The sequence below is a fragment of the Ranitomeya imitator genome, chromosome 5, assembly GCF_032444005.1.
Source record: "Ranitomeya imitator isolate aRanImi1 chromosome 5, aRanImi1.pri, whole genome shotgun sequence".
Classification (NCBI taxonomy): domain Eukaryota; kingdom Metazoa; phylum Chordata; class Amphibia; order Anura; family Dendrobatidae; genus Ranitomeya; species Ranitomeya imitator.
In genome coordinates this window covers 341841923-341914011 of record NC_091286.1, presented here as the reverse complement: position 1 = coordinate 341914011, position 72089 = coordinate 341841923, and positions in this window count along the sequence as shown.

Genomic DNA, 72089 nt, shown 5'->3' with positions numbered 1-72089 from the left:
AATAGCAAGCTGGACAGAAAAATAGCAAACAAGAGAAAAACAAGCAGCAACTTAGCTTCTGCTGGGAAGAAAGGTCACAAGAACGATCCAGGAGCGAACTAGACCAATACTGGAACATTGACAGGTGGCATGGAGCAATGATCTAAGTGGAGTTAAATAGAGCAGCCAGCTAACGAATTAACCTCATCACCTGTGGAAGGAAACTCAGAAGCCGCAGCCCCACTCACAACCACCAGAGGAAGCCCATGGACAGAACCAGCCGAAGTACCATTCATGACCACAGGAGGGAGCTTGACAACAGAATTCACAACAGTACCCCCACTTGAGGAGGGGTCACCGAACCCTCACCAGAGCCCCCAGGCCGACCAGGACGAGCCAAATGAAAGGCACGAACCAGATCGGCAGCATGAACATCAGAGGCAAAGACCCAGGAATTATCTTCCTGACCATAACCCTTCCACTTGACCAGGTACTGGAGTTTCCGTCTCGAAATACTAGAATCCAAAATCTTCTCCACCACATACTCCAACTACCCCTCAACCAACACCGGGGCAGGAGGATCAACGGATGGAACCACAGGCGCCACGTATCTCTGCAACAACGACCTATGGAATACATTATGGATGGCAAAAGAAGCTGGAAGGGTCAAACGAAATGACACAGGATTGAGAACCTCAGAAATCTTATACGGACCAATGAAACGAGGCTTAAACTTAGGAGAGGAAACCTTCATAGGAACATAACGAGACGACAACCAAACCAAATCCCCAACACGAAGTCGGTGACCCACACAGCGCCGGCGGTTAGCGAAACGTTGAGCCTTCTCCTGGGACAATGTCAAAATTGTCCACCACATGAGTCCAAATCTGCTGCAACCTATCCACCACAGTATCTACACCAGGACAGTCCGAAGACTCAACCTGCCCTGAAGAGAAACGAGGATGGAAACCAGAATTGCAGAAAAACGGCGAAACCAAAGTAGCCGAGCTGGCTCGATTATTAAGGGCGAACTCAGCCAAAGGCAAAAAGGACACCCAATCATCCTGATCAGCAGAAACAAAACATCTCAGATATGTTTCCAAAGTCTGATTAGTTCGTTCGGTTTGGCCATTTGTCTGAGGATGGAAAGCCGAGGAAAAAGACAAATCAATGCCCATCCTAGCACAAAAGGATCGCCAAAACCTCGAAACAAACTGGGAACCTCTGTGCGAAAAGATGTTCTCCAGAATGCCATGTAAACGAACCACATGCTGGAAAAACAATGGCACCAAATCAGGGGAGGAAGGCAATTTAGACAAGGGTACCAAATGGACCATCTTAGAGAAGCAATCACAAACCACCCAAATGACCGACATCCTTTGAGAGACAGGGAGATCCGAAATAAAATCCATAGAAATATGCATCCAGGGCCTCTTCGGGACCGGCAAGGGCAAAAGCAACCCACTGGCACGAGAATAGCAGGGCTTAGCCCGAGCACAAGTCCCACAGGACTGCACAAAAGAACGCACATCCCGCGACAAAGACGGCCACCTGTACTGTTATGACCTGGTGGTTAGGACAATAATGGACCTGGTGGTTAAGAGCACACGGAATGACCTGATAGTTACTAATAGTACAGAACAAGCTCTGAGACGTGGGAACTCTGCTGACCGCAATCCCTAATCCTATCACACACACTAGAAATAGCCGTGGATTGCTCCTAACGCTCCCTATGCAACTCGTCACAGCCTAAGGAACTAGCTAGCCCTAAAGATAGAAAAATATAGCCTACCTTGCCTCAGAGAAATTCCCCAAAGGAAAAGGCAGCCCCCCACATATAATGACTGTGAGTTAAGATGAAAATTACAAACACAGAGATGAAATAGATTTAGCAAAATGAGGCCCGACTTACTGAACAGACAGAGGATAGCAAAGGAAACTTTGCGGTCAGCACAAAAACTACAAAAAGACCACGCAGAGGGCGCAAAAAGAGCCTCCGCACTGACTCACGGTGCGGAGGCGCTCCCTCTGCGTCCCAGAGCTTCCAGCAAGCAAGACAAAAATCAAAATAGCAAGCTGGACAGAAAAATAGCAAACAAGAGAAAAACAAGCAGGAACTTAGCTTCTGCTGGGAAGACAGGTCACAAGAACGATCCAGGAGCGAACTAGACCAATACTGGAACATTGACAGGTGGCATGGAGCAATGATCTAAGTGGAGTTAAATAGAGCAGCCAGCTAACGAATTAACCTCGTCACCTGTGGAAGGAAACTCAGAAGCCGCAGCCCCACTCACAACCACCAGAGGAAGCCCATGGACAGAACCAGCCGAAGTACCATTCATGACCACAGGAGGGAGCTTGACAACAGAGTTCACAACATGCTCCATACTGTTGATTATTGCCCCATAAATGCTCCATATAAAGCTGTGCCATATATAATGCTCTGCACCGTTCATTATGGCCCCATAGATGCTCCACAGAAAGCTGTGCCCCATATGTAATACTCTGCACCATTCATTATGGCCCCATAGATGCTCCATAGAAAGCTGTGCCACATATAATGCTCTGCACCGTTCATTATTGCCCCATAGATGCTCCATAGAAAGCTGTGCCATATATAATGCTCTGCACCGTTGATTATTGCCCCATAGATGCTCCATATAAAGCTGTGCAATATATAATGCTGTTGCTGCAATAAAAAAAAAATCACATACTCACCTCTCTTCGCTCAGGACGCCGGCGCTTTCAATATTTACCTGCTCCTCGTGCGGCTCCGTCTCCAGCACTGACGCTCACCGCGCCCTCTGACCTGAGTGTCACAGCCAGAGGATGCTGGAGACGGAGCCGCACCGGAACGAGGAGCAGGTAAATATCACGCAGCGCTCCCCTTCCCGTATACTTACCTGCTCCTGGTGCGGTCCCTGCAGTCCCTGCTTCTTCCACCGCTGCATCTTCTTCCTGTATTGAGCGGTCACAGTTACAACTCATTGCAGTCATGAATATGCGGCTCCACCTCTATGGGAGGTGGAGCTGCATATTTATGACTGCAATGAGCGGTACCATGTGACCGCTCAATACAGGAAGAAGCTGCAGCGCTGGAAGAACAGGGACGTGCAGGGACCGCGCCGGGAGTAGGTAAGTATAACTAGACAGCCCCCGCTCTCCCTCCCCTGCCGACCCCCGGGTATGACTCGAGTATAAGCCGAGAGGGGGACTTTCAGCCCCAAAAAATGGGCTGAAAATCTCGGCTTATACTCGAGTATATACGGTATATGCAATCTAATCTGTGGATATCATGGTATAAAGAAGGTTATGCTGAGCAGAATTACATATAGGTTTGTTGGAAGAGATATGAGTCCAGTGGGCAGTCCTGCTCAAAGATTGACAGCTATCTCTTCATGCAAAGGCATACAGGTAATACTGTCAATCAATGAATCGGACTGCCTACTGGATTCATATACACAAACACCAGGGATTTCAATGAATAAAATACTAGTTCTAGTGAAAATGTTCCCATAAAAATGTATAACCATCTGATCAGCTCCTCTTGCTCTATAACATCCTGCTCTATAACATCCTGCCTGCAGATCAGATACCATTTGTAACATGGCAAGTTCCCTTTAAAGAAATGGAAACCGTTTTGCCCTGGCTAATAGTGTTACATATTTTTATGACCATAACATATTGTAGTTGAGCGTATAGAGATGGCTATCCATATTGCGATAACCCCTTTAATTCTGCTAAAACCTTCCAAACAGCAGCACCTTGAGAGCTCCACATTTTGATCCTGAACCAAATTCTATTAGTCACAGTTCCCTTTTCAGCCATGCTCACCGGAGTAACATAAGAGGATCAGTCCTTGCTTGTATGAAATTCTGATTTATTTAGCCGTATAAAGCATATTAGAGAAGGTTTATTTTACCATAAGTATTAATTCTACATTTTTTTTCCACATAGAATGCAATTGCTATCAGAAAATCTTTTCTAAGAATGTTAAAGCCATTCCTTTAAGCATTGTTTGACCCAAATATTGGCAGGATAATAAGCGCTGAGATCAGGTACTATAATTTCTCCAGGAAGAAATAAGTTCTTTATACCAGCCAAGTCTCTAAAATAGGTTTCCAATACAATTACTGGACGTAGTTTTAAGCTTTCAGTATAATAAGATGCAGATTTTCATTCAAACCACACTTGTCTATAGCAAATTTACTATTCTTTAAGAGTGTGATTTGAGTAATATCTGAGGAGTGGGTTTCCACCTCAAAAATGGTGAACCTTTCCAAAATGAGGAGAACACATTAATCTGTTACATTTACACAGTGGGTTTTGATGTAGTGCGAATACTGTTATGGAAGAGAAAGTACAGAAATACTTACATATGTCGATTTTCACTTGATACGTGCATCGGAAAAGCTTTGTTCATAGACGTGATATAACTTTCCGTTGATTCACTTTCCCACATGATGATCTAGTTTTTATTTCTTTTATCATAGCCTCATCAATGAAGTAATGTCATTTACTAATCATACTGATTAATATACTTATCTTCAAAGCCTAGTTGTCTCATTACTCTTCTTTACTCAAAGACAGTGTTATCTTCTGTTTCAATCTGTTATCTTATGTGCAACTCAGTAAACTTTACTTGCTGAGAAGCTCAAGTCCCATGCTTTATTAGGCTATTTTGGGAAATTCTAAAGGTACCTTCACACATAACGATTTTGTTAACGATATCGTTGCTTTTTGTGACGTAGCAACGATATCGTTAACGAAATCGTTATGCGTGACAGCGACCAACGATCAGGCCCCTGCTGGGAGATCGTTGGTCGCTGGGAATGATCAGGACCTTTATTTGGTCGCTGATCACCCGCTGTCATCGCTGAATCGGCGTGTGTGACGCCGATCCAGTGATGTGTTCACTGGTAACCAGGGTAAACATCGGGTTACTAAGCGCAGGGCCGCGCTTAGTAACCCGATGTTTACCCTGGTTACCATTGTAAAAGTAAAAAAAAACCAGACAGTACATACTTACATTCCGGTGTCTGTCTCGTGCCGTCAGCTTCCCTGCACTGTGTCAGCGCTGGCCGGCTCTGCTTTACGGCCGGCCGGCGCTGACACAGTGCAGGGAAGCTGACGGCGCGGGACAGACACCGGAATGTGAGTATGTACTGTTTGTTTTTTTTAACTTTTACAATGGTAACCAGGGTAAACATCGGGTTACTAAGCGTGGCCCTGCACTTAGTAACCCGATGTTTACCCTGGTTACCCGGGGACTTCGGCATCGTTGGTCGCTGGAGAGCTGTCTGTTTGACAGCTCTCCATCGACCACACAACGACTAAACAGCGACGCTGCAGCGATCGGCATTGTTGTCTGTATCGCTGCAGCGTCGCTAAATGTGACGGTACCTTAACTAAAGGTTCATTTATATTAGCCGATCGATGGCAGTTACTACCAATTGGTGACTCGTTTGCTGATCGGCTGTTGTTTAGAGGCACTTCAGATCTGAGAACTGAACAATCTTTATTAAATGGTTCAGTGCGCTTAGCGCTTAATGGTGATTTTTTGATGCAAACCAAAAGATCATTATACCCAAAGAACTAGCATTTTGGTCTTGCAGTGTAAATGGACTTTTATATTTTATGCTCATTAACAGTAGAGAAAGACCATGGTTGCTTAGTGTGTTAATCTAATAACTCTTACTGATAATTTCTGCCTTGTATGATTACAATTTAGACCATTCTGGCTATGTGGCCTATAAAAGCCAATTTGCAAGGGTGAATAATTGGCAAGCAAGCAATCATAAGAATGCGTTTTCACGTTCATTAGCCTGTGCAAACATGTTGACGATTAGCCAACAAATGAGCAAAATGCTTACTCCTCATAATTAGAATATTCATGCAAGCCACAAAACATCATTGTTGGAAGCATATCACACTGTAAGATCTACTTGTATATAGCTGATCAATGGCAGTTTATGGGCAGAAATCGGCCAGTATAACTAGGCCGTATTCATATCACATTTTTGGCTTTTTTTAGCATGTATGCATGAAAAAGTGCCTGATGTAAACATGAAAAATGTCCATAGGGTTCTATTAAAGAGGATGTCCACCACTATTTTATTTTGATATAAAGTGGCCAATCATAATTTAAAAATAAAAAATACAGCCTACCAACCTAGCAATCCCCTGTCATTCTCTTAACGGTGCCTAGGTCTCCTGTCAGTCTGCTTGTTTCTTCTTCCATCAGCAGATTACATGTGTCTGCTATGGCCATTGATTGGCTACAGCAGTCATATGTCTGTTCAAGGGGAAAATCACCAGACTTGTGACCACTACATCCAATCATTGGCCATATGTGCCTTTACCCGAAGCAAGAAGAAGGAGACTAAATGAGGGAACATCCACTTCTAGAAAAGGAATAGAAGAATAGTACTCTACTTCAAGTACTGGTACCCAGTAAAAAAAAAATCTGGAGATCATATGGATAACTAATTCTACTTCATGGCAACTGTAGGAGGTATACGTCAAGAACTTTTACAAAATAGAGACCATTTACATGATCTGATCAAGGTGTAAGACCAATCTGTCCAATAGGCAGTTTTGTATTTTTTTTTAATGAAAATATTTGCCAAGCATGGTCTGCTTTTGTCACCAGTTAAGATAAGACATGATGATGCCATTTTTGACTTTATTGCAAATGTGTTCATTTTTATTTTACAAGCTTGATGGTCTTATCTGCATCAGCTGATTTGCTTGATTTGTTTCTAAACCTTGGCTATATTTGAAACATGTCACATTTTTAGCCAAGTAACTTTTCCAGCCACGTCACGGCCTCCAAGTAAATACATACATAATAAATTTGCCTATAACTACTTTTGCCAAAATTTGGTGTAAAAGGTTGAGGAGCCCTATGACTAGTAAATCTGCCCCATTGCATCTGCTGGGAATACTTTTGTATACATGATTCTATATTAATCTGAGAAAAAAATCCTCCACTTGCCTCTGAATAAAATGAAAAGGCACAAGGAGGTATACTGTGTTACAGTTGGTGGCTTATTATTGATATATATGACAGGCATCCATTTCACTGATATGTATGTTCCCTAATACACGTCACACTTCTAACTGATTTGAACTTTGTCTTGAAGTTCTATTTGCTGACTGTTAATCTGAAAGTTATAATATTTGTATTTTTGTATTTAAAAGTAAATGGATAATAGTAATATTAATAATAAATCATAATAATTAGTCAAACACTCTGTGCCGTTTGGTACAGAAGAAGACCTTCTTTGTAATGTTCGTGTAGCTACATTCCTATTAGTTGTCCCCCGCCTTTTTTAATACAACAAATGTCCAGAGCACACAATTGATTTGGTGGAAACAAAACAGTAACAGCCACAATATGTTCTGATGACAGCTGATTTACTCGTGAGATCTGTTGTAACAAAATGTTGCTAATGATTAGAACAGATGGACAGAAATAAGGCAGAATGCTAGAATGTGAGAGAAGTTAAAGGTCAGCACAAGCACGCTAAATGATTTTTAAGTGATGTGCTGGCCATTTGCAATAAACAAAAAGGGAAATGATGTCTGAAAATTAGTTTTTGCAATGCTGGACAAAGTAACAGTATTTTTAACTATCACGCATAGCATTCTCGGACATACGTACTTAGCATAAAATCCAGTTAACAAATTTACGAAAAAAAAATTCCATATAATGTATGTTTTGATGTATGGGCCTATGTGATGAAATGATAGAATTATTCTGCCAAGTGTTTATTATAGTGATTAGTCACCTAAGAACTAATTCCCCAAAAGAAAAAAAAGGAAATCCCATGCACAGCTGCAACCTAGAAATATGGTTCAGAGTTGGAGATGGAGAAGAAAAATTTGTTGAGTAGATTTTCCAAAAATAATTTTACTTACGTGTAGTATATTGGACATGTAGTATGCAGTACGGCGTAGACCTATAGATAAAAATGATTTTATTGTTTTTTTATTCAGTATTCAAATCCTGATCTCTACTTACAGCAGTCAAGTTGATATAAAGAACATGGCATAAATTATACTCTAATTATGAGAAAGTGATAAAAAGTAATAGCATAAGTAATTTAACACATTATTGTATTTACGATCACTTTGTGCTGCAAATATTAACATTAAATTATTGATATAATATTGTTTTAAGAAATTAAGTTTCCTTTCAATGAGTCATCCAGGCTTATGATATTGATCTCTATATAAAATAGGCTTGAAAAAGGTTGGTCACAACCAAAACTTTGCCACACCATATGGGCAAATAAAGTCCACTTTTTTCACAAAAAAAACTTCTTAGGTCAAGCCATTCATGACCAATAGACAACGCCAGGAGAGTTTTACTTGGGCCAAGGAAAAAAGAACTGGACTCTTGCTTAGTGGTCCAATGTGTTGTTTTCAGTTGAAAGTAAATTTTGCATTTCATTTGGAAGTAAAGGTGCCAGAGTCTGGAGAAAGAGTGGAGAGTCCACAATCCAAGCTGCTTGAAGTCTATTGTGACGCTTCCACAATCAGTGATGGTTTGGGGAGCTATGTCATCTGCTGGTGTAGGTCCACTGTGTTTGATCAAGACCAAAGTCAGCGCAGCCATCTACCAGGAAATTTTAGAGCACTTCATGCTTCCCTCTGCCGACAAGCATTTTAGAGATGGAAATTTCATTTTCCAGCAGGACATGGCACCTGTCCACACTGCCAAAAGTACCAATACATAGTTTGAAAACAACAGTATCACTGTGCTTGATTGGCCAAAAAACTTGCCTGACCTTAACCCCATAGAGAATCTATGGGATATTGTCAAAAGGAAGATGAGACACCAGACCCAACAATGCAGAGGAGCTGAAGGTTGCTATCAATGTAACCTGGGCTTCCATAACACCTCAGCAGTGCTACAGGCTCATCGCCTCCTTGCCATGCCCCATTGATGCAGTAATTGATGCAAAAGGAGCCCTGACCAAGTATTGAATGCATTTACTGAACATATATTTCAGTAGGCGAACATTTCAGATTTTAAAATAATTTTTCAAGCTGGTGTTATAAAGTATTTTAATTTACTGAGATAATGACTTTTGGGTTTCCATTGTGCAGTGGCTTTGACCAAAAACTGTATATCAGTTAGCTGAAGAGACTAAAAGTTGAGCTTCATTTTTCATCAATTACCATTACATTGTGAAAAGTGTGCTGTTCGATCTCCATTCACTGTTTATATTTGACCTCCACCAGACCTGAAACAGCTGGTCAGTGGAAAAGTTGGTTGTCAGACTCCCTCATATCGGATATTGTTGACTAAACCTAAGTAAATGTTATCAATATCATAAGCCTGGTCAACTAATTTAATTCAGTTATTTTTAGAACTACTTCTCTCTCTTTTTATAAACATTCTCCGTGCTGTCATATGAAAAATGTTGCATTATGAAATATGTAATTCGGTGGACAGTAAAAAATAGGTCTATCGTTACTAATTTATGAAAAATCACCATATGCCCACAGTATGTGCTGTAATGCATAAGTGCCATTTTTGTCCTTACGCTATACGTTCATCAATGGAAAAGAATTGTACAGTCATATGAAAAAGTTTGTGCACCCCTATTAATCTTAAGCTTAATGTTTTATAAAAATTGTTTTTTTGCAACAGCTATTTCAGTTTCATATATCTAAAAACTGTTGGACACAGTAATGTTTCTGCCTTGAAATGAGGTTTATTGTACTAACAGAAAATGTGCAATCTGCATTCAAACAAAATTTGACAGGTGCATAAGTATGGGCACCCTTATCATTTTCTTGTTTTATATACTCCTACCTACTTTTTACTGACTTACTAAAGCACTTTTTTTGGTTTTCTAACCTCATTGAGCTTTGAACTTCATAGCCAGGTGTATCCAATCATGAGAAAAGCTACTTAAAGTGGCCACTTGCAAGTTGTTCTCCTGTTTGAATCTCCTCTGAAGAGTGGCATCATGGGCTCCTCAAAACAACTGTCTAATGATCTGAAAACAAAGATTATTCAACATAGTTGTTCAGGGGAAGGATACAAAAAGCTGTCTCAGAGATTTAACCTGTCAATTTCCACTGTGAGGAACATAGTAAGGAAATGGAAGAACACAGGTACAGTTCTTGTTAAGGCCAGAAGTGGCAGGCCAAGAAAAACATCAGAAAGGCACAGAAGAAGAATGGTGAGATCAGTCAAGGACAATCCTCAGACCACCTCCAGAGAGCTGCAGCATCAACTTGTCACTGTGCATCGGTCAACTATACAACGCACTTTGCACAAGGAGAAGCTGTATGGGAGAGTGATGCGAAAGAAGCCGTTTCTGCAAGCACGCCACAAACAGAGTCGGCTGAGGTATGCAAAAGCACATTTGGAGAAGCCAATTTCTTTTTGGAAGAAGGTCCTGTGGACTGATGAAACCAAGATTGAGTTGTTTGGTCATACAAAAAGGCGTCATGCATGGCGGCCAAAAAACACAGGATTCCAAGAAAAACACTTGCTACCCACAGTAAAATTTGGTGGAGGTTCCATCATGCTTTGGGGCTGTGTGGCCAATTCCGGCACCGGGAATCTTGTTAAAGTTGAGGGACATACATAGTAACATAGTAACATAGTTAGTAAGGCCGAAAAAAGACATTTGTCCATCCAGTTCAGCCTATATTCCATCATAATAAATCCCCAGATCTACGTCCTTCTACAGAACCTAATAATTGTATGATACAATATTGTTCTGCTCCAGGAAGACATCCAGGCCTCTCTTGAACCCCTCAACTGAGTTCGCCATCACCACCTCCTCAGGCAAGCAATTCCAGATTCTCACTGCCCTAACAGTAAAGAATCCTCTTCTATGTTGGTGGAAAAACCTTCTCTCCTCCAGACGCAAAGAATGCCCCCTTGTGCCCGTCACCTTCCTTGGTATAAACAGATCCTCAGCGAGATATTTGTATTGTCCCCTTATATACTTATACATGGTTATTAGATCGCCCCTCAGTCGTCTTTTTTCTAGACTAAATAATCCTAATTTCGCTAATCTATCTGGGTATTGTAGTTCTCCCATCCCCTTTATTAATTTTGTTGCCCTCCTTTGTACTCTCTCTAGTTCCATTATATCCTTCCTGAGCACCGGTGCCCAAAACTGGACACAGTACTCCATGTGCGGTCTAACTAGGGATTTGTACAGAGGCAGTATAATGCTCTCATCATGTGTATCCAGACCTCTTTTAATGCACCCCATGATCCTGTTTGCCTTGGCAGCTGCTGCCTGGCACTGGCTGCTCCAGCTAAGTTTATCATTAACTAGGATCCCCAAGTCCTTCTCCCTGTCAGATTTACCCAGTGGTTTCCCATTCAGTGTGTAATGGTGATATTGATTCCTTCTTCCCATGTGTATAACCTTACATTTATCATTGTTAAACCTCATCTGCCACCTTTCAGCCCAAGTTTCCAACTTATCCAGATCCATCTGTAGCAGAATACTATCTTCTCTTGTATTAACTGCTTTACATAGTTTTGTATCATCTGCAAATATCGATATTTTACTGTGTAAACCTTCTACCAGATCATTAATGAATATGTTGAAGAGAACAGGTCCCAATACTGACCCCTGCGGTACCCCACTGGTCACAGCGACCCAGTTAGAGACTATACCATTTATAACCACCCTCTGCTTTCTATCACTAAGCCAGTTACTAACCCATTTACACACATTTTCCCCCAGACCAAGCATTCTCATTTTGTGTACCAACCTCTTGTGCGGCACGGTATCAAATGCTTTGGAAAAATCGACATTTACCACGTCCAATGACTCACCGTGGTCCAGCCTATAGCTTACCTCTTCATAAAAACTGATTAGATTGGTTTGACAGGAGCGATTTCTCATAAACCCATGCTGATATGGAGTTAAACAGTTATTCTCATTGAGATAATCCAGAATAACATCCCTCAGAAACCCTTCAAATATTTTACCAACAATAGAGGTTAGACTTACTGGCCTATAATTTCCAGGTTCACTTTTAGAGCCCTTTTTGAATATTGGCACCACATTTGCTATGCGCCAGTCCTGCGGAACAGACCCTGTCGCTATAGAGTCCCTAAAAATAAGAAATTGTCGCATGGATTCCTCTCAGTATCAGCAGATTCTTGACAATAATGTTCATGAATCAGTGACAAAGTTGAAGTTACGCAAGGGATGGATCTTTCAGCAAGACAATGATCCAAAACACCCCTCCAAATCTACTCAGGCATTCATGCAGAGGAACAATGACACTGTTCGGGAATGGCCATCCCAGTCCCCAGACCTGAATATCATTGAACATCTGTGGGATCATTTGAAGAGGGCTGTCCATGCTCGGCGACCATCAAACTTAACTGAACTGGAATTGTTTTGTCAAGAGGAATGGTCAAAAATACCTTCATCCAGGATCCAGGAACTCATTAAAAGCTACAGGAAGCGACTAGAGGCTGTTATTTTTGCAAAAGGAGGATCTACTAAATATTAATGTAACTTTTCTGGTGGGGTGCCCAAACTTATGCACCTGTCAAATTTTGTTTGAATGCAGATTGCACATTTTCTGTTAGTAAAATAAACCTCATTTCAAGGCAGAAACATTACTGTGTCCAACAGTTATTAGATATATGAAACTGAAATAGCTGTTGCAAAAAAAACAATTTTTATAAAACATTAAGTTAAGATTAATAGGGGTGCCCAAACTTTTTCATATAACTGTATACATTTGTGCTCATAAGGCCTAAGCTGGGGCACATGTATATTGCCATGGAACAAACTGATATGAAGTTTGTGTTTTCCCGGCATCTACCTATTTTCATTATAAGCTATTCCTAATTATTATAAGAGGGAAAATTAAATAAAATTCAATATCAATATTGCTCATATTAATTTATCTAATTGGCTGTCATTTAAAATGAGAATGATCTCTATCAAGCTTACTTGCGTGTCCTAAGATGGCTGAAGAGTCCAATCCTAGAGCAACAGAAATTGAGACAGTGAGGGCAATAAGTTTCATTTGGAGTTGTCCCCCCTTCTCTTTCCAATGTGCTCTCTTGTCTAGCTTATTTGAAAGACAATTGGTCTTAAAATTAGCTGCAGACTGTTAAGCTAAGGAAAATATAGGGTGCAATCTGCAGCCAGGATTCTGAAGCTAGTGGTTTCTGTCCTCTTTTAATTTAGGGCTTAAAGGCCCCTTCACATTAAGCGACGCTGCAGTGATACCGACAACGATCCGGATCGCTGCAGCGTCGCTGTTTGGTCGCTGGAGAGCTGTCACACAGACAGCTCTCCAGCGACCAACTATCCCGAGGTCCCCGGTAACCAGGGTAAACATCGGGTAACTAAGCGCAGGGCCGCGCTTAGTAACCCGATGTTTACCCTGGTTACCATGCTAAAAGTAAAAAAAAACAAACACTAGATACTTACCTACCGCTGTCTGTCCTCCAGCGCTGCGCTCTGCTTCTCTGCTCTCCTCCTGTACTGGCTGTGAGCCGGAAAGCAGAGCGGTGACGTCACCGCTCTGCTTTCCGGCTGAACAACGCTCACAGCCAGTACAGGAGGAGAGCAGAGAAGCAGAGCGCAGCGCTGGAGGACAGACGGCTGTAGGTAAGTATCTAGTGTTTGTTTTTTTTTACTTTTAGCATGGTATCCAGGGTAAACATCGGGTTACTAAGCGCGGCCCTGCGCTTAGTTACCCGATGTTTACCCTGGTTACCAGTGAAGACATCGCTGGATCGGTGTCACACACGCCGATCCAGCGATGTCAGCAGGAGTCCAGCGACGAAATAAAGTTCTGGACTTTATTCAGCGACCAACGATCTCCCAGCAGGGGCCTGATCGTTGGTCGCTGTCACACATAACGATTTCCTTAACGATATCGTTGCTACGTCACAAAAAGCAACGATATCGTTAACAATATCGTTATGTGTGAAGGTACCTTAAGAATGTCCTTTAAAGGCGTTGTCCAGGACTTTAACATTTGATGGTATATCCTTAGGGTAAATCAGCGATGTCTGATCAGTGGAGGTGTGACACTTGCAAACCCGTCAATCAGCTGTTTTCGGTGTCAGAAGTGGCCGTAGCTGCTCAGTTATGTAACGGAACTTCACAACGCAGCTCAGTCGATGGAAATTCAGGCCGCGACAGGGTACTGCACATCCACACCTTATTTACTTGAATGAGGGGCGAATGTGCAGTACTCGGCAGAGGCCATTATAAAGTAGATGGAACTGTGCTGTGCAGCTCCATATCTGAGCAGTTCTGGCCACCGCAGACATTGGGAACAACTGATCAGTGGGGGTGCCGAGTGTTGCACACCCACCAATCTGACATTAATGATCTATCCTAAAGACGGGCAATGTTAACCTCCCAGACAACCCCTTTAACTACTTTCTCTTGCCACCTTATGTTCTCTTATTTTTGTTTAGCTGTAAATATAGTACTTGAGTTGATAGATATGAGAGGAGCATTCTAATGCAAGAGCATCAACAAAGTTGGTTCTGTATGATTATAGCTTCATTATATGTGCTGTGTTTTGTAGGTCATTTGTGCCTTTGTAAGGATGTTGCAAGTAGTGCATCAATTCTCCCAGTTCAAAGGAAGTGCTGATGGAAACCCCTGAGAGTTTTCTGGTAACATCAGTAGGCTACTCAGGTTGTACTGCAATACAAGAAAACAATGACACGCATAGCCTCATTTGCTTTTGAAACAATAGCTACTAAAATAAAGGAAGGGGCAAACAACCTTCAATATTAATAATCAACACCATAGATATTTTGGTAGCTATGAGCTAAATAGCATTTTTAAAATTTGCAGCATATTCCTAAACATTTTTTAAAATTCCAGTTATAATAATAATAATAATAATAATCTTTATTTTTATATAGCGCTAACATATTCCGCAGCGCTTTACAGTTTGCACACATTATCATCACTGTCCCCGATTGGGCTCACAATCTAGAATTCCTATCAGTATGTCTTTGGAATGTGGGAGGAAACCGGAGTGCCCGGAGGAAACCCACGCAAACACGGAGAGAACATACAAACTCTTTGCAGATGTTGTCCTGGGTGGGATTAGAACCCAGGACCCCAGCGCTGCAAGGCTGTAGTGCTAACCACTGCGCCACCGTGCTGCCCTATTTTATGCTCCATAAAATAAAGAACAGAAAGCAATACTTGGGTGTGATTCTGATTGCTTTATACAACATAACTAGGATATTATTCAGATTATTATAGTTTTTACTTTCTTTAAGGCCTCCTTCACATGCCCTGGTGATGCCTGTACAAGAAAAATCGGTGGTGGTGAGATCCATGTGCCATCCATATGTACATATGTAACATCCATGTGACATTCGTGTAATAATTTGCTGACAATGTGTCACATCTGTGTGCAGTCCATGTGACCCGCACCGGCACGTGGGAAAAGCAGTACAATCCGCGCTGATACCAAGCACCGGTTGCTGAAGGCAACTTTCATCATTGTCGCCTGATCTCCCTGAGATTAGTGCAACCAGGTAACAATGATGGGAGTTGTTTCAGAAACTGCTATGTACATGCTGTGTGAAATTAAGAATTAAATAAAAAAATGGAAAAATGGTGTGGGCTCCCATGTAATTTTGAGAACCAGCAGAGGGAAAGCCCACGGCTGGGGGCTAATGTTAATAATCTGGGAAAAGGGAAAATATCCCAAAAGGTTCCCAGGCTATTAATAACAGCTCACAACTGTTTGCATAGCCTTTACTGGTGAGTTTATGGGGGACCCCAGAAAAAAATGACCTAGGGTCCCCCTATAAATTCAAACCAGCAAAGGCTAAACATACATCTGTGAGTTGATATTTGTAGCCTGGGAACGGGTCATGGATATTGCTCCCCCTCCCTGGCTACTAACATCAGCCCTCACCCCAGAAATGGCGTATCCATAAAAAGTGCCACATCTGGTGCTTAGCCTCGCTCTTCCATTTTGTCCTGTGGTGGTGGAAAATGGAGTAATAGGGTAGGGGTTGATGTCAGTTTTATATTGTCAGCTGACAACAAGTCCAGGGGTTAGTAATGGAGAGGCGTCGATAAAATGCCCACATAACCCCATAGTAAGTTTTGAAATAAACACACAGCATAATAAAATCGTTTATTTGAACTAAAGCTCAACACCCACTTTTACAAATTTACAAAAAAATCCCTTGAAGCCCATGTCCACTGTAAAATAAACAAAAATAATAAACAATTGTAAAAAATGGTGGCGCAAAGTGTCACCGCTATTGATATTCCAGCAGCACTACCAACAGACTTCCACTTTTAAGTCTGTCAAAAATGAATGCAAAACACATAAATATGTATATATATGTAAGTAATATATACAGGTATGCGCTAGGAAAATAACGGAAAATGGCAAAAGGGAAATAAAATATAATAAAAGCCAAAATTGCCTTATTGAAGAAAATGTCCCGATATAGATAATCGAAATAGCCAGATAACCGCTGGCAAAATGACAATGTGTTCACCTAGCAGAGCAAAAAAGGTGTAACAACACTTCGGAACACTTAGGAGTAGTTCCTACCTGTACCACAGGATGAGAATCTTGAGCGCTCTTTCTGTAAGAGAGGTCCCTCGGCGGGCACAGATAGTCTAGACGAGTGGCTGCCCCGGCCGGCGGCAAGCCACAAACAGCTGATCTCCGGGTGGAAACGGGGATCCTGCAGAGCCGACGCCGCGTGTCTTGGCGGCGGTACATACCGACAGTGCGCAGGACCTGAGTGACGTGGTAAGTCACGTGACCGTAACCCCCGGTGATCGAGTAAGTGAGTACGGAGTGCAACTGGGGCCAAACAACCGACGCGTTTCGGAGACGCCTGTCTCCTTCCTAAGGGTTGGTCCCTGCCCCGTACTCATAGTTCTATATATAGCTGTTTATCCTGTGAACTTGTTCATTGAAAGCCAAAAAGTTCAGCACCCATGTTTAATCCTCTTGGTGCGATAGTGTCCAGAAGAAAGATCCATTTGGTCTCTGCACGAGACATTGCCTTAATAAAGTTGCCACCTCTCCAATGGTGATATACCACCACAATGCCCGTTATTTTCATCCCTTGTACTGTTCCGCCATGATGTTCCACAAAATGTTGGGAGAGTGGATGACCCATAAATTTCTTTTTAACATTACGGATGTGCTCGTTTATCCTGATTTTTTAATGGTCTCTTGTTCTCCCCACATAAAATTTTCCACATGGACATTCTATAGTATAAATTACCCCAGTGGTGGAGCATGTAATACAGTCCCTGATTTGAAATATCCTATTTCCTTTTTTAATGTCAGTACATTTTGACATGATTGTTTCCTTGCATGCTTTACATTTACGGCATGGAAAAAACCTTTTAGTTTCGCATATGTAAGGGACGTCTGTACCAGGGGTAATTTATTTTGAACTGTGGGAGCAATCAAGTTTCCTAAATTCTGACCTTTTTTAAAAACAAAGCGCGGTTGATTGCTAATACTGTCTTCCAATATTTTGTCGTTTTTTAAAATCTGCCAGTGTTTACTGACTATTTTGCGGAAATAATGCGAGTTGGAATTATATTTAGTGATAATGGGGATGGATTCCAGAGTGGCTTTTGGCTTTGGGGCGGGGTTGATCAGTTCCTGTCTGGGTTTACTAGTGGCCTTCTTTTTAGATTCCTCCAGCATTGTTATTTTGTAGCCTTTTTCCAGGAACTTTCTAGTAAGAATTTGTGATTCCGCCTCAAAGTCCTGAGGCCTAGAGCAATTCCGGTGAATCCTGGTAAACTGACTGTCTGGAATATTCAGTAACCAACCCGGGAGATGGCAACTATCAAGGGGGATATAAGTGTTGGTGTCTGTTGGTTTTACAAAAGTGCATGTGTGTATTTGAAAATCTTCAATAAAAATCCTTAAGTCTAAAAAATTAATTTCCATGGTACTGGTGGTGGAAGTAAAATTTAAAAAATACTGATTTTTATTAATGTCCGTTAAAAACTGTTTCAAGGTGTCCCCTCCACCAGACCAAATAAAAACAATATCGTCTATAAAATGCCGCCAGAGGACCAGGTTCGAGCTCAGTACCCCCCCGAGTAGATAAAATGCTCCTCCCAACTACCCACGTAGAAGTTGGCATAACTGGGCGCGAACCTGATCCCCATGGCGGTACCCCATTGCTGGGAGTAGTAGTCCTCCTTATATAAAAAATAATTATGAGTTAAAATGGACTGCATTAGTTCACTTAAAAATTCAGTTTGTTCTGGAGGAACTTTAGAAAATGTATTTAAAAAATAAATAGCAGCTTCACAACCCTTTTGGTGGTCGATAACCGTGTACAATGAGGTTATGTCGAGGGTACCCATTATATACCCCTCGTGCCATTCCACCTCTTGGAGGAGTGACAGGATATGCATACTATCCTTCAGATGTGATGGAAGGAGTGGAACAATGGACTGTAAATGAGAATCTACCACTTTGGACATATTGGCCGTTAGGCATTGAATGCCGGAGACAATAGGTCTACAGGGAGGGTTGGCGGTGTCATTATGAATTTTCGGAAGATAATAGAACACCGCCAACCGGGGGGGGGGCCGAATTCATAAACTCAAATTCTAGTTTATTAATAAAACCCAAATCCAGGCCCCTTCTAGTCAAAATTTTCATTTCTTTAATATAGTTCTTAGTGGGATTTCCATTTAATTTTTTATAAGTTCGGGAGTCACTTAATAAGCGAAGTGCCTCTTTATGGTAGGATTCCTGGTCCAAAATGACCACCCCACCCCCCTTATCAGCTGGACGAATAACCAGTCCCTTATTTTGTTGTAGAGAGATTATGGCTAGTTTTTCTTTTTTGGTGAGATTGAATTTAAATTTGTTGCACTTTTTATCACTGATATTTCTAACCTCATCTATTACCATTGACTGAAAGGTCTCCATCTGTGGGGAATATTCATTTAATGGATGGAATCTAGATTTGTTTCTAAGATTGGTATGAATGTATATATCCTCCTGAGCAGTTTCCATATTAATGCTGGGGGGGTTCTTTATATAATACCTTTGGATTGTCAATTTTCGCATGAACATCTTAATCCCAATATATGCCTCGAATTTGTTGAACCCACTAGCTGGAGCATATTTAAGGCCTTTCTGTAAAAGAGACAATTCATTCTGCCCTAAATGTGCCTTACTTAAATTAAAGATAGTGGGCATATTTGTATTTGCATTATCTAGTGTCCTTTTCTTTTTGGCGAATTTCCCTCCTCTACATCCCCTTTTCCTTGTTTTTTTCCGGTTACACAGAAAAAAGGGTGTTTAGTATTATTTTTAGTACTGTTTTTGAGATTATTTTTAGTGGTAGTCTTCTTACTAGTTTGATTAGAGTGACTTAAACCATTTAGAGGTCTACCTTTTTTAGATGTTTTACCCACATTAGTCGTGGAATTCTGTGTGTATACAGTTGGTGATTGGGGGGCATCTACTAAGGTTTGAAAACGATTATGAATTGCTGTAGAAGTAGAGGGGGAAATATTCATAGATTGATGGTTCTCTGCCTGATTATCCATGGAGAAATTAGGATTACTAGTGGGATCGTGGTCCACATCAGTAACCACAATACGAGATGGAGAAGGAGTAGTTGGATGTATAGAAAAACTTTCGGAAATGAAACTAGCTTCAAAAGAACTTCCCTCCACCTGGTCTATGGTCTCAAAGGCTGACTCATTATGTGAACTGTCTCTGAATGTGCACACAGGAACTGCATCCCTCCCAATTTTTTTCTTTTTCCTTTCTATATTTTCCTGTTCTTTTCCTTTAATTCTGATTCGAATACTATTGGAAATTTTTTCTATCTCCGGATGCTTTCTGTAGGGTCTAATGGTCTCAAATAGTTTAGAAATAGAATTTTTGCTGCTCATTAACTGTTTTCTTCTCTTATCAATGATGAATTCAACTGCTTGTTTTGAGAAGGATCTAAACATATTATTCCACTCCACTAGTGTCTCTGGATCTCCAATATCCCCTGAGAGTGCCTTATAGACCTTCAGGCCTCTGGGGATACAGTCATAAGAGATATACCTTTCCAACGTGGCCACTTCCCACATGTCTCGCATTTCTTGTAAAAGTAATTGTTCCAAGGTTTTAAGCGATTCTCTAATATGAGAAATATCCTCCTTATCTGGATTCTCAATACTCGTGTATTGAGATCTGTGCCCTCCGAGGGACCTCTCTTACAGCAAGAGCGCTCAAGATTCTCATCCTGTGGTACAGGTAGGAACTACTCCTAAGTGTTCCGAAGTGTTGTTACACCTTTTTTGCTCTGCTAGGTGAACACATTGTCATTTTGCCAGCGGTTATCTGGCTATTTCGATTATCTATATCGGGACATTTTCTTCAATAAGGCAATTTTGGCTTTTATTATATTTTATTTCCCTTTTGCCATTTTCCGTTATTTTCCTAGCGCATACCTGTATATATTACTTACGTATATATACATATTTATGTGTTTTGCATTCATTTTTGACTGACTTAAAAGTGGAAGTCTGTTGGTAGTGCTGCTGGAATATCAATAGCGGTGACACTTTGCGCCACCATTTTTTACAATCTTTTATAGACTCGATTTTTCCACTTTTTGGTAGGGAGCAGTGTCTTTCACAAATATGGGCAACCTTTGGAGTGACAGGAAAGACAGAATCTCAAACATTCAAAGATTTTTTAATCTGTCTCAATACACGAGTACTGAGAATCCAGATAAGGAGGATATTTCTCATATTAGAGATTCGCTTAAAACCTTGGAACAATTACTTTTAAAAGAAATGCGAGACATGTGGGAAGTGGCCACGTTGGAAAGGTATATCTCTTATGACTGTATCCCCAAAGGCCTGAAGGTCTTTAAAGCCCCCGTCACACAAAGCGAGATCGCTAGCGAGATCGCTGCTGAGTCACAAGTTTTGTGACGGAACAGCGACCTCAGTAGCGATCTCGCTTTGTGTGACACGTAGCAGCGACCAGGCCCCAGCTGTGAGATCGCTGGTCGTGTCGGAATGGCCTGGACCTTTTTTTGGTCGTTGAGGTCCCGCTGGGTAGCACACATCGCTGTGTTTGACACCTTACCAACGACCTCGTTGACAGGACGTCCCTCATTGAGGTCTGAATTGTCATGAAATAGCTGCCGTGTGACATCATTGTACAGGTCGCTACAGGTCACCGCATCGCTGCTGCGTCGTTGGGGAGATCTCACTGTTTGACATCTCACCAGCGACCACATAGCGACGCAGCAACGATCCATGACAGGTCGTATCGTTGTCGGGATCGCTTTAGCGTCGCTAAGTGTGACGGGGCCTTAAGGCACGCTCAGGGGACAATTCATCCTGCCCTAAATGTGCCTTACTTAAATTAAAGATAGTGGGCATATTTGTATTAGCATTATCTAGTGTCCTTTTCTTTTTGGCGAATTTCCCTCCTCTACATCCCCTTTTCCTTGTTTTTTTCCGGTTACACAGAAAAAAGGGTGTTTAGTATTATTTTTAGTACTGTTTTTGAGATTATTTTTAGTGGTAGTCTTCTTACTAGTTTGATTAGAGTGACTTAAACCATTTAGAGGTCTACCTTTTTTAGATGTTTTACCCACATTAGTCGTGGAATTCTGTGTGTATACAGTTGGTGATTGGGGGGCATCTACTAAGGTTTGAAAACGATTATGAATTGCTGTAGAGGTAGAGGGGGAAATATTCAGAGATTGATGGTTCTCTGCCTGATTATCCATGGAGAAATTAGGATTGCTAGTGGGATCCTGGTCCACATCAGTAACCACAATACGAGATAGAGAAGGAGTAGTTGGATGTATAGAAAAACTTTCGGAAATGAAACTAGCTTCAAAAGAACTTCCCTCCACCTGGTCTATGGTCTCAAAGGCTGACTCATTATGTGAACTGTCTCTGAATGTGCACATAGGAACCGCATCCCTCCCAAATTTTTTCTTTTTCCTTTCTATAATTTCCTGTTCTTTTCCTTTAATTCTGATTCGAATACTATTGGAAATTTTTCTATCTCCGGATGCTTTCTGTAGGGTCTAATGGTCTCAAATAGTTTAGAAATTGAATTTTTGCTGCTCATTAACTGTTTTCTTCTCTTATCAATAATGAATTCAACCGCTTGTTTTGAGAAGGATCTAAACGTATTATTCCACTCCACTAGTGTCTCTGGATCTCCAATATCCCCTGAGAGTGCCTTAAGGCCCCGTCACACTTAGCGACGCTAAAGCGATCCCGACAACGATACGACCTGTCAGGGATCGTTGCTGCGTCACTATGTGGTCGCTGGTGAGATGTCAAACAGTGAGATCTCCCCAACGACGCAGCAGCGATGCGGTGACCTGTAGCGACCTGTACAACGATGTCACACGGCAGCTATTTCATGGCAATTCAGACCTCAATGAGGGACGTCCTGTCAACGAGGTCGTTGATAAGGTGTCAAACACAGCGATGTGTGCTACCCAGCGGGACCTCAACGACCAAAAAAAGGTCCAGGCCATTCCGACACGACCAGCGATCTCACAGCAGGGGCCTGGTCGCTGCTACGTGTCACACAAAGCAAGATCGCTACTGAGGTCGCTGTTCCGTCACAAAACTTGTGACTCAGCAGCGATCTCGCTAGCGATCTCGCTTTGTGTGACGGGGGCTTTATAGACCTTCAGGCCTCTTGGGATACAGTCATAAGAGATGTACCTTTCCAACGTGGCCACTTCCCACATGTCTCGCATTTCTTTTAAAAGTAATTGTTCCAAGGTGTTAAGCGATTATCTAATATGAGAAATATCCTCCTTATCTGGATTCTCAGTACTCGTGTATTGAGACAGATTAAAAAATCTTTGAATGTTGGAGATTCTATCTTTCCTGTCACTCCAAAGGTTGCCCATATTTGTGAAAGACACTGCTCCCTACCAAAAAGTGGAGAAATCGAGTCTATAAAAGATTGTAAAAAATGGTGGCGCAAAGTGTCACCGCTATTGATATTCCAGCAGCACTACCAACAGACTTCCACTTTTAAGTCTGTCAAAAATGAATGCAAAACACATAAATATGTATATATACGTAAGTAATATATACAGGTATGCGCTAGGAAAATAACGGAAAATGGCAAAAGGGAAATAAAATATAATAAAAGCCAAAATTGCCTTATTGAAGAAAATGTCCCGATATAGATAATCGAAATAGCCAGATAACCGCTGGCAAAATGACAATGTGTTCACCTAGCAGAGCAAAAAAGGTGTAACAACACTTCGGAACACTTAGGAGTAGTTCCTACCTGTACCACAGGATGAGAATCTTGAGCACTCTTGCTGTAAGAGAGGTCCCTCGGCGGGCACAGATCTCAATACACGAGTACTGAGAATCCAGATAAGGAGGATATTTCTCATATTAGAGAATCGCTTAAAACCTTGGAACAATTACTTTTAAAAGAAATGCGAGACATGTGGGAAGTGGCCACGTTGGAAAGGTATATCTCTTATGACTGTATCCCCAGAGGCCTGAAGGTCTATAAGGCACTCTCAGGGGATATTGGAGATCCAGAGACACTAGTGGAGTGGAATAATATGTTTAGATCCTTCTCAAAACAAGCGGTTGAATTCATCATTGATAAGAGAAGAAAACAGTTAAAGAGCAGCAAAAATTCTATTTCTAAACTATTTGAGACCATTAGACCCTACAGAAAGCATCCGGAGATAGAAAAAATTTCCAATAGTATTCGAATCAGAATTAAAGGAAAAGAACAGGAAATTATAGAAAGGAAAAAGAAAAAATTTGGGAGGGATGCGGTTCCTGTGTGCACATTCAGAGACAGTTCACATAATGAGTCAGCCTTTGAGACCATAGACCAGGTGGAGGGAAGTTCTTTTGAAGCTAGTTTCATTTCCGAAAGTTTTTCTATACATCCAACTACTCCTTCTCTATCTCGTATTGTGGTTACTGATGTGGACCAGGATCCCACTAGCAATCCTAATTTCTCCATGGATAATCAGGCAGAGAACCATCAATCTCTGAATATTTCCCCCTCTACCTCTACAGCAATTCATAATCGTTTTCAAACCTTAGTAGATGCCCCCCAATCACCAACTGTATACACACAGAATTCCACGACTAATGTGGGTAAAACATCTAAAAAAGGTAGACCTCTAAATGGTTTAAGTCACTCTAATCAAACTAGTAAGAAGACTACCACTAAAAATAATCTCAAAAACAGTACTAAAAATAATACTAAACACCCTTTTTTCTGTGTAACCGGAAAAAAACAAGGAAAAGGGGATGTAGAGGAGGGAAATTCGCCAAAAAGAAAAGGACACTAGATAATGCTAATACAAATATGCCCACTATCTTTAATTTAAGTAAGGCACATTTAGGGCAGAATGAATTGTCTCTTTTACAGAAAGGCCTTAAATGTGCTCCAGCTAGTGGGTTCAACAAACTCGAGGCATATATTGGGATTAAGATGTTCATGCGAAAATTGGCAATCCAAAGGTATTATATAAAGAACCCCCCCCAGCATTAACATGGAAATTGCTCAGGAGGATATATACATTCATACCAATCTTAGAAACAAATTTAGATTCCATCCATTAAATGATGTTAGAAATATCAGTGATAAAAAGTGCAACAAATTTAAATTCAATCTCACCAAAAAAGAAAAACTAGCCATAATCTCTCTACAACAAAATAAGGGACTGGTTATTCGTCCAGCTGATAAGGGGGGTGGGGTGGTCATTTTGGACCAGGAATCCTACCATAAAGAGGCACTTCGCTTATTAAGTGACTCCCGAACTTATAAAAAATTAAATGGAAATCCCACTAAGAACTATATTAAAGAAATGAAAATTTTGACTAGAAGGGGCCTGGATTTGGGTTTTATTAATAACCTAGAATTTGAGTTTATGAATTCCGGCCCCTTTTATTATATTTTATTTCCCTTTTGCCATTTTCCGTTATTTTCCTAGCGCATACCTGTATATATTACTTACGTATATATACATATTTATGTGTTTTGCAAAAATAATAAACAACCATATTCCTTACCTGTCCCACGAGAAGATAATCCTCCGATGCCCATGTCCCCTGTAATAAAACAGAAATAATAAAGAACCATATTTCTCACCTGTCCCACGCGAAGATAATTCATACTGTCCCATGCCGTTATCCATCCCTGCTACAACTGGATTTCAAACTGAACTGTGGCATGATGCGACCTGTTCAGGCTGAAATCCAGGAGACAATGATCTGCTGAGAGTGTAGCTTCTTCTCTGGTGCTAGTGGTGATCACATTAAGGTATCCGCACTTCATCGGGCCTCTCACAATGAGCTGCTCGTGGTAACCACACCTTCCTATCTGTAGTCACCGCTGGTCACTGAAGCTGCGCTCTCCACAGCTCATTGTCTTCCGGACTTTAGTCTGAACGCTCCCATACTTTTGGAATATGGAAGAAACACTAGGGGAAAAACACAACACTGAGATAACATAACAACTCATTGCAGATGTTTTCCTTGGTGGGATTTGAAGCCAGAACCCCAGTGCTGCAAGGCTACAGTGCTAACCACTGAGCCACCGTGCTGGTCTATGTCTATCCCATTCCCAGTCTGTGGATCATTTTTAAATGCATTTTATCATATGCGTATGAATTCAGTGTCACATCAAATTATGTTTACAACATCTGGGATTTAGAGCTTATATATCCAGAAGTTTAGCTGTAAAAGTAGGAGATTTTAAAGTTTAAAACAGACAGCATATTTATTGGATGTTGCAGTAGACTGGTAAAATTTTCCTATCCTTGGGTGGGTGCCAGAGAAGCTGTTACTATACTAAATTAGGTGTTTAAAGTACTGTGGTGGATATATCTTTCAAATGTTGTCAGTGGTTAAAGTTTACATTATATTACGTTTGAAGTAAGTCCTTAGTGTCTTAAAGTATCCAAAAGTTCAACTATTATATTGGTAAGTTAAATTATTTTTGCAACGGTTAATACTTCACAACTTTATAACACATATTATACATGGTGTACATAAATATATATACTGTATATATATATATATATATATAATGTGTATATTTAATCTTCTTTACCATCTTTTCTCTGATTAATATTTATATGTATTTTAGATATATTTGGATTAAAGTGATTTTGTCTTATACGCTTGAGTTTGAAACACTTTTTGATCTATATGCAATATTATTATTACAGGATCAGTAAGTCTATTCATCTTGTAGAGTGTTACCCATTCCTTGTTTAAGGAGAATGGGTTTGGGTTTGGGTATTATGTTTACCATATAAACATATATATATATATGTGTGTGTATATATATATATATATTCACACCTATACATATATATATTCACATAGCTAGATAAATACAGTGTATATATGTACACACACACATTTATATATATTTTAATATGTACCATATATATTTTCAGTTTATTTTACATAATTATTTTCTGAAACGTCATAATGTAATTTACCGACTGCATACAATCTTCTGGTGGGAATTAAAAATAAATTGAAAGAGTTTATACTTCAGGGCTCTAGGTGGCCAAAACATTTAAAACTTTATATTCTTTTGGCTAAATTCTTCTAAACCTCAGGCCTGGCTAGCAGGCTTGTGGCCAGACGATTTTCATTTTCAAAACATTCACATCTAATAAACTGCACAAAACCTAGTGTGAGAAAAAAAAGGAGACAGGAAATGGTTCTGTTGCCGTTATTACATCCCATTGCCTGTGGGTTGCTTTGTTATGAATTTTAACTGTGTAAATATGACGTATATGACATCAGAATTTAATCTAAAGCTACTAGGTGGAGATTGAGTGTGACTTTATTGTTAGGGCTAAAATCAACTGGGTGCTGACAGATTTCAAAAGTCACAGCGCAAAAGCTTGAAAAGTAAAAGCTCAGACTGATAAGCTGTTCCTTGATTGACAGCTCAAGGTTTGACTGCGACTATTAGAAACAGTTGGGCATGGTGGAAAAAAGTTTTATGTTATAAGGAGCTATACTGGGAAATAGAAGTGAATTTATTGGCTGATTTAGTACAAAAACTTAAGAAAAAACAGGTGTGACTTTATAAAACTTGGACGGTTTGTTGTTTGTTGGGAATGGTGGGGTTTAATCTTAGTAATTTCTTTAGTATATAGAAATGACGGAAAATCAATTGGTGCAGTGAGTTCTGGGTTAATGCTGCTATACATAGCAATGAATACATTTATAACTAATTATATAAGCACATGGTCTCTCATTATTGAAATGTTGTAATAAAACACACTGCAGTTGCATCCAATATTTTTGAAGGGTAAAATTTCGGAAAGAAAAAAAAAAGGTGACTTAGTGCAATAATTCAGTTATTCATAATGGAAATATAAAATGTAGGTTAACCGATTCAACCACAGGGAAACATTTCATTCATGAAGTGTATATCACAAAGATATCTGCACCATAAACTTTTACAGTCGAATATGGAATGTCACTTGGCTAAAACACCATTTCAGTTGTAGCATCATCACATTGAGATGGAAAACATACTCCGTTGTGGCAAAGTGTTAAAATATTGCAATTCTCTAGAGATAAATGAATGCACTATGATTCATCATAAGCGTATGAATAACAATCCATGAATGCAATATTCATTTCCTAAAGTGGGTACAAAATGAAACCTCATATGAAATCTAAAGCATGCCAGACCTTCCTAGTTTATGTGGTTTAACTCATTGGTATATTAGAAAGTATTTAGTTTTATATAATGCAGTATAGTTTTATAAGCTGGGTTTATAGGTTGAATAGTAAATCCTTCACTATTCTATTGATAGTATACAAACAAGCCATGGAAAGGCACGCTGATGTTCTTTACATCTGACTTTTTAAGAGAAGCATGCAACTTGGTGAACTCTAACTAGTGGCAGCTTCTTGGTGATTTTGTTGGTTTGACTGGAGCCACTAAATTGGCCCCATGTATTCAGTTATGGAATACAGGCCGTGCAGTTTGGAACAATGGGCCTGATTCATCAAGACATGGCAATGTTCTTTCCAGTCTTGAGGAGACGTGCTGGAGTCAGATGCTCCTGAATCAAGAAGAGGAATGTAAGGGGATGAAGAAGTGAAGAAACACATATAATAGTGTTTAAGCCGAGTGTCTGTAAGCAAACACTGCCATTTGCAGGTGACAGCTGTGGCATAGATACTAAATATAAAACGGCGTGTCCGGGCCAGAAAGGGGGAGTTAGCCCAGAGCCTGTACCAGGAAGGTCCTATGGTGTGCAAAGTGGGCTTACAGCCACCATCGCCACAGAAGGGTCCAAGAGCGATCACATCCCAGAGAAGGCCTGAATTTCATAGTTGCAGAGGATGAAAAAAGATCTAGGTTCAACAATTATAACCCCCAATATTATGCATATTGAGGAAATCATCCAGACCTTTTTTTAAAGGCTGTTATTGTGCCTGCCATTACTACATGTTGAGGTAGGGCATTCCACTTTCTGACTGCTCTAACTGTAAAGAACCCTTTCCTATTTAGCTGCCAGAATCGCCTTTCTTCCACCCATAATGAGTTTCCACTTGTCCTTAGAATGGTGTTTAAAAGGAATGAATAAGTCACGTACCAGTCCCTTTTACTGACCACACATATATTTATACATATAAATGAGATCTCTTCTGAGGCGTCTTTTTTCTAAGCTAAATAAGCCCAACTTTTCCAACCTCTCATCATATGAGAGGTTTTCCATCCATTGTAATAATCTTTTTGGCTGCCTTTGAACTGAGTTTAACTTTTACCTGAACTGAGAGGAAGATAATTCACCTGAGCCGAGAAGAAGATCAGTGACCCGAGCTCAGAAGAAGACTGTGACCAGTGCAAGTAAACGACTGTGACCAGATCTGAACCAGGCTCGAGAGACGATCCAGCTGTAACGGAGGACTGTTCCTGTGTGCCGTTACTTTCAGCGTAGATGTATTGTACAAAGCGTGAGTCGGGGCTGTGCTTCAGGGAACGAAGACATCCATTGTGACAAGTACACTGTTTACCAAGTGACTCACATATCTTGAACTTGCAGCCTAGTGAGAGATACTGGTGACCCCCATTAGAACCAGTGCAATGATCGGAGTTGCTTAATGAGAATATGAAAGTGATGGGCCTGGTAGTGAGAGTGACCCCTTTTTAGCTGAGACATAAAGGCTAAGCAGTACTGAGCAACTTACTTGCTAGATAATAAAGACAGTGTATATAAATAGAACCTTGAATAGATATCGTATTTAGTTGCATCGCTGTGTTCAGACAGCTTCAGCACGGTGGCGCAGTGGTTAGCACTGCAGCCTTGCAGCGCTGGAGTCATGGGTTCTAATCCCACCCAGGACAACATCTGCAAAGAGTTTGTATGTGTTTGCGTGGGTTTCCTCTGGGTACTCCGGTTTCCTCCCACATTCCAAAGACATACTGATAGGGAATTTAGATTGTGAGCCCCATTGGGGACAGCGATGATAATGTGTTCAAACTGTAAAGCGCTGCGGAATATGTTAGCGCAATATAAAAATAAAGATTTATTTATTTTTATTTAATACAACCCCTTGCAAAAATTATGGAATCACCGGCCTTGGAGGATGTACATTCAGTTGTTTAATTTTGTAGAAAAAAGCAGATCACAGACATAGCGCAAAACTAATGTCATTTCAAATGGCAACTTTCTGGCTTTAGGAAACACTAAAAGAAATCAAGAACAAAAAATGTGGTAGTCAGTAATGGTTACTTTTTTTACCAAGCATAGGGGAAAAATTATGGAGTCACTCAATGCTGAGGAAAAAATTATGGAATCATGAAAAACAAATAAATAAACACTCCAAAACATTACTAGTATTTTGTTGCACCACCTCTGGCTTTCATAACAGCTTGCAAGTCTCTGAGGCATGGACTTAATGCGTGTCAAACAGTACTCTTCATCAATCTGGCTCCAATTTTCTCTGATTGCTGTCACCAGATCAGCTTTGCAGGTTGGAGCCTTGTCATGGACCATTTTCTTCAACTTCCACCAAAGATTTTCAATTGGATAGAGATCCGGACTATTTGCAGGCCATGACATAAACCTTATGTGTCTTTTTTCAAGGAATGTTTTCACAGTTTTTGCTCCATGGCAGGATGCATTATCATCTTGAAAAATGATTTCATCATCCTCATCATCCTTTCAATTGATGGGATAAGAAAAATGTCAAAATATCAACATACACTTGTGCATTTATTGAAGATGTAATGACAGCCATCTCCCCAGTGCCTTTACCTGACATGCAGCCCCATATCATCAATGACTGTGGAAATGTGCATGTTCTCTTCTGGCAGTCATCTTTATAAATCTCATTGGAACGGCACCAAACAAAAGTTCCAGCATCATCACCTTGCCCAATGCAGATTTTTGATTCATCACTGAATATGACTTTCATGCAGTCATCCACAGTCCTCGATTGCTTTTCCTTAGCCCATTGTAACCTTGTTTTTTTCTGTTTAGGTGTTAATGATGTCTTTCGTTTAGCTTTTCTGTATGTAAATACCATTTCCTTTAGGCAGTTTCTTACAGTTCAGTCATAGACGTTGACTCCAGTTTCCACCCATTCATTCCTCATTTGTTTTGTTGTTCATTTCCTGTTTTGGAGACATTTTGCTATAAGTTTCCAGTCTTGACGATTTGATGTCTTCCTAGGTCTACCAGTATGTTTGCCTTTAACAACCTTCCCATGTTGTTTGTATTTGGTCCAGATTTTAGACACAGCTGACTGTGAACAATCAACATCTTTTGCCACATTGCGTGATGATTTACCCTCTTTTAAGAGTTTGATAATCCTCTCCTTTGTTTTAATTGACATCTCTCATTTTGGAGCCATGATTCATGTCAGTCCACTTGGTGCAACAGCTCTCCAAGGTGTGATAGTCCAAATCAAATATACACAAGTATATGTAGGGATAGTAGACTCATACACACCCACAAGACAAAATGAAGCAAAGGTTATTTAGGCATTTAAGCAAGAAAGTCTCCATAGAATGGAAGGAACCTTGTGGTAAATCCGTATAATGATAATCATGACAGCAGAGAGGTATCAAAAGAAGCCCGGGGTGTGTGGGAGAGCCCCTCGCGTATCGCTGCACATGCAGCTTCGGCACAGGAAAGTGCTGACTGGTGTCAGTGCATCTGCATACACAGTGTGGGGAAGGCTTTTGGAGACTGGCCTGATGTGAAGTAGGACAGCAAAGAAACCATTTTTATCTAATAATAACATCAAGGACCCATTGATATTCTGCATGACGTATAGGGATGATACTAAAGAGGACTTGGATGACGTTATTTGACCTGATAGTCAGACTGCTAAGGACATCTGAAAGAATGATTGTCCAATGAAGAAAAGACAATATTTCTGTGGCACCACAGTGGGACTATATGAATTCTATATCATGCAACTGAAAGGAGCAAGATTATGTTCTGCATAGGTTAAGCAATGACTGGTATTGTTTCCTTGCTGCTCTGTATTCAATAGAAATCCTCCTATGTCATGCATTACTTCCACAAGATATGTACTGAATTTTAAACATTCTATCAGTTTTACCAAAATTTATTCATTAAAGAATTATTCACATAAAACACATTGAAAGAGTATCAATATAAAATATAGATGAGATGAGGTGTCTATGCATGTGAACTACAATTGTGAAATGCTTTGCCATTTGTTTTCTACTACTATTTATCCTAAAAAATTAAAAATATAGATCTTGCAATTTTCACCCTAGCCACTAAGGTTTTTTTTAGGAAATCTAAATTTTTTAGGAAATCTACATTAACATTAATTAACATTAACAACAATGAAAACACTTTCATCTCTTTTGTATGAATGAACAGATATATTTTGTGTTAAAGTATTTAAAGAGCATGTGCAAAGGTCAATGTGAAGAGAGGGGGAGCATTTGGGAACTGTAAAATCACCTCTTATTATCAGTGAATCCTTTATTAATAGCTGCATATAGAGATGTTACCCCTAATAGTAATGCGGCATCTGCTGGCAGGAGCCTACTGAATACTGTTCCAGGAAGGACAGTAAGTATGAGTCTAATGAAAAGCCCCAGTGGACACTATGAAAATTGCAGGATGAACTCATTTTGTTTTCAATTAAGATCGCAATGAAAAAAAAATTGCTGAAAGTCTAAAAAATTAAATACTTGTAACAAAAGAACCTACTTTAAACAATAGGTCATTTTCTGATTACACATTCTCATGTCCTACCCTTCCCTGCCTTAAAAAAAAATCAATATTTCTATAGTGGTCAGTTACTGTAAGGCTTCAATCTTTGATCCACAGTGAGTATGCATATCACCAAGGATGGTATCAGTTCTTTTTATTAGCACCAGTCACAAAAATGAGTGGGGGTCTCACTTTTTCACATTAGTGAAACCTCGTATCATCAAAACTTTTTAAGAAGCAAAACATGAGTCAATTTTGCCTATGATCCAAGTAAAGCTACTGAATTCTGCAGAATATTGTATTTTAGTGTTTTTTGTAATTTTAGTTTTGTTAGTGACTTTCTATACACAATAATAAAATAAAATGATGGTAATCATCTATGCTTTACTGACCCCCAAGACAGAGCATGAAGAAAATGTAAATATATGAGATGTGATGCAGAGCACAATGTCTAAGATTAATAGATTTCATACGTAAGATCTGAAAGAACGTAGATATTGTCAGGCAAAAAAATATATATAAAACAATCGGATCTGGCTTGAATTAATAACCTTTTTTAAAGACTGTGCTTTGATTTTTCCAACAAAATCATGACTTTATTTTGACATGTTTATCTACCACATTATCTGTAGTCAATTATAAAATGAAAATGTGAATAAATCCATTCTAAATCATTTTAAGGAAAAACAGAACAGTAGATCATAGTATTGACAGTAAGCTGTCTTATTGTTAGTCATTTGGTGCCTTTACATCTAACACTAAACTGTTTTCAATTCTACATTATAAAAAGGAATGGATGAACCGAAACAGTAAAGTTCGGGGTTCGTATCAGACACTTAATGTCCATGCGTGGACCCAGAACACAACTTCTCCATGAAATCAGTGTATTGCTCAAGATTGGTAGCCTGAACGTCCGGTGTTTCCTACACTGTCACCTGTGTGACAGCGTGAGAAACACCGACTCTGACCGGCGGTAACCTTTTAAGTTATCGGCGGTCAGAGTGCTGTGGTTCCCACACTGTCATACACATGACAGGGTGTGAGCCAGCAGCTGTGACGACAGGCAATAAAAAGGTTACCAGTCACTTTCAACATCGTATGCCGGTTTCGCTGATAGCAGTGAAAGCAGGCGTACGATGATGAGAGTATTCATCAGCCAGCGCCTGTGCAATAAATAAATAACTAAATAAAAAATGACGTGGGGTTCCCTTTATCTTTGATAAGCAATGCAGGCAAAACCGAGAGCTGCAGGCTGCAACCCTCAGTTCTCAGCGTTATCTTGGCTGGTTATCAAAAATAGAGGGCTCCCCACACTGTTTTTATGTAAATTATTTTATTATAAATGAATAATTAAAAAAAAACCGCGTAGAATCCACCTCGTTTTTGAAAACCAGTCAAGCTAAAGCCAGGTATATTGGTCTAAAAGTAGCAGCCCGCAGCCGCCCCAGAAAAAGTGCATCTATTACATTAGACAATTCTGTCAATTTGCTCTGCTCTTCCCACTTGCACTTGTGCGGTGTCAAGTGAGGTAAAATTTGCTGGGTTGAGAAGTTTCTCAAGAATGCTCACCTCAGGCTCAGCTCAGCGTTTTCCTGAATTCACGGCTGAGCAGTCGCATCATGCCACTGCTCAGTCATGAAATCCAGGTTTAGCAGAGTTGGAACACATAGTAGAATATATGGATTATCATCTGACAGATGAGGAATGTGGTGTTTTTTATTTTTAATTTTTGCAAATAAATGGGTAAAAAGAAGGTCATGAAGTTTTATTTCAAATGAAGGACTTTAGTCTGGCTGTGTCTTTATTACAATCTGACTGTGGGGTTACTAATGGGGGAATCTTATAGTCGCCTCTCCATCACTAACCCCTGAGCTTGATGTCAGCAGCTATTAGCTCACTTGCCAGTGCACCAGGGTAAGTGGGAAGAGTGAGGCTTAGCGCCAGAATTGGCACATCTTATAGATTTCTAGGGTGGCTGAGAGCTGATGTTCTTTGTCTGGGAGGTGATCAATATCCATGACCACTTCATAGGCTATTAATGTCAGCCAGCAGCTGTGTGTTTAGCCTTTCCTGGTTATTGACTATAGGGAGGAGCCTACATAATTTTTTCGGGTCTCCACTATAATAACAAAGTTTAAGTCTATAGACAGGCGCAAGTGCAATAAATGAGAAAGGGTATTAGCTGCAAACAGGACAATACCACAAAGTTGTCAAATGCCAGAAACAATTATACCTATAGTTTGCGCTGTAGATACCCTTTCAAACGATAGGGAAAAAACACATATTTAACAAAAATACAGTTAAAATATAACTGAACAATCAGGTATCATAAAAAGTCAAAGTATCAATAATGCTTTGAATAAAGAGTCCAATTAGTCCAAAAATATTCGGATTCAACAGTTGGTGCACAAGAGTATCAAGTTTTGCAGAGTTATATATCAAACTGTAGAAAGTGCATAGTGCTGAAGTTACCTTTCTGAAGGCAGTTTTACAGTCTGAAACACAAGGTTTCCACTCCGGTCCTCCTCCGTGGGGATGATAGTAGCAGCTCAGGATTAGATTTTTCCCTGACGGAGACCATGATCTCCAAAACGCATAGGAATTGGTCCTCACATCTCTGCTGGTCACATGACAGCTGACATCACACAAGGTCCTGCCAGCTGATCGCTGCACTGCAGACCTTGATCACAAGCTCACCACGCTCACGCACCACCAGAAAGGAGGCCCAGGGAGTGTGTGTCACCGGCCGGGACAATGTTCCCGAAGAAAAATCTATTCCTGAGCTGCTACTATCATTCCCACGGAGGAGGACCCGAGTGGAAACCTTGTATTTCAGACTGTAACACTGCGTTCAGAAAAGTAACTTCAGCACTATGCACTTTCTGCAGTTTGTTATGTAGCTCTGCAAAACATGAGACTCTTGTGCACCAACTGTTGAATCCGGATATTTTTTGACTTATTGGACTCCACTATAATAAGCAGTAAAGACTGAGCAAATCGCTGTAAGCTGATATTAATAGCATGGGAACCTTTATATTCCAAGAATATTAACATCAGCCCCCTCCCTCAGCTGGTTATTAAAAATAGGGGGAAACTATTGTTCCATTTATTTATTTATATTAGTGATAAATAAATTAAAAAAACATTATGGGTTCCTGCCTATTTTTAATAAACAGCTAATGGAAAGAAGGTCTATCTATCAATCCCTCCCTCATCCTTCCATCCCTCCCTTCCTCTGTTCCTCATCCATCCCTCCCTCATCCATCCTGATAGCAAAGCCATGTTTGGTCTCCAGGCGTAACGACGGGGGCCTGACCAGATCAGATGGAGCCAGAACTGCTGCCTTATGTTCTTGGGAAGTTATGATGCTTCATAGGTTTTGGGAGTTTTAGCTACACTCAGGGGATTAGGATAAGGACCATCCTGTGTGTGAAAATGGTGTGACCAAGGGATTAAAGGCTCTTGTAAAGCCATGTGCTCTCTCTCTTTGTCATGCTTGCTGTTCACTTCTAAAGGGGATCATGTCCAGTAACATGCTGGAAAGAACTGGAACCAGCTGGCAACCCCATGCCCCCATGCAGTCCAGCCCACCATGGACGAACATCAAACTGGTAACTGACATGATTCATCTGCTTATATTTAGTGTACTTCACCTGTATTTCCATATCTGACAATTGCATAGGTACAACTTTTGTTTATATAGTGTTCTGTCTAGTGTGCCCTTAAGGCAATTAAATATATAATTTAGCTTTGGGCAACTCTTTTCTTGATCCACGAATACACACATCCTCGTTCTTGGTTTTAGCTTCACATACTACTGGAGCTGGTTTCTAGCCCGATATAATCCTGGTAAAAGACCAGGCTTTTATCTAACAAGGAACTGGTGGCAGTCCTACCAGGTTGGCAGGGCTCTGTTTCATTGCTGCTAGTGAAAGGGGCCTCTCAGCCTGTCAGAGTTGTGAGTGATTGTGGTGTCACATGAGAGGCTGCATGGATCATCTTCTCTCACACCCCATGCCTCCCTCGGCCCATGTGGACCAGGGGTGTCTGTGTAAAGGGTGTGCAGAACATCACTTTGGTGCAAGTGAGGAGACTGTACCACCTGATCCCTCTGACATAATAGTGATGTCAGATGTGGCGGCGAGGTTTTTCACATGTGGTGGCAGCGGTAGGATCAGGTGGGATCTCTCCAGTGCCATCTTTCACAGAGGGGGTGGTGATGTAAGGGGAGGAAACCAACACTTTCTTTAAGCAAATTACAAAAAATTACCATAAAAAATAGAACCATGAGGCAGAGGTTCAAGTGGAGAAGGGGGTGGAGGTGTACGTGTTGGTGTACATGGAAGAGGGGGAGGGCCAACACTGTTTTAATTTTTTTTGTTAAAATTGTAGGAAACATCAAAATGAAACAAATGCAAAATACATTGTAACCATGGTTGGGTGAGGCTGGTATACATTTCTAGTCAGCCAAATGTACAGTCATGTCCTTTATGATCCAAGTCTTGTTCATTTTTAGGAATGTTAGGTTTCCCATGTTGTCTGGGCAGGCGGATGCACCTGTCTATGATGTCACCACCTGCGGTGCTAAAGACATGTTGACATGACACTTGCCGCAGGGCAGACCAGCACCTACAAAGCATAAAGGCCAAGCTCTGGCTATGTGTCCAATTTTGACACCCAATAGTCAAATTGGGCAGATACAGCAGTTATTACGTGGATATGTGTGGACATGTACTCTTCCACCATGTTTTGTAAATGCTGCTTGCTGCTGATACGGGCAGTCTCACTTGGTGGTGCTGTACGTTGTGCTGTGCTCATTAAATTTTGCGACCATGCTAACTCTTCCTTTCCAGGTGGTGACAGAGCTGTGTGGGCGACTTCTTCCTCCGCCTCTGCCTTGTTGTTCCACTGAGCTGCCACTGTCAGGTGGGAAAGCCAGCATTAATGACTGTACCAGCACCTGCTTGTATTGGTGCATTTTTAGATCCTGTTCCAGTGAAGCAAGCAATGATGAGACTTTGTCATTGCAGTGGAGGTCCTGCAGGGTGGACACCCAGTAATCTGCACTGGTGACAATACAGGCTGTTGTTGCGCAGGCATTGCAGCATGTATTGGCTGATGTGTGCCAGGCTGCCCAGAGGCAATTACAGGCTGTCCTCGGTAGGAGGTGTATTGTCTGTGTCCTCAGTATCTCCCTATCCATACTCGAATGATGCCCGTGAGCTGCTCTTCTCATTTTCCAAAATTGTCCCCTGCCTGTACACTTATGTTGTTGACGACAGGTCTAATAACATTGCAAATGGTCCCTGTTCCTCCTGCCCATATTGCTGCAATCCCACTTCCTCATGCATAATTGCCTGTAGTGTTGTTTCCAGCAGACAAACATTGGTATTGTAATGCTGATGATGATGTCCTCAGCATTGGCCATGTTGCTAGAATTTTGAAAGCAGAGCAACATGGCACACATGTGACACATGGAGGCACAGTTATTTGGGGTGAAATGTGGTTGTTGGCTGCAGCTGAAAGTCTACAATTGCCTGCTGCTGCTTACTCAGCCTTTACAGCATATGCAGGGTGGTGTTCCACCTTGTTGGTACATAAAATATGAGAGCAGGAAGAGGGAATTGATGTTGCAACGCAGACAGGCGAGCCATTGCAGGGTGAGAACGCTGAAAGTGTATACACACTGCCCCCACTTTCACCAGCAGATCGGCCATATCGGGGTAATTTTTGAGGAAACTCTGCACGCAAACTAAGAACATGCGCCAGACAAGGGATATGGGCCAACCCAAATAGGCCCAAAGCTGCTGCCAGACTGGTTTTGAGGTGCACCAATCACTCATCTGTCTGCTCTTTGACCCCAGTTCACAGCTCCTGTGTGGTGTTGGATCTTTCACCCAAACAGATCAGTTTCAGAACCACCTGCTGTCATTTCCCCTTGGCTGAGCTCACGTTGGTGGTGCAGGTCTTCCTTGTAGATTGTAAGCTTGCGTGCAGGGACCTCACTCCTAATGTCACTGTTTAAATTGTCTTAACTTGTACTGAATTTATTGTCTGTACATGTCCGCGCTTAATTGTAAAGTGCTGCGGAATATGTTGGCGCTATATAAATCAAAATTATTATTATTATTATTATTACTGTGAGCGGATGATGAGGTGATAGAGAAAGCGACAATCTGGCCAAAGGAACATCCAGCAATACTCGATGATGTTAGGACATCAGTTAGAAGTCCTTTGTCTCTGGCCCAGCTGCTACTACATTTATACAGAGGGCAGTTAGGGAGATGTAACATCACTGGCTGAGCCTACTGGTCTATATATAATTCGTCATGTGGACCTTGCCACTAATGGTGTTGCGCAGTGCACACCTGATTTTGTCTGCCACATGTGTGTGCAGGGCAGGAATGGCCCCCCTGGAGAAGTAGTAGTGGCTGGAAACATTGCACTGTGTAACAGCCACCACCATCAGACTTTTGAAACTGTTTGCTTCCAACAGCTTGAATGGAAGCATTTTGAAAAAAATATCGGATATCGCCGATACCGATACCCGATACCAATGCAAGTCAATGGGACACAAATATCGGAAGTGATCCTGGATGGTTCCCAGGGTCTGAAGGAGAGGAAACTCTCCTTCAGGCCCTGGTATCCATATTCATGTAAAAAATAAAGAATAAAAATAAAAAATATGGATATACTCACCCCTCCGACGAACCCTGGCTGTCACCGCTGCAAGCGTCTGCCTCCGTTCCTAAGAATGCAGTGAGTGAAGGACCTTCGATGACATCCATATTTTTTATTTTTATTCTTTATTTTTTACATGAATATGGATCCCAGGGCCTGAAGGAGAGTCTCCACTCCTCCAGACCCTGGGAACCATATGCACCGCACACGCCGAAGATGACTGGGAACTTATAGGAACTTCCCATTCCGATTTCCGATATCGCAAAAATATCGGAACTCGGTATCGGAATTCCTATACAGCAAATATCGGCCGATACCCGATATTTGCAGTATCGGAATGCTCAACACTACTCGTGAGTAGTTAGGGGCAAATATAGTCTCTCCAGGGTTTCTTGTATGGAAAACTGAACAGTTCCATGGGACTGTGTGAAGATGCTTGTTGACACTGTTGATGGTGGTAGTGTCACATCCTCTCTTTGCAAGAAGACATGTGGCCCTGTTGATTGTGAGCGGGGGAAGAGGCCAAGACTGCAGCAGAAGAGGAGGCAGGGGAAGGCTCTGATAAGTCATACTTTTTAACATGTGTACTCCACTGAAGCTCATACTTAGATTTCAGATGCCTGATCATGCAGGTGGTCCTCAGGTTCAGCAGATTTATGTCTCACTTCAGGCTCTGACAGCATGCCAATACTTGGCATGACTATGTTGTGGCAGGAAATGCCCACAGTCATAAAGCAGGGTGATTGGCTGGGATACAGCATTTCACCAAGCTTTATTAGGCACAGTCGATTGCACTTAGGGTTCAAAGTCTGTGCTCAAGGTTCAGTACCACACACAGCACAGGGTGTCCAGAACAGATCCCGAACATTAGTGTTCTGGTGCACCAATCTGTTTGTTTATTGAATAGATACAAAAATAAATTAAAAAATGGCTTGGGTCCCCCCGTAATTTTCATAACCAGCAGATGGAAAGCCGATGGCTGGGGAATGATGTTCAAGTGTTCAAGGTGCTCAATGCACATCTAGATCAGTTACCTAAGGGGCGTAATTTCCAAAATGGTGTCACTTGTGGGGGGGGGGGGTTCCACTGTTTAGGCACATCAGAGTCTCTCCAAGCATGACATGGAGTCTGCTAATTATGCCAGCAAATTTAGCATTCAAAAAGTGAAATGGCGCTCTTTCTCTTCTGAGCACTGCTGTGTGCCCAAACAGTAGATTTCCCCCACATGTGGGATATCGGCATGCTCAAGAGAAATTGCACAACAAAATGCATGGTCCATTTTCTCTTATTACATTTGCAAAAGGAAAAAAAATAGGTATAAAGGAAACTTTTTGTGAAAGAAAAGTAAGTGTTTATTTTTTCCTTCCACATTCCAAAAATTCATATGAAGCACCTGAAGGGTTAATAATCTTCTTGAATGTGGTTTTGACTACCTTGTGGGGTGCAGTCTTTGGAATGGGGTCATTTTGGGGTATTTTCTGTCATGTAGGCCCCTCAAAGTCACTTCAAATTTGAGGTGGTCCCTATAAAAAAGGTTTTGCAAATTTTGTTGTAAAACTGAGAAATCACTGGTCAACTTTTAACCCTTATAACTTGCTAACAAAAATATTATGTTTCCAAAATAGTGCTGATGTAAAGCAGACATGTGGGAAATGTTATTTATTAAATATTTTGTGTGATATGACTCTCTGATCTAAGGGCATAAAAATAAAAAAATTGAATATTGTGAAATTTTTTAAATTTATGCGAAGTTTCCGTTTTTTTTCACAAATAAACACAAGACATATCAAAGAAATGTTACCACTATCATAAAGTACAATATGTCGTGAGTAAACAAACACAGAATCACCGGGATCCGTTGAAGCGTTTCAGAGTTATGACCTCATAAAATGACAGTGGTCAGAATTGTAAAAATTGGCCTAGTCAGGGAGGTAAAAACAGGCTTCGGGGTGAAAGAGTTAACAACACATGATGGAAATGAGTGGAGGCATATTTTTTTGTGGAATGAGTTGGAATTTTTATTAGTAGCATTTTGGTACAAATAATTTTTTCCATATTGTTTTTAAGGCTTGGTTCACCTTTCTCCTGGGCTTTATGTTGAGCAATAATGTCGGAGTTTCCATATATTTAAGGGAAAAACATGATTCAGGATCTTTGACAGAACCTTACTATAATGAGGCAAAATATTTAAAATTGAGAGTCCTCAGTGGTTGATACCTTTTAATGGCTAACTGAAAAGATGGTAACAAATTGCAAGCTTTCGAGACTACTCGGGCCTCTTCATCAGGCATAGACTAAAAGAAATTCTGGAGAATCACATATTTATGCACAAAACATCACAGAAAAACAAAAAGCCGACCTGAGTATAAGCCGACCCCCCCTAATTTTGCAACAAAAAACTGGGAATACTTAATGACTCGAGTATAAGCCTAGGGTGGAAAATGCAGCAGCTACCGGTAAATGTCAAAAATAAAAAATAAAAGTAAAATTAATTGAGACATCAGTAGGTTAAGTGTTTTTGAATATCCATATTGAATCAGGAGCCCCATATAATGCTCCATACAGTTCATAATGGGCCCCATAAGATGCTCCATACAAAAAATGCCCATATAATGCTCCATAAAATTTATGATGGGCCCCATAAGATGCTCCATATTAAAATATGCCACATATAATGCTGCACAAATGTTGATTATGGCCCCATAAGATGCTCCATATAACAATGTGCCACATATAATGCTCCATACAGTTCATTATGGCCCCATAAGATGCTCCATATACAAATATGCCCATATAATGCTCCATGCAGTTTATTATGTCCCCATAAGATGCTCCATATACAAATATACCCATATAATGCTCCATACAGTTCTTTATGGCCCCATAAGATGCTCCATATACAAATATGCCCCATATAGTGCTCCACGCAGTTCTTTATGGCCCCATAGATGCCCCGTATAATGCTCCATGCAGTTCTTTATGGTGCCATAGATACCCCATATAATGCTCCATGCAGTTCTATATGGCCCCATAGATGCCCCATATAATGCTCCATACAGTTCAGTATGGCCCCATAGATGCTCCATATAATGCTCCATGCAGTTCTTTATGGCGCCATAGATGCCCCATATAATGCTCCATGCAGTTCTATATGGTCCCATAGATGCACCATATAATGCTCCATACAGTTCTTTATGGCCCCATAGATGCCCCATATAATGCTCCATGCAGTTCAGTATGGCCCCATAGATGCTCCATATAACATCGTGCCACATGTAATGCTGCTGCTGCATTTAAAAAAAAATGACATACTCACCTCTCGTCACTGCCCGCTGCTCCTCAGCTTCCCGTCTCTCCGCACTGACTGTTCAGGCAGAGGGCGTCACGCACACTAATACGTCATCACGCCCTCTAACCTGAACAGTCAGTGCAGAGGACGCGGAAGACGGAGCATCGGTGGAATGCGGAAAGGTGAATATGAAATACTCACCTGCTCCCAGTGCTCCTGACGCGGTCCCTGCATGTCCCACGGTCTCCGGGCGCGGCAGCTTCTTCCTGTAGTGAGCGGTCACATGGTACCGCTCATTACAATAATGAATATGCGGCTCAACCCCTATGGGAGTGGAGTCCATATTCATTACTTTAATGAGCAGTACCAGTGACCGCTGAACAGGGGAAGAAGCTGCCACGCCCGGAGACTGTGGGACATGCAGGGACCGCGTCAGGAGCTCCAGGAGCAGGTGAATATTTGACAGTCCTCGCTCCCCCTCACCCGTCGACCATGACTTGAGTATACGCCGAGAGGGGCACTTTCAGCCCATTTTTTTTGGCTCAAAATCTTGGCTTATACTCGAGTATATACGGTATATATCTTTCCTGTATTATAATGAGGCTGGCAGAGTCACTCTGGAATCTATCTGACCTCTGTTCTGGTGGTGCCTATCTTTTTAATGATGCATAAAAGCGTGGTTAATTGCAGTTTTCTGTATACCTAAAACCATGGAACATCATCGGAACAGAGGCAGATGGAGTCAACAGACACTAGATATAGTCCAAAGTCATTGACTATGCCTCATTATATTGAATGGTTCTGTCAGGAGGTTCATTTGAATCATGTTTTATTTTGTGTAAGACATACACTCCAAAGTAAGTGCTCAATAAAGAGCAAAATATAGATATTAAAGTTGCCTTATTGTGATTTTTGAGAGACAGAATGAACAAATTATCAGTATCTTAGGGATTGTTTTTATTTTTTTATGCCATTCACTGTCTGATATAAATGATAAAACAACTTTATTCTTTGGGTCAGTATGATTACAATTCCAGATTTATTACGTTTATTTTTATGTTTTGCTACTTTTGCACACCATACGTGTTTTTGTTGTAAAAAATAATTAAGTTGCATCTTTATATTTTGAGAGTTATAACTTTTTTTTTTCCCTACAGAGCTGATTTAGCACTTGTTTTTTTTTCAGATTAATTAAAGGTTTTATTGTTACATTTTTAGATACTTATCAAATTTTGATTGCTATTCTGATTTGTAGAAGAAAGAATGAACAAATAAACAGCAGTTTTTCACAATAAAAACTTTTTTTTACAAAACATAATTTGTTTTTGCATTACCATATTTTGAAAGCTGTAACTTTTTTTTTCTTTTTCGGCTGACAAAGCTGAGTGGGAACTTTTTTTTGCTCAGTGAGTTGACATTTTCGGCAATTCGATTTTTATTTACATTTGACCTTTAAATCATGTGTTTTTTTTTACTTAATACGTCTATGAAACTTGAACAATGAGTTTATACTGATCTACAGTAAGATGCATTACAATTCCCAGGCTTACATTCTGCACATATCAGAATCTATCAGACCAATGTACCTGGCAGACCCTGAAGGTCTTTGCATCAAGAAAGTTAGACAGTTTTTGTCATTGCATTGCTTGCATTAAGTTAGTTAAGCCAAGTTCTTGGCTGTGACTGTAAGTGCATTGCTCCCGTGCCCATATGATCAGAATGATGTACCTGTACATCATATTGCGGGAACACTTTCCCCATTGTGACATATTGTACATGTACGTTAAATGTTTTGAATGGGTTGCCTCTGTCTGACTAGATTTCTAAAAAGCCCAAAACTATGGTGTATACTCATAAGTAATGATTACTATCCCAATTGTTTAACCCTGTGATGCAATTCAAGGACTTTTGTTGCACAGGAATCATCCCTGATCGCAGCACAGCAGCTGCCAATTGATAGTACTTGTGTTTGCTCCATCCTCTTTTGCATGGATGCCTAGGAAAGGGTCAAGTAATTTCTCAGATGAATGTTGCTGTCTTGCATGTCCAGTGTTTAGACATCCATGGTCAGCCTAGAAGTATGAAATGCAGTGTAGTGCTGAGTAATAGAGGTGCTAGTTCCCTCAGTAGAACATGGGCTAGCCATGTATGGTATTAGTCAAAGTTAAGTTAAGGAAACCTCACTTTGCTTTTTCTTTTGTATGCCTTGATCAGTTTTCATCACTTCATACAAAAGGTTATATATTGGAGATCTCAGTGGAAGTGGTAGAATCTCTGAGTACTCGCGCTTTCGCCAAGCTGTTAAGATTCTAGTCCTCAAGAGCCAATTAAATAAGGTATTAGGGAAAAGATGAAGATAGGCAATCTTAAATAGCTGGAATTCTATTAATTGTTTAAACAGTGTAATGGGAGGATATGGTTAAACACAACTGCACCAAACTCTCTATGACATTAGTGTATTCTAAAAAAGAAAAAAAAGGAGACATAGAGCATTAACTGAGAACAACAAAAGCACATTTTGAAGCTAAGCTGCTAACCATGTGCCTTCAAGCCAGATGAACAACAACCCAGGGAGACCACCAGATTCCGGATAGAATGTCAAGACATATGCTGACGAAAACAACCTCCTTAATCATAGCTGCTGTCCCAGAAATCGACACCGATTATGTAGGATGTTTTCTTCTGCATATGTTTCTATATGTTAGGACCATGATACAAACTCCATTAATCAGTTTCTAGCTTACCATAGTGCTGGCCTTCTACTTATTACTTATCATTATGGGCAAGTTTGTTAAACGTCATACTCCACAAGAATATGAAGCCTATACTATGTTTTCTTTTTTGTCAGTGTGTTAGCACTAATGTCAAGGTGTTGAGATCAGGGTCAAGAGATGACATGATGACAAATTACATGGTTAATTCAAGTGGGTTTTTTCACCCAGTTCCCTGTTTTCCTTAACATACAACCAAATAAATCATCACCATGATTACAAGACTGCACTATTTCTCTGAAACTGTTGTATATTATCTTATATAACATTATAATAATAATAATAATAGTAGTAAAATACATATTTTTTCAAAATAATTGGGAACATTTTTGAAAAATTCATATTTGAATTTCATCCATATATATCTACCGATTTTTCCAGTGTAATTTAAAAATTAAAAAACAAAAACGTTTTTTACATGACATCATTACATGAAGATGCTGTAAATAATATACCGTAGTTAAAATAGGGAAATTTCCGGCAAAGCCTTGAATCTTGAAATTCTTTCTTCACTGCTGTGTAACCCAAACAATAAAAACACCTGGAGCCTAGGTAAAAAACGTGTATATGAAGAGGTGGGAGTCTGACCTCGATACGGACATATGGACTGATCAATGGGACAGTGCTATCAAAAACACATACGAGTCAAATATTTCAAAGGCTCTTCATGAGACTTATTTTAAATTAATGATAAGATGGTACTTAACTTCCATCAGGTTGTCGCACATAAATCAGGAACACTCTCCCTTATTTTGGAGAGAATGCGGGCAACAAGGTAATCTCTATCACTTATTCTGGGGTTGTCTGAAAATAAAAAGTCTTTGGTTTTAGGTTTCACACCACATCAACTCATTTTCTGAAAACTTCGTGATCACCCCTTAGAGGGCGCTTCTTTCCCTTGATATGGAAAAATTTGACCCTTCGTCATTATATACATATCCTTCTAGTTGTTAAAAATACACTGGCATACTGGTGGAAAAACCCCAAACTACCCAAATTCTCACATATTTTGGACAAAATTCACCAGCATAGTGCTCTGGAATGGAGATTTGCGATCAACAACAATAGTGTCTGCAAATATTCTAAGAAGTGGAAGATCTGGAATAGTAAATTTCGAAATACAAACTCCTGGTTATTTACTAATGCATGAGGATGGTTTAAAATTGCAATTTGATATCTCTTTTCTTGGAATTATGTACATTTAAGTATGACACCTACTTATAATTTCATTCAAATTGCAAACTAGTACTCGTGTGTTAGAGATTGTTATGAGGGTTCTCTAATTTTATTGATCCCTTCCTCTGTCCATTGTTAACCCTTCCCCTCCTATACTTCCCTAATCCAGGTTTTATTATATAATCTAATAAAAATATTTTAAAAAGAAAAAAAAAAGAGGGAAATTTAGCAGAGATTTTGCACACCATCAGTTGTAATTTTTATGCTATTTGACTCTTCTCTTTGCACTTTTAACTCATTCTTGGGTTCGCATGTATAAAATGGACTTAGGAGTTGACCTTGCACCATGTCCATCTAATTGCCCCTGTGCTACACAGCCAGCACCTGTCTGTAACAATAGCGACCAAAGCTAGTGCAGATCGCTGTCGTTTAAACCATTTGAATGCCATTGTCAATCTCTGCATTTAAATGGATAAATTGCCGACACGCACAAGGTCTCAGCCCCTCTTACAACATGATCATGGGATGCTGATGGGTTATCCTGGCAGCTGCCAAATTGCTAATAGTCACCTTTGCTGCCACCTTAGTCCTCTTATGAAACCTAGCTTGTGGCTGGGATTAATAAGAAAACATAATTTCTCTATATACTGCAACATTTAAGAAACAAAAAATCAGTTCAAATCCATTAAAGGGGTTTTCCCAGGAACAAAGTTAAGGTACCGTCACACTCAGCAACGCTGCAGCGATATAGACAACGAGCTGACCTAAACTAGATCGCTGTCGCTTCACCCACCACCATAAATAAAATTTATTCACTTGAAAGCATACTTTTCTATCGAGTGCAGTGATTCTATATCTATTTTGGACTTTACGGAACTTTTGGTTCCTTTTCACTGGCACCTTTTCTCTACGTGGTCGAGTGCTAACCATCTATACTAGAATTAGATCGCTGGAGCGTCGCTGTTTAGGTCGCTGTAGAGACGTCAAACACAGTAACTCCAGAACGATGCAGGAGCGATCCAGTGACGTAACTCACTTCTCGTTCTCGCTGGTTGTTAGCTCCATGTCAAACAGCCGGAGTGTACCGATCCGACACACATCTAGGGGCACTATGCTTGTTGCTGGCATCGTTGCTTTTGATGTTAAACATGACGATACACGCCGACCTGGCGACGAAATAAAGTTCTGAACTTCTAGCTCCGACCAGTGAAGGCACAGCGGGATCCAGATCGCTGCTGCGTGTCAAACACAACGAGATCGCTATCCAGGACGCTACAACGTCACGGATTGTTGTCGTTCTCTTTGCAAAGTTGCTGAGTGTGACGGTACCTTTAGTCAACATGTTAATCAATAGATCTTTAAATAATTAAGTTAAACAATTGGATGTCTTTAAAAAAAAAGGTCCCGTGCTGAGATAATCTTATTAATGTGCCCCTGCTGTGTACTGTGTAATAGCTGTGTCCTACTGTGCAGGAACATGGTCTGATCATACCACAGCTCCTGGGCAGTGGAGGAAGGAAAAGAGTATACAGACAGGACATCATGGCGATCACAGCTGATTCTTTCTTTAAGGTAAACTATTGCTTAAAAACAGTCAGGGAAATATTTTGCCTCACAGAAAGAATCAGCTGTGACCCCCTGCTCTCCTGTCTGTATACCCCTTCCTCCACTGCCAAGGAGCTGTGGTATGATCAGACCATGTCCCTGTACGGTCAGACACAGCCATTAAACAGTACACAGCAGGGGCACATTTTTATTTATATATTATTTCAGTACAGGAACAGTTCTTTTAACACATCCAATTGTCAAAATTATTATTATTCCAATATCTATTGATTAAAATGTACTTTGTTTGTGGGAAAAACTCTTCAAAAGGATAAGAAATAAAGTTAAAATGTAAAAACAATGTTTTCCAAAATTTTGAAAAAAAAGTTTAAATTACCCCTATTTCCTCCTTTAAAAATAAAAACAATATTTAACCCCTTCATGACCTTGGGATTTTCCGTTTTTCCGTGCTCGTCTTTCGCTCCCCTCCTTCCCAGAGCCATAACTTTTTTATTTTTCCGTCAATATGGCCATGTGAGGGCTTATTTTTTGCGAAACTAGTCGTGTACTAGAAAACAGAAAAAAAATTCCAAGTGCGATGAAATTGCAAAAAAGTTTAATCCCACACTTGTTTTTTGTTTGGCTTTTTTACTAGGTTCACTAAATGCTAAAACTGACCTGTCATTATGATTCTCCAGGTCATTACGAGTTCATAGACACCTAAAATGTCTAGGTTCTCTTTTATCTATGTGGTGAAAAAAATTCCAAACATTGCTAAAAAAAAATTAAAAAATTGCGCCATTTTCCGATACCCGTAGTGTCTCCATTTTTCATGATCTGGGGTCAGGTGAGGTCTTATTTTTTGCGTGCCGAGATGGCATTTTTAATTATACCATTTTGGGGTAGATACGTTCTTTTGATAGCCCGTTATTACATTTTAATGCAATGTTGCGGCAACCAAAAAACACAATTCTGGCGTTTTGAATTTTTTTCTCGCTACGCCGTTTAGCGATCAGGTTAATCCCTTTTTTATTGATAGATCGGGCGATTCTGAATGCAGTGATACCAAATATGTGTAGGTTTGATTTTTTTTTATTGATTTATTTTGAATGGGGCGAAAGGGGGGTGATTTAAACTTTTATTTTTTTTTATTTTTTTCACATTTTTTAAAACTTTTTTTTACTTTTGACATGCTTCAATAGCCTCCATGGGAGGCTAGAAGCTGGCACAACTCAATCGGCTCAGCTACATAGCAGCGGTCATCAGAAATCCTGCATTGCTGTGAGCGCCGACCACAGGGGGACGCTCACAGCTAGCCAGGATCAGTAACCATAGAGGTCTCAAGGACCTCTATGGTTACCATTCTGATGCATCGCTGACCCCCGATCATGTGACGGGGTTCAGTGATGCGCTCATTTCCGGCCGGAAGCGCCGGTTAAATGCCGCTGTCAGCGTTTGACAGCGGCATTTAACTGGTTAATAGTGGCGGGTGAATCGCGATTTCACCCGCTGCTACAGCTGACATGTCCCGGCTTTGATGCGGGCTCACTGCCAGAGCCCTGCATCAAAGCAGGGGATCTGACCTCGGACGTACTATCCTGTCCGAGGTCAGAAAAGGATTAATATCCAAAATTTCCTTTTTTTTGTCTTTTGTAAATTTTCATTTAAATCATATTGCCAGGTCATTTTTACCATCTAAAGAGCATAGTAGAAAATGAAAAAAACATTTAACCTCACTTGGATTTTTTTTTCTCCAATCTTCCAGTACATTATGTGGTAAGCATGAATAACGTAATTCATTCAAAACTATAAGTAATACCCCAAAAATGAGCTCTATTATGGCCATGTTTATGGAAAAATAAAGGTATAGATCTTGGAGGAAGAGGATGAAAATATGGAAGGGCAGCAATGACCATTAGCTTGGAAAGGGTTAAAAAGTGAATTAGAATGCGGTATGGTTAATTATGCAAGTACATTTTGAACCAGATTTAGGAATTGTGGATTGTTAAAAAAAGTTTAGATCAGTTGTGTGTGTCATAAAAAAATTGAAAATAGAATAAACATTGTGCAGCACGTTAATAAACTTGGTGTAAATAAAGGCAACGAGCCACAAGCAAAACTGGTTTTAAAAATTCCATTCATGATAAAATACCCCCAAAATTTCATAAATAATCACAAGCTCTCTTTTGTGCTATATATTAAAAAAAGGCAACGGACCATTGACTGGCGTGAACACAACAGGCGGCCTGTAAACTGGTTTGATGATCAAACAGTGCTAATTGTTCAGACAGCCAGTCACCCCATTGCCCTTGAGAGGAGACTATTTTTTTAGAAAACATGTTGGGGCCACCCACTCCTGCATATGTTTTAGCAGTGATCATAGAAGAAACACAATATTCATTCTTTGAACGCCTTACAAAAATCACCTTCTAAAATGAATATATAGGTTTGGATGAGAACACGTTATTTCCCAGTGTGCAATAATTTTATAATTTACAGCTTTTGTAAGAAACTTTTCCTGAAGCTGATTTTTACAACAGTCCAACACCTTTAATAGAATCAAGGTGGCAGACCACGAAGAAATGTATCACTAAGCAAATCTGATACTACTGTTGAAAGATGTCTTTTGACATCTGCTTAGGTCTTCAGCAGGAGGTGTGGAGACTGTTGATGAGGGAGTTCAATCTTCCTTAAGGACAGCTTTATGTTAGCTTGAATATTTATATAAAAATAGGACCCTTGGAAGGATGTTACATGTCAAGATCCAAAAGCAGCTGTGATTTGAAATATGATTCTCTTAGAGTCAATATATCATGGTGTCAATGACTTAGCAAAACATTTTGCTAATGGTTTTGGGAGAGGTTACTGTATATAAAGGAGATATTAAGCATCAGTAAGTAAAACTAAATGCATTCAACTATTTTGGCAAAAAATAAGCATCTCTCCGTATATTGTTGAGGAAATGTAATACCTTATATAGAGAAAAATATGGTAATGCATAAGTATTAAACCTAACATTGCATTAATTGTTATGTTTAAGTTTGGCTTCTTATTAATTTGATTTGGGACTTATCTTTTGTGTTAAATATTGTATAATGCTCTGCATTTTAACAAAATAATATAATCTTAAATGTATAATTAAATTATATTCGAATTACAGGGATGGTCTGAAACACACATGACTTTTAATCCTAAATGCCTAGTATTTAATGTTATAATCTAATATTTTTCCTAATACCCTTTAATTAAAAATTCCCAATCTTTCCCTCACTACTCTATCTAACTGCTTTTTGTTTACTACTTCCTCTTTGACGACGATTCGTTTGAGCATCCCAGTGCATGCTGGGATACTCAAACAGAGCATCATCAGGGGAAAGAGGCTGCTTACACTGTCACAGCCTCTATCTCTTTCCTGAAATGAAGTGTCTTCAGTGACCTCCATTTTAGGGACTTGGCTAGTCTCTGCTCCACTGAGCATGTATCGGTTGTCAATTTTTACATATGCTCAATTGATTCTTGTCACTGTGCACTGTTCTTCTGAGTGCACAATGACAATGCGCTCTCTCTTGCAGCCTCTGATCAGAAGTAATGAGTAGACAAGAGAGCGCACTGTCAGTGCTCACTGTGAGAATACCTGCCAGGCAGAGACCAGCGTAGCTCCTGCAAGTGACAACAGTAGCATCTTCCCCTGATGACCCTTTGTTTGTGTCTCCCAGCAAGCATTGGGATTCTCAAACAAAGCTTCATCGTAGAGGAAGTAGTAGAAAAAAAGAATATAAAAGAAAATAGTAAAGCAGTTAGTGTAATGAGGGAAGTATAGGGAATTTTTTGTTCAAGTGTATTAAAAAAAAATTGATTTTCATATTAAATAGATATGCATTTAGGATTAAAATTAATTTCTGTTTTGGACCACCTCTTTATATTTTTACTTTATGTTATGAACAATCATAAAATTATAAAAAATAATTTGTACTATTTAATATAATTATTTTTGGCGGAGAATATATCCATACCTCTGATTGCATCCAAGGAGCACAAAAGCTGGTTAATCTTGTTATAATAGGAAATTTGGAGCATGTGGTGGTAAATTAAACGTCCATATGCTTGATTGTGAGCCATATTATGGTTCAGTATTGCTAAATGGTTGTATAGAACTATAATGTGGCTGTGTGAATGAGGCATAGAAATATACAGTATATACTCGAGTATAAGCAGACCAGAGTATAAGCCGAGACCCCTAACTTTGCCCTAAAAAACTGGGAAAACTTAATGACTCGAGTATTAGCCTAGTGTGGAAAATGCAGCAGCTACTGATACATTTCAAAAATAAAAATACATACCAATAAAATAAAATTAATTGAGATATCAGTAGGTTAAGTGTTTTTGAATATCCATATTGAATCAGGAGCCCCATATAATGCTCCATACAGTTCATGATGGCCCCATAAGATGCTCCATACAAAATATGCCCCATATAATGCTCCATACAGTGTATGATGGGCCCCATAAGATGCTCCGTATTAAAATATGCCCCATATAATGCTTCATAAAGGTTAATAATGGCCCCATACTCGAGTATAAGCAGACCAGAGTATAAGCCGAGACCCCTAACTTTGCCCTAAAAAACTGGGAAAACTTAATGACTCGAGTATTAGCCTAGTGTGGAAAATGCAGCAGCTACTGATACATTTCAAAAATAAAAATACATACCAATAAAATAAAATTAATTGAGATATCAGTAGGTTAAGTGTTTTTGAATATCCATATTGAATCAGGAGCCCCATATAATGCTCCATACAGTTCATGATGGCCCCATAAGATGCTCCATACAAAATATGCCCCATATAATGCTCCATACAGTGTATGATGGGCCCCATAAGATGCTCCGTATTAAAATATGCCCCATATAATGCTTCATAAAGGTTAATAATGGCCCCATAAGATGCTCCATAGACATATGCCCCATATAATGCTGCACAAATGTTGATTATGGCCCCATAAGATGCTCCATAGAGATATTTGCCCCATATAATGCTGCACAAATGCTGATTATTGCCCCATAAGATGCTCCATAGAGATATTTGCCCCATAAAATGCTGCGCAAATGTTGATTATGGCCCCATAAGATGCTCCATAGAGATATTTGCCCCATATAACGCTGCACAAATGCTGATTATGACCCCATAAGATGCTCCATAGAGACATTTGTCCCATATAATACTGCACAAATGCTGATTATGACCCCATAAGATGCTCTATGTTAGGTGTCGAGTTCCCGCTTCTGCACAGGGGGAATCTCGAGCCATCTCCGCTGCGGTCTCCCATTCTTATCCAGCCACAGTGGAGTCTGCTCAGCAGAGACGTCGGTCCCAGCATCTTGCTCAGTCTCACTCTGTACAAAGAGTTACTGCTGCTTTTCCTGCTTCTGCCATTGAAGTCAGTGTTGGGCAGCGGCGAGCAGATGCTTTTGGGGCTAAGTCCTGCTTTTCTCTTTCTGAGCATGCCCAGGGCAAGATTTCCCATTGGAGATCGAGGGTCACATGCTCAGGTACTGCAGCACATCCCATTGGTCCTCCAGGAAGGTCCTGAAAGGGCAAAACTTTGGTAGCAGCTTCCCATTGGTCCTTTATTGGAAGGTCCTGAACGTGCTGCAACTATATAAGCTGCGCATGACCGCACGGCCATGCGCTAGTGTACATTTGTAAATGTGTGTGTGTTGTGAGTGAAAGTCGCTCTTTAAATAACCCTCCCTATTGGATGACTGTTCGCGGAAGGTGTATGTTTGCTATCTAGCGCCCGACTTAGCCATCAGCACGTAAACACACAATACAGCGTCTTATTGCTGTGACCGCCAGTGCGGCGCCTTGTGCTTTCACAGCGCTTTCCTGACCCAAGCCTGGGTGGTTAGTGGCGTTCGCCAGTGCGGCACTGCATGCACTCTCGTGCTTCTATTGCTGTCACTTTGACACCTCAGTAGCGGTGTCGAGCGCATGAGGTCTATGTACTCAAATCCTGTGGCTTGGGATTGAGTTCTGAGACTCGTTGCTTGCGCTCTTGGTGCGGTACCATGGCCCTGTGACGTAACAGGGTTCGCTTCCTTCACACAGGGTGAGGTTAGCCCATGTGTGTATTCACTTTGTACCGCCATATAGTCCGTCATTACTTGGCAGCAGGTTCCATCTCTGCACGGTGGACCCCGGGCTGCGAAACACCATACTCTATGTGTCTTATTATTTGGTGCGTTCCGCTAGCCCTAACTGTTATGATAAGCAATTCAGGATCACAATGGACATAGTGGTCAGAGCACATACAGTGATCTGACAATGACCCAAAATAATAGAACGAGCTCTGAGACGTGGGAACTCTGCAGACCGCAATCCCTAATTCTCTCCAAACAACACTAGAGGCAGCCGTGGATTGCGCCTAACTCTACCTATGCAACTCGGCACAGCCTGAGAAACTAACTAGCCTGAAGATAGAAAAATAAGCCTACCTTGCCTCAGAGAAATACCCCAAAGGAAAAGGCAGCCCCCCACATATAATGACTGTGAGTTAAGATGAAAAGACAAACGTAGGGATGAAATAGATTCAGCAAAGTGAGGCCCGACTTTCTTAACAGAGCGAGGATAGGAAAGATAACTTTGCGGTCTACACAAAACCCTAAAGAAAACCACGCAAAGGGGGCAAAAAGACCCTCCGTACCGAACTAACGGCACGGAGGTACACCCTTTGCGTCCCAGAGCTTCCAGCAAAACAAATTGACAAGCTGGACAGAAAAAATAGCAAACAAATAGCAAAGAAGAACTTAGCTATGCAGAGCAGCAGGCCACAGGAATGATCCAGGAAAAAACAAGTCCAACACTGGAACATTAACAGGAAGCATGGATCAAAGCATTAGGTGGAGTTAAGTAGAGAAGCACCTAACGACCTCACCGGATCACCTGAGGGAGGAAACTCAGAAGCCGCAGTACCACTTGTGACCACAGGAGTGAACTCTGCCACAGAATTCACAACAGTACCCCCCCTTGAGGAGGGGTCACCGAACCCTCACCAGAGCCCCCAGGCCGACCAGGATGAGCCACATGAAAGGCACGAACAAGATTGGGAGCATGGACATCAGAGGCAAAAACCCAGGAATTATCTTCCTGAGCATAACCCTTCCATTTAACCAGATACTGGAGTTTCCGTCTTGAAACACGAGAATCCAAAATCTTCTCCACAATATACTCCAATTCCCCCTCCACCAAAACCGGGGCAGGAGGGTCAACAGATGGAACCATAGGTGACACGTATCTCCGCAACAATGACCTATGGAATACGTTATGTATGGAAAAAGAATCTGGGAGGGTCAGACGAAAAGACACAGGATTAAGAACCTCAGAAATCCTATACGGACCAATGAAACGAGGTTTAAACTTAGGAGAGGAAACCTTCATAGGAATATGACGAGAAGATAACCAAACCAGATCCCCAACACGAAGTCGGGGACCCACACGGCGTATGCGATTAGCAAAACGTTGAGCCTTCTCCTGGGACAAGGTCAAATTGTCCACTACATGAGTCCAAATCTGCTGCAACCTGTCCACCACAGTATCCACACCAGGACAGTCCGAAGACTCAACCTGTCCTGAAGAGAAACGAGGATGGAACCCAGAATTGCAGAAAAATGGCAAAACCAAGGTAGCCGAGCTGGCCCGATTATTAAGGGCGAACTCAGCCAAAGGCAAAAAGGACACCCAGTCATCCTGATCGGCAGAAACAAAGCATCTCAGATAAGTTTCCATGGTCTGATTGGTTCGTTCGGTCTGGCCATTAGTCTGAGGATGGAAAGCCGAGGAAAAAGACAAGTCAATGCCCATCCTACCACAAAAGGCTCGCCAAAACCTCGAAACAAACTGGGAACCTCTGTCAGAAACAATATTCTCTGGAATGCCATGCAAACGAACCACATGCTGGAAGAACAATGGCACCAAATCAGAGGAGGAAGGCAATTTAGACAAGGGTACCAGATGGACCATCTTAAAAAAGCGATCACAGACCACCCAAATGACTGACATCTTTTGAGAAACGGGAAGATCTGAAATAAAATCCATAGAGATATGTGTCCAAGGCCTCTTCGGGACCGGCAAGGGCAAAAGCAACCCACTGGCACGAGAACAGCAGGGCTTAGCCCGAGCACAAATCCCACAGGACTGCACAAAAGTGCGCACATCCCGCGACAGAGATGGCCACCAAAAGGATCTAGCCACTAACTCTCTGGTACCAAAGATTCCAGGATGACCAGCCAACACCGAACAATGAACCTCAGAGATAACTTTATTCGTCCACCTATCAGGGACAAACAGTTTCTCCGCTGGGCAACGATCAGGTTTATTAGCCTGAAATTTTTGCAGCACCCGCCGCAAATCAGGGGAGATGGCAGACACAATTACTCCTTCCTTGAGGATACCCGCCGGCTCAGATAAACCCGGAGAGTCGGGCACAAAACTCCTAGACAGAGCATCCGCCTTCACATTTTTAGAGCCCGGAAGGTACGAAATCACAAAGTCAAAACGGGCAAAATACAGCGACCAATGAGCCTGTCTAGGATTCAAACGCTTAGCAGACTCGAGATAAGTCAAGTTCTTATGATCAGTCAATACCACCACGCGATGCTTAGCTCCTTCAAGCCAATGACACCACTCCTCGAATGCCCACTTCATGGCCAGCAACTCTCGGTTGCCCACATCATAATTTCGCTCAGCAGGCGAAAACTTCCTGGAAAAAAAAGCGCATGGTTTCATCACTGAGCAACCAGAACCTCTCTGCGACAAAACAGCCCCTGCTCCAATCTCAGAAGCATCAACCTCGACCTGGAACGGAAGAGAAACATCTGGTTGACACCACACAGGGGCAGAAGAAAAACGACGCTTCAACTCTTGAAAAGCTTCCACAGCAGCAGAAGACCAATTGACCAAATCAGCACCCTTCTTGGTCAAATCGGTCAATGGTTTGGCAATACTAGACAAATTGCAGATGAAGCGACGATAAAAATTAGCAAAGCCCAGGAACTTTTGCAGACTTTTCAGAGATGTCGGCTGATTCCAATCATGGATGGCTTGGACCTTAACCGGATCCATCTCGATAGTAGAAGGGGAAAAGATGAACCCCAAAAATGAAACCTTCTGCACACCAAAGAGACACTTTGATCCCTTCACAAACAAAGAATTAGCACGCAGGACCTGAAAAACCGTTCTGACCTGCTTCACATGAGACTCCCAATCATCCGAGAAGATCAAAATTTCATCCAAGTACACAATCAGGAATTTATCCAGGTACTCTCGGAAGATGTCATGCATAAAGGACTGAAACACTGATGGAGCATTGGCAAGTCCGAACGGCATCACTAGATACTCAAAATGACCCTCGGGCGTATTAAATGCAGTTTTCCATTCATCGCCTCGCCTGATTCTCACCAGATTATACGCACCACGAAGATCTATCTTAGTGAACCAACTAGCCCCCTTAATCTGAGCAAACAAATCAGATAACAAAGGCAAGGGGTACTGAAATTTAACAGTGATCTTATTAAGAAGGCGGTAATCTATACAAGGTCTCAGCGAACCATCCTTCTTGGCTACAAAAAAGAACCCTGCTCCTAATGGCGACGATGACGGGCGAATATGCCCCTTCTCCAGGGATTCCTTCACATAACTGCGCATAGCGGTGTGCTCAGGCACGGATAAATTAAACAGTCGACCTTTTGGGAATTTACTACCAGGAATCAAATTGATAGCACAATCACAATCCCTATGCGGAGGTAGGGCATCGGACTTGGGCTCATCAAATACATCCCGGTAATCAGACAAGAACTCTGGAACCTCAGAAGGGGTGGATGACGAAATTGACAGAAATGGAACATCACCATGTACCCCCTGACAACCCCAGCTGGACACCGACATGGAATTCCAATCCAATACTGGATTATGGGCTTGAGCCATGGCAACCCCAACACGACCACATCATGCAGATTATGCAACACCAGAAAGCGAATAACCTCCTGATGTGCAGGAGCCATGCACATGGTCAGCTGGGTCCAGTATTGAGGCTTATTCTTGGCCAAAGGCGTAGCATCAATTCCTCTCAATGGAATAGGACACTGCAAGGGCTCCAAGAAAAACCCACAACGCTTAGCATATTCCAAGTCCATCAAATTCAGGGCAGCGCCTGAATCCACAAACGCCATGACAGAATACGATGACAAACAGCAGATCAAGGTAACGGACAGAAGAAATTTTGACTGTACAGTACCAATGGTGGCAGACCTAGCGAACCGCTTAGTGCGCTTAGGACAATCAGAGATAGCATGAGTGGAATCACCACAGTAGAAACACAGCCCATTCAGATGTCTGTGTTCTTGCCGTTCAACTCTGGTCATAGTCCTATCGCACTGCATAGGCTCAGGTTTAATCTCAGGTAATACCGCCAAATGGTGCACAGATTTACGCTCACGCAAGCGTCGACCGATCTGAATGGCCAAAGACATAGACTCATTCAAACCAGCGGGCATAGGAAATCCCACCATGACATCCTTAAGGGCTTCAGAGAGACCCTTTCTGAATATTGCTGCAAGCGCAGATTCATTCCATTGAGTGAGCACGGACCATTTTCTAAATTTCTGGCAATATACCTCTATCTCATCCTGAGCCTGACAAAGAGCCAGCAAATTTTTTTCTGCCTGATCTACTGAATTAGGCTCATCGTACAGCAATCCAAGCGCCAGGAAAAACGCATCGATATTACTTAATGCAGGATCTCCTGACGCAAGAGAAAATGCCCAGTCCTGAGGGTCGCCACGCAAAAAAGAAATGATGATCCTAACCTGTTGAACTGGGTCACCAGAGGAGCGAGGTTTCAAAGCCAGAAACAGTTTACAATTATTTTTGAAACTCAGAAATTTAGTTCTATCTCCAAAAAACAAATCTGGAATAGGAATTCTTGGTTCTAACAAAGAATTCTGAACCTCAAAATCTTGAATACCTTGAACTCTTGCCGTGAGCTGATCTACACATGAAGACAGACCTTTAATGTCCATTGTTACACCTGTGTCCTGAACCATCCAAATGTCTAGGGGAAAAAAAAGGCAAAACACAGTGCAAAGGAAAAAAATGGTCTCAGAACTTCTTTTTTCCCTCTATTGAGAATCATTAGCACTTTTGGCTTCCTGTACTGTTATGATAGGCAATTCAGTATCACAATGGACATAGCGGTCAGAGCACATACAGTGATCTGACAATAACCCAAAATAATAGAACGAGCTCTGAGACGTGGGAACTCTGCAGACCGCAATCCCTAATCCTCTCCAAACAACACTAGAGGCAGCCGTGGATTGCGCCTAACTCTACCTATGCAACTCGGCACAGCCTGAGAAACTAACTAGCCTGAAGATAGAAAAATAAGCCTACCTTGCCTCAGAGAAATACCCCAAAGGAAAAGGCAGCCCCCGACATATAATGACTGTGAGTTAAGATGAAAAGACAAACGTAGGGATGAAATAGATTCAGCAAAGTGAGGCCCGACTTTCTTAACAGAGCGAGGATAGGAAAGATAACTTTGCGGTCTACACAAAACCCTAAAGAAAACCACGCAAAGGGGGTAAAAAGACCCTCCGTACCGAACTAACGGCACGGAGGTACACCCTTTGCGTCCCAGAGCTTCCAGCAAAACAAATTGACAAGCTGGACAGAAAAAATAGCAAACAAATAGCAAAGAAGAACTTAGCTATGCAGAGCAGCAGGCCACAGGAATGATCCAGGAAAAAACAAGTCCAACACTGGAACATTGACAGGAAGCATGGATCAAAGCATTAGGTGGAGTTAAGTAGAGAAGCACCTAACGACCTCACCAGATCACCTGAGGGAGGAAACTCAGAAGCCGCAGTACCACTTGTGACCACAGGAGTGAACTCTGCCACAGAATTCACAACACCTAACATTACACTAGCGCCAGGGTCTGGCTAGTAATGACGGACAAACAGCAATCCTTGCGGTATATCCAGCAGCTGAAGGGTAGGTTGGCGGCTCTCGAGAGCTCAACCTCAGCTGTGGATGTCACCGCAGTTGCTGTACAGGCTGCTAGCGTGGCTGCAGCAACCTTGTCCATTGCCACCCCTGTTCCGACATTATCTCGCCTCCCGCTGCCAGAAAAATTTTCTGGTGATAGCAAATTTTGTAGGGGATTCGTGAGTCAGTGCTCTATTCACCTCGAGCTCCTGGCTGCACGTTTTCCCACAGAGCGGGCTAAGGTGGGATTTATAGTGTCTCTCTTGTCGGACAGGGCGTTGGAATGGGCTACGCCGCTGTGGGAGCGTGGCGATCATGTGGTGCAGAGTGCTCCGCTGTTCCTGAGCACTCTGAAACAGGTCTTTTTAGGACCTCAAGTCACCCATGATACTGCGCTCCAACTGCTGGCATTAACTCAGGGTGAGTCCTTGGTCAGTCATTTTGCCGTCCAATTCCGCACTTTAGCTTCTGAGCTGGACTGGTCGGATAAAGCCCTTATCCCCATATTTTGGAGGGGCCTGGCTGATCACGTTAAGGACGCTCTGGCCACTAGGGAGATTCCTGCCACACTGGAGGAGTTAATAACTGTCTCCACTCGAATTGACCTCCGTTTTAACGAGCGGAGGTTAGAGCGAGCCCAGTGTAGGCAGAGGTTTCGGCTGGCTCCTACCTTCGCCAAACCTCTGGAATCTCCGGTCCTGGTTCCTGAGTCACATGAGGCCATGGAAGTGTTACAAGCGGGATCTAAGTCCCGGACCGCTTCTGCACTCAAGGTCTGTCATGTTTGCCAGCAGTCAGGACATCTAGCCACCAGATGTCCTCAGCGGTCAAGGAAACGTCAGCGTCTAGTGGTAGTAGGTGGAGGTACACTAGACACGGCGACGTTTGCCTCTAAATTGTCCTTTAAGGGGACAATTATTATAGGCTCATTCTCCCACTCGGTAGAGCTCTGCGTAGATTCTGGGGCGGAGGGCAATTTTATGTCTTCTGCCTTCGCCCAACGTCACGCAATACCCCTGGTTATGCTAGCTCAACCAGTAACAGTACGAGTGGTAAATGGGTCAACACTGCACTCACAGATAACACACCAGACCATCCCTTTTACTCTGTCCATGTCGCCATCTCATCAGGAGATTATATCTCTGCTCGTCATTCCTGAGGGAATTGATGAGGTCCTGTTGGGAACACCTTGGCTACGGTACCACTCTCCTCATATCGAATGGTCCTCAGGCAGAATTCTGGGATGGGGCGAATCTTGTGGGGGTAGGTGTCAGAGGGAGTGCGTTCAGGTTGCTACTACAGAGGTACCCGCAGATCTATCCTCTCTCCCCACGCAGTATTGGTCTTATGCAGACGTGTTCTCCAAAAAGGCGGCGGAGATCCTTCCGCCCCATCGCCCCTATGACTGTCCTATTGATCTCTTGCCTGGTGCTGAGCCTCCCCGGGGTCGAGTCTATCTGTTATCTCTCCCAGAGACGGAGGCAATGTCACAGTACATCCAGGAAAATCTGGCAAGAGGATTCATTAGGAAGTCAGTGTCACCTGCTGGGGCAGGGTTCTTCTTCGTGCAGAAGAAGAATGGGGAATTGCGTCCATGCATAGACTACAGGGGTCTTAACGCCATCACCGTTAAGAATAAGTATCCTTTGCCCTTGATATCTGAGCTCTTCGATAGGCTTCGGGGAGCAAGGGTATTTACTAAATTAGATCTGCGGGGTGCTTACAACCTGATTCGCATCCGTGAGGGGGACGAATGGAAGACGGCTTTTAACACCAGGGATGGGCACTATGAATATCTGGTGATGCCCTTCGGGCTCTGTAATGCCCCAGCCGTTTTCCAAGACTTTGTGAACGACATCTTCCGGGATATGCTTTCCACCTCGGTCGTAGTCTATCTGGATGATATTCTAATCTACTCTCCAGATATTGACTCCCACCAGAGAGATGTTTGCAAAGTCTTCGACCTCCTACGGGCAAACTCCCTCTATGCCAAGTTGGAGAAGTGTATGTTCGAGCAGGAGTCCTTACCTTTCCTAGGCTACATCATCTCTGCCCAGGGATTGGCTATGGATCCTGCCAAACTACAGGCTGTGATGGACTGGCAGGAACCCCATTCTCTTAAAGCGGTGCAGCGCTTTATGGGGTTCATTAATTATTATCGCAAGTTCATTCCGCACTTCTCAACTTTAGTAGCTCCCTTGGTTGCCCTCACCAAGAAGGGGGCAAATCCCAAATTGTGGTCTGAGGAGGTCTCCAAGGCCTTTAACTCCATAAAGTCACACTTCGCTAGCGCTCACATCCTACATCGCCCCGATGTTGATAAGCCATTTATCATGGAGGTGGATGCCTCTTCTGTTGGTGCTGGAGCAGTCCTCTTCCAAAAGGATGCTCAAGGTCGGAAGCATCCTTGCTTCTTCTTTTCTAAGACCTTCTCACCAGCAGAGAGGAATTATTCTATCGGGGACAGGGAGTTGCTAGCCATGAAGTTGGCTTTCTCGGAGTGGAGACATCTCTTGGAGGGAGCACGTTTTCCCTTCCAAGTCTTCACAGACCATAAAAATTTGGTGTACCTGCAGACAGCCCAGCGGTTGAATTCTCGCCAGGCCAGATGGTCCTTATTCTTCTCCCGGTTTCATTTCACCCTCCATTTTCTTTCTGGGGAGAAGAACATTCGGGCCAACGCTCTCTCTCGCTCCGTTGTGTCATCTGCGGAGGAGGAAGAGGAGCCTCGGCTTATTGTCCCCACCGAGAGCTTGAGAACTGTAGCCCCGGTTTCGCTAGAGTCTGTGCCTCCGGGCAAGACTTTTGTACCATCTAGTTTGCGACCGGAGGTTCTCTCTTGGGCACACTCGTCCAGGGTGGGTGGACATTTTGGTTCCAAAAGGACATCTGAGTTACTGGCGAGGACATACTGGTGGCCGCATATGGCTCGTGATGTCGCAGAATATGTTCGGGCGTGTGTCTCTTGCGCCAAGAACAAGTCCCCTCGGCAACGGCCAGCTGGTTTGCTTTACCCTCTGCCAGGTGGCGGACAGGCCCTGGGAGATGGTCGGGATGGACTTTGTGGTGGGCTTACCCAAGTCTCGTAACTGCACCATTATCTGGGTGATCACCGACCATTTTTCCAAAATGGTGCACTTAATGCCTCTTCCACGGCTACCTTCTGCTCGGGCGTTGGCTGTCTTGTTCTTCAAACATATCTTTCGCCTACACGGTATGCCAGACAAAATTGTTAGTGACCGGGGTCCCCAGTTTGCGTCTCGATTCTGGAGAGAGCTTTGTCGTCTACTCAGTATTGAGTTGAATCTCTCTTCGGCATATCATCCCGAGACGAATGGGTTGGTAGAGAGGGCCAACCAGACCTTGGTCACATATTTACGACATTTTGTTTCTGCCAGGCAGAATGACTGGGCATCCTTGCTACCGTGGGCAGAGTTTGCGCTTAACAATGCCGTAGCCGACTCCACCGGTCAGACTCCATTCCTCCTAAATTACGGCCAGCATCCGCGTGTTCCTGTGCCCATGCCTGTGTCTTCTGCTGACTCCAGGGTGGCAGACTGGGCTGTGGAGGCACGGGACATTTGGGACCGCACTCAGGATGCCATTCGGGCCTCCAAGGAGAGAATGAGGTTCTCCGCCGATGCTCATCGGCGTCCCGCTCCGACCTTTGCTCCTGGCGACTTAGTGTGGCTCTCCGCCCGTAACATCAGGCTGCGTGTTGAGTCCACTAAGTTTGCACCTCGCTACTTGGGTCCCTTCAAGGTCCTTGAACAGGTTAACCCTGTGGTCTACCGTCTGGCCCTTCCTCCACGCTTGGGTATCACCGACACCTTTCATGTGTCCCTCTTGAAACCCGTATACATGTCCCGGTTTTCCGAGTCATCTGCCAGGACATTGGGTTCGTCTACGGATGATTACGAGGTGAACGCTATTTTGGGGTGCAAGGTGGTACGTGGCAAAAAGTTCTATCTGGTGGATTGGAAGGGTTATGGCCCAGAGGACAGGTCCTGGGAGCCTGCTGAAAACATTCGAGCCCCACAGCTCATTGCTGCCTTCGAGCGTAGCGAGGCCCAGGGAGGGGGGGTCCTAGGAGGGGGGGTAATGTTAGGTGTCGAGTTCCCGCTTCTGCACAGGGGGAATCTCGAGCCATCTCTGCTGCAGTCTCCCATTCTTATCCAGCCGCAGTGGAGTCTGCTCAGCAGAGACGTCGGTCCCAGCATCTTGCTCAGTCTCACTCTGTACAACGAGTTACTGCTGCTTTTCCTGCTTCTGCCATTGAAGTCAGTGTTGGGCAGCGGCGAGCAGATGCTTTTGGGGCTAAGTCCTGCTTTTCTCTTTCTGAGCATGCCCAGGGCAAGATCTCCCATTGGAGATCGAGGGTCACATGCTCAGGTACTTCAGCACATCCCATTGGTCCTCCAGGAAGGTCCTGAAAGGGCAAAACTTTGGTAGCAGCTTCCCATTGGTCCTTTATTGGAAGGTCCTGAACGTGCTGCAACTATATAAGCTGCGCATGACCGCACGGCCATGCGCTAGTGTACATTTGTAAATGTGTGTGTGTTGTGAGTGAAAGTCGCTCTTTAAATAACCCTCCCTATTGGATGACTGTTCGCGGAAGGTGTATGTTTGCTATCTAGCGCCCGACTTAGCCATCAGCACGTAAACACACAATACAGCGTCTTATTGCTGTGACCGCCAGTGCGGCGCCTTGTGCTTTCACAGCGCTTTCCTGACCCAAGCCTGGGTGGTTAGTGGCGTTCGCCAGTGCGGCACTGCATGCACTCTCGTGCTTCTATTGCTGTCACTCTGACACCTCAGTAGCGGTGTCGAGCGCATGAGGTCTATGTACTCAAATCCTGTGTCTTGGGATTGAGTTCTGAGTCTCGTTGCTTGCGCTCTTGGTGCGGTACCACGGCCCTGTGACGTAACAGTGTTCGCTTCCTTCACACAGGGTGAGGTTAGCCCATGTGTGTATTCACTTTGTACCGCCATATAGTCCGTCATTACTTGGCAGCAGGTTCCATCTCTGCACGGTGGACCCCGGGCTGCGAACGCACCATACTCTATGTGTCTTATTATTTGGTGCGTTCCGCTAGCCCTAACACTCTATAGAGACATTTGCCCCATATAATGCTGCACAAATGTTGATTATTGCCCCATAAGATGCTCCATAGAGATATTTGCCCCATATAATGCTGCCAAATGCTAATTATGGCCCCATAAGATGCTCCATAAAGATATTTGCCCCTTATGCTGTTGCTGCGATTTAAAAAAAAAAAGACATACTCACCTCTCGTCGCTCAGGCCCCGGCACTTGCAATATTCACCTGTCCTCGTTCCACCGCTGGGCTCCATCTTCAGCGTCCTCTGCACTGAGGTTCAGGCAGAGGGCACGCACTAACCACGTCATTGTGCACTCTGACCTGAGCGTCACAGCAGAGGACTTGGAAGACGGAGCCCGGTGGTGGAACGAGGAGAGGTGAATATCGCGCAATGCTGCTCAACCTCCCTATTATTCTCTCTTGCTCCCGGTGCGGTCCCTGGCAGCTTCCCTGATGGTCTTCTCCAGGCGCTGACAGCTTCTTTCAGCATTGAGCAGTCATCAGTACCGCTCATTACAGTAATGAATATGCGGCTCCACCCCTATGAAAGTGGAGTCACTTCCATATTCATTACTGTAATGAGCGGAACCACATGACTGCTCAACGCTGGAAGAAGCTGTCAGTGCCCGGAGACCATCAGGGAAGCTGCCAGGGACCACGCCGGGAGCAGGTGAGCATGTCACAGCCGCCGCTTCCTCTCCCCCACCGACCACCCTGGGACAATGACTGGAGTATAAGCCGAGAGATGCACTTTCAGCCTAAAAAAATGAGCTGAAAATCTTGGCTTATACTCGTATACATTCGGTAAGTTTAATGAACCATGCACGATTTATTTTGAGGACTATTGCTAAAAAAGGGTTAAAATTTAGTTAATGACTGACAGAAATGAATACACTTTTCTGTACTTTTAATGATATTAATCAGGTGGAAGATTTTTTTGTGAATTGGGCACAACTTTTAATTTTATACAAGAGGTGCAACTAAATCTGAATTTTTCATTCATGGCTATCACTTAAATAGGCAATGTAATGTCAACAAAAATTTTAGAAATCAAATTCATATAAAAAAAATTTGTAGAATATCTTATATGACAAATACAGTTTTGTTTCTCCACTTTTGAGCCAATTTTTCATCTTATTATTATTATTATTATTATAGCGCCATTTATTCCATGGTGCTTTACATGTGAGGAGGGGTATACATAATAAAAACAGGTACAATAATCTTGAACAATACAAGTCACAACTACAAGTCATCTCACCCTGCTTCCTGAACTTATCATCCACTGATCCACAACCTATGATCCACACTAGATACAACTCAAATCCATCTTTTTCAAGACAAGACAGACCACCGGCACAGTGAGTGTTTACACCTGTGTTCCAAATTATTATGCAAATTTGATTTATTTGTCATAAAGATTTAATTGTTTTGTTTTTCAAATAAACTCGTGGATGGTATTGTGTCTCAGGGCTCAATGGATCACTGAAATCAATCTTAAACACATGTGATAATTAGTTTTCCAGGTGATTCTAATGAAAGGAAAACTACTTAAAAATGATGTTCCACATTATTAAGCAGGCCACAGTTTTCAAGTAACATGGGAAAGAAAAAGGATCTCTCTGCTGCTGAAAAGCATCAAATAGTGCAATGCCTTAGTCAAGCGATGAAAACATTAGATATTTCCCGAAAACTTAAGCGTGATCATCGTTCTGTTAAGAGATTTGTGGCTGATTCTGAGCACAGATGTGTTTGTGCTGATAAAGGCAGAATGATGAAGGTTTCTGCCAGGCAAGCTCATAGGATTAAGAAAGCAGCTGCTAAAAAGCCATTACAAACCAGTAAACAGATATTTGAAACTGCTGGTGCCTCTGGAGTCTCTGGAACCTCAAGGTGTAGGATCCTTAAAAGGCTTGATGTGGTGCATAAACCTACTATTCGGCCATCTCTAAACAGTGTTCATGAGCAGAAACGGTTGCAGTGGGCTCAGACATACTTGAAGACTAATTTTCAAACAGTCTTTTTTACTGATGAGTGTCGAGCAACCCTGGATGGTCCAGATGGATGGAGTAGTGGATGGTTGGTGGATGGCCACCATGTCCCAACAAGGCTGCGACGTCAGCAAGGAGGTGGAGGAGTCATGTTTTGGGTGGGAATCATGGAGAAACAGCTGGTAGGGCCCTTTAAGGTTCCTGAAGGTGTGAAAATGACCTTTGCAAAGTATATAGAGCTTCTGACTAACAACTTTCTTCCATGGTATAAAAAGCAGAAACGTGCCTTCAGGAGCAAAATCATCTTCATGCATGACAATGCACCATCTCATGCTGCAAAGAATACCTCTGAGTCATTGGCTGCTATGGCCTTAAAAGGAGATAAACTCATGGTGTGGCCACCATCTTTCCCTGACCTCACCCCTATAGAGAACCTTTGAAGTATCATCCAGCAAAAGATCTATGAGGGTGGGAGGCCATTCACATCAAAACAGCAGCTCTGGGAGGCTATTCTGACTTCATGCAAAGAAATACAAGCAGAAACTCTCCAAAAACTCACAAGCTCAATGGATGCAAGAATTGTGAAGGTGATATCAAAGAAGGGTTCCTATGTTAACATGTAACTTGGCCTGTTAGGATGTTTTGGAGTTAAAAAGCTTTTTTGTTCAGTGAATGTGACCTTCTAATACTGCAAATTCCACAAATGAGCATTTTCAGTTCTTTAAAACATATCAAATGTTTAGAAATTCGGATGTGCCTAATAATTTGGAACAGTGCATTTTGCGTTTTTATTCATCTTGGAGTTTATACTGTTATCATTGGGAGGTTTCTTCAATAAAATTCGATGTATACTCTAACGGTGATGACTTTTATTAGACTGACTGTCATGTTCACCGACCATTTAGGAAAATCTGAGAAAAATATCATTTGCATAATAATTTGGAACATGGTGTAGTTCTAGAGCATATTGAAGTCTAATGACAATGGGAAAGAGGAAAGAGGAGCATAGTGAGAAAACAAGCAGAGGCAAAAATACATAAATCATGATGCAGTTTAATTTACCTGATCCCACTGCAGGATTAAGATCTACGCTGCTGAGAACTATACGTGCTTGCCTCAATGTGCCTGCTGCTTCTGTCTGTGTGTTACCTTTGGAAAGAATAGCAGGAATCTCTCTTTGTCTGTGTGTGCAGTGCATAGGAGACATCATAGTAGTTAGTCTACACCCACTAGCTCAGAGTCAATTACAAATTATAGACAGAGACAATCAGAGGTTGACAGCTGTTTTTTTGCATCTACTGTATATTATATTTGAAATCATTTACCAGTACATTAATCACCTTTGCATTATAATATTACAATTTGCTACACATTACATGATTAAAAATTACATAATTTTTTTGTCATTTGATCTCGTATAACACACTTTAAAGAGAATATCTGGGACGTTACAAAAAACAAAAAATGTATTTAAGCGCTAAGATGCAGGTAGTTGCTACTTACCTGCCTGCTGTTTCCAACGCCGTTCTTTTCCAGCACAGAGAAGTCACAGACCGCTCCTGAAAGGGATTCAGAAGCCTTTGCTGATGTTAGGTCTACAGAGTGGAGGCTTCTTTTTCAGTCCACTGTGTCGACAGGGCAAGACTTCCGAGGTCATCCTGATTGAAAGTCAGATCCCGCTGCCTAACTGGGCGATCCAGCTGTCAGTCAGAATGACCTTGGAAGTCTCACCCCGTCACATCGAAGAGGCAGCTGAATCCTCATCTGGAGTGGTCTGTGAACGCTCTGTGCTGGGGAAGAATGACGCCTGCACAAGTTGCAATTTCCTGACTGTTAGTGCTTAGAGACATTTTTTGTTTTTTGTAAAGTCCCGGATATCCCCTTTAATGTATGCTTTGCTTCTCTATGATGGTCTTCAGTCTAGTCATTTCAAGTTACTCAAAAAATGGCAACAGTAGGATAGGGCCCCCCTACAGGTGTTGTTGGCAACAAGAAAAAATCTGAGTTTTTTCTTGAAATTGAACATTTATAACAAAGAAACTTGAGGGAAGAGAAAATTAAGTCAAAACAGATTTTTAACAATAACAGCATATTCTTAAAGGACACAGGTTATTAATAATATTCTAATGTTAAATTGACAATTTGGTCGTAAATGTTCATAAAATTCGAATTTTCCTGTACGTGCTGATTTTACTGGGAAATTTAATTTACAAAGAAATGTCATGTCTTTTATTCCATCTAGATCCCAGAGCATAATAAATGTAAGATGTAAAGATAAAACCCTAATAAATAATACTCACCTTCTGCTCACCTCCCGGCTACTCACGCTGCTCCTTGTCGACTGTCTGGTCCTCCGCATCTCTGTCAGTTGCATCTCCATCCTGGTGTTCACTCTAAACCAGGAATTCCTGCCATTAGTAGGCATGTGCAATGAACTCTATGGCCTTTTCAAGGTCAGAAACCCAGGCCTACAATGAACACCATGCCAAAGATATGACTTTTTTTCCTTTTAAACTTTTGGCTGCCCTTTACTGTTCAACAAGGTGGCGGCTGCAGCTGGCCACCATTTTGCCGATGTTCTGAAGAGATAATTACAAGAAATCCATATTCTCTAAAGTACAGATGTTTGTGAAATTTGAATAGAATTTTATTAGATTTGAATAAATTAACTCACCTCTATTGCTTGTACAATACTTTGTACAATACTTTGATTTTGATTGTAATGAGACTTGCGGCTGCTCTCTCACTTCCTCCGGATGTGTGATTTGTTCTAAGGTGGGGAGAGTAAAATGGCTACTGATCAGATGCAGGGCTCAGTTGAAATAACAATGTCATGCACAAGCATCAACACCACTGAATTGGTTAAAGCACTGGAGGTGATAATATCTGTTATTATTTTATAAGGGAGGTACATTTAGATTAAAAAGGGGACCTGAGTAGTGGACTAATCCTTTCAGGCTGAACATTCTAGTCTGTTATATATGATAGTGTGTTCATTACTAAAAAAAAAAAAAAGAGTCTAGGCTTAGAAAATATATCTGCTTTCTTGCAAAAATAGTGCTATACAGTACCTGCCAATGGATTGTGTCTCATATTACTCCACAATCCAATTAAACAAGCCCTCCCATGAAAGTTTTTATCCTTTTAATATATTGCAGTCATCATATATCACTGTATACTTACAATTTCTCTTTTTGCCTTTCTACCCAGTAAATTCTTCTCTTTTCCATTAGGTCTATGACCTCATGTGATTAAAAACTGACTAGCTGAATCTTTTTACTAAGCTCTATGTAGAAACTGAACGTCAATTTTCCCTGCGTGAATCATCACTGCAAAAGTCACTGACAGGAGGGAGGAGTAGGGGAAGTGCTTCTTTAAGGCTAGGTTCCCACTATGAGTTTTTGTTTCATTTCTGACGCTGTGTATTTTTACTGTGTCAAAAATGCAGTATCTTACAGTTCCAGCAAAGTTTAAGACAAAGTTTATTCTTATATGCTTATGGAGCGCCCCCAAGGGCTAGGTGTATTCGGTACCAGGTCCTTCGGTTCTCAAGGGGGATGTCACGGTGGCTGACCCGGTCCGTGGCCCGTGGGACGTCCATGTTAAAGGGGAAAGGTCTTTAAAGGGGAAATGTTCGTGACGCCACCTGTGGTATTTGGTCAGGGTGACCGATGCTGCTTAGGGGTCCGCTGGGGTGATGTTATGGCAGCTAGATGGTATACCTTCCCACAGGTGAAGTGTGTCCCCAGGGCTTCCCAGAGTGTAGATAGTGGATGGTGTGAGGCGCAGTGAAGAATGAGGACACAAGGTTGCAGTCTCTTTACCTTTTTACTGTAGGCTTCAGCATCCACAGGCCAGAGCACCAGATCACAGGGCAGGCAGAGTCCAGACAGTTTGGAGGCAAGCCCAAAGTCCCTTTATCCAGGTGGAAATCAGTAGCCTTCCTCTAGCGCCTTGGTGTTGTAGTACCTTATTGCTAAGCCTCTCGTAAGGTCCTCACAGATGTTGTAGATGTTATTGATGTTATCGCTCTCTCTGTCCCCCAGATGGATAGGACAAACCCGTATGACCGGTGACTTGAGGCTTTTTACAGGGACTCTATCATGCCCCGGCCTCTCGTGGGTGCCACCTTGCCTCCTGGGTATAGGGCGGATCAGTAACTTGCAATTAGCTGTCCTGCCATCTCTGGAGCAAGGCATAAAGGACTGTTGCTCCCTCGGTGTTTCGGCTACTGGGATTCTGCACCTCAGAAGGAGGCAGCCTGTGCAGGGCAGAACTCCTTCTGGTTTCCACTCCTTTTGCTATGACTTCTTTCTCACCCTCTCTACAATACAGTTCTCTGTTCGTGTCCTTTCTTAGGAAGTGCCGCGCGTGGGGCAGGCGCAGCTCCGTGACCTTCTGTCTAGACCTCTGACAGGCTCCCACCCCTGTCAGGGACCAACTAACTGAGCCGAAGCACAGCCAGCAACTGCCTAACTTCCTATCCAGGCCACCAGTTTTACCTAAGTGTGAAGAGTGCCCTAATAAATAGGAGCATAGCTCCCCCTGGTGGACTGGAGTGTGAATTGTGTTGCATGTTTGTGATACCTGGTAAAGAGATCTCCTTTATTGCCTCCAAATGTAACATCACTCCTTCCTAGAGGAGAATGATATTACTGCAATGACCAGGACCCTGGGGCGCTGCACTTAATTTATCTGCACAGCTACACTAATTATATGGAGAAAAAAGAACAAAAATTGAGCTTATCTTGAGTTGATACACATGCAGAAGTTAAACGCATGTTCACATTGGCCACAAAACATTAACCCCTTCATGACCTTGGGATTTTCATGAAGATGGAAACTCCCTTGACTTGGTCTTCTCCCGACTTTGCTCAGTGGATGACTTCACAAACTCCCCTCTCCCGCTCTCTGACCACAACCTTCTTTCATTCTCTATCAAGAACTGCCATCCCGCTCAGGTCACCCCCACTTTCCACACCTATAGAAACATACAGGCCATTAACACCCAGAAACTTATGAAGAACTTGCAGTCCTCATTGGCCCCTATTTCCTCCATCTCATGTCCTGATTCTGCATTGAAGCATTACAATGAAACCCTGCAAAGTGCTCTGGATGAAGCTGCTCCTCCTATACATAAAACAACTCGGCACAGACGGCAACAACCGTGGCACACGCTGCAAACACGTTTCCTGCAGCGGTGCTCCAGGTGCGCAGAACGTCTGTGGAGAAAATCTAATCTACCCGAAGATTTCATCCA